Here is a 71,092-nt window from a genome sequence, read left to right on the forward strand (position 1 = left end):
ATCCATTCCTGTCTAGTACACTGATCCACTATATCATTGCCTTTAGCCAATGGACCTGGCAGACTGGTATGTGCACGGATGTGCTGCACAAAAAAGGGATTTTTACGTTGCCAGATCAGTTTCTGTAATTGGCCAAACAATGAGCTAACCGGGCTAGAAGATTTGATGGGCCCTGCACATTCAAGGCTTTTTAAAGCATTAACAACATAACTAGAATCTGACACTAAATTAAATGCAAATGGACAAGCCTTGAAAACTTCAAGAACTATTGAAAGCTCCACCTGTTGAGGTGCACCTGGCAAGAATTGATGCTTTACAGGTTCATTAGAATCCACCATATAAGCACCACAGCCTGTCTTAGACCCATCTGTAAATATAACACTTGCTCCTGGAATGGGCTTTGAAGCAGTTATTTTAGGGAAAACTCCAGGATGTTCTTTAAAGAAAGTTAATAGTGGATGTTTAGGATAATGGCAATCTATGTGTCCTGGATAGGTACAACGCAGTATTGCCCAATCATCTATGGCAGCACATAATACCTTGACTTGAGTAGAATCATAAGGAACAACTAGCGTTTGTGGTGATGTCCCAAAATATTGTAAACATTGTTGAATACCCTGTTGCGCAAGTAATGCCACGGCAACAGGATAATACTCAATTGATTTTGCAGGTGAGATTTTAGTATAAATCCATAACAAGGGTCCTTTTTGCCATAAAATTCCTGTAGGTTGTAACTGGGTAGGCAGAATGCACAGGGTAATATCATCATTATTTTGTACTCTTTGAAGAAAAGCTCTTTGTAGTCTATCCTCTAATTTTGTTAAGGCTTCTCGGGCTGCATTGGTTAATTGCCTCGGTGAATCCAAGGCTGCATCTCCAATTAAAATATCATATAATGGTTTTAACTCATAATTGGCCATTCCTAAACTTCCTCTTATCCAATTTATATCCCCTAATAATTTTTGAAAATCATTCAATGTGCAAAGATGATCCTTCCTTAACTCTACCTTTTGTGGCATGATATGATGTTTAGTTATTTTAGAGCCAAGATAATTGACAACTTTGCTCTGTTGCACCTTCTCAGGGGCAATACAGAGTCCCTTTTGCTTTAGCAGTTCTACAAGTGAGCTATATGCTTCTTGAAGAATGCTCTCTTCTTTAGCTGCTAACAGTATATCATCCATATAATGGAGGCATTTTAAGCCTGGAAAACGTGCTCTCAAAGGTTCTAAAGCAGTTGCTACAAATAATTGACACATTGTAGGACTGTTGGCCATGCCTTGTGGCAATACAACCCACTGATATCTTTTATCAGGTTCCTCACGATTAGTGGACGGTAAAGTGAAAGCGAATCTCTCACTGTCCTTGCTATTCAGTGGAATGGAAAAGAAGCAGTCCTTAATATCTACCACAATAATAGGCCAATTTTCAGGCAAGGCTGACAGCAATGGAAGACCACGCTGTACAGGTCCCATAATTCTCATTTGTTCATTTATAGCTCTAAGATCATGTAACAATCTCCATTTTCCTGATTTCTTCTTGATGACAAATATGGGTGTATTCCAGGGAGAAAGAGAGGGTTTAATGTGCCCTTTCTCCAATTGCTCTTTCACTAATTGATATGCAGCATGTAATTTCTCAGAGGAGAGTGGCCACTGAGGAACCCAAACTGGCTCCTCCGTTATCCAGGTTATGGGAATGCCCTCCTCAGCGGCCCCTAGGAAAAACCCAACCCTTGTTTGGGTTTTCTAGGTACTGTTTGTATTGGCTCCTTTTTGCCTTGTAAAAATTTTCCCAGGCCAAAATCAGGATGACACCCCATGTTTTTCATAATATTTTTAGATTCTTTGGAGTATTCATTACTCAACTGAAAGCCCATGGATTTCATAAGATCCCTCCCCCAGAGGGACACTGGAAGCTCAAGGACGTAGGGTTGCATAACGCCAGAGTGACCTTCGGAATCTTGCCAATTTAACAAATTTGCACTAACATTTGGAACACTGGCATAACCCAGTCCCTGCAGTGTTTGTGAGGAAGCCTGTATAGGCCAACCTCGAGGCCAATCTTTGCTAGCTATGATACTGTGATCTGCACCTGCAATCTGCTCCAGTATCCAAATCTAGGTCTCTTCCCAATTTCTCCCAGGAAGGCACTGTAAGGCTTCCAGAAACTGCAAACCAAGGAGCAATTACATCACACTCTTGCAGAAACCATGCTAGGGTGTGTTTTTTTATTTTCAGTTTCTTAGAGAGAAGCAGCTCGTTAAGAGCCAAAAAAATTGGGTGCGAGGAGGAAGCGCCCATGTTAGTATACTTTTTTCTTTTCTCAATTTGAGAAGTTTCTCGGAGGTTTCTCAGAGCCTCTGCAGAATTGCTCCAGCCCTCCGGTTTCCCTGTTTGTTTTGTCTAATTACCCGTCCGCTTTTATCACGGCTCTAGAATTACCCGTCTGCTTTTATCGCAGCTCTGCTATCCCGCTCTCCCTTCTACAGGTGAGCGTTACCCGCTTTTGTCTCGGATCCCCAGTTTTTTCTGAGGACTTACCGGTACCGCCTGACTGTAATGAGTTCTGAATCCGGAGAGAGCCGTGGTAATTGTCCCCGTAGGAGGCCACCACTTGTCGCGCCCGCCTCGACCAGCAAGGAAGACGCGACACCGGGATCCTTCTCATCACAGTTTAATCAGGCCCTTGGTTAATTGCATTGTCTTTCTCTCTCCTGGGGCAAGCCTCTCCCAGCACCTAAGTAGGGCTGGGCTGCCAACCCCAAGCAGCCACGTGGGCACTGTCCACAGGTTCACGCATATGCCAGCAACACACGAATCCAGCCATAGCCAAATAAGGAGCTGTTTACCATAAAGAGTGTTTGCCATCGGGAAGGCAGAGGGTAGAAGCCAGAGCCATCTTTAGGGTGCGGCTACACGCGGCTCTCTACACTGTTGTTCCCACCCCAGGGATTCTGATTGAACCCCCCAGACCCCAGGTCCTATGTGATGTGGTGGGGCTGGGGCCGAGGCCTTGGACTTCAATGTGAGCTCAACCTGGAGTATTATTGGCTTTCCTACCAGACCTGCCATTGCACAGTGCCTTCCAGAACACTGCCCTTAGAACCACCCCTTTCTCACTGGCCCAGTTACTTAAAAAGTACTGAGACTTTTTGAAGATGTGCAAGTGTAAGACTCATGACTCACTGGGCGTGGTGGTGCACTCAGGAGCAGAGGCAGGCAGATCTCTTCAAGTTCGAGGCCAGCGTGGTCTATAGAGTGAGTTCCAGGATGGCCAGGGCTACACAAAGAAACCCTCCCCCGCGGGGGAAAAAATTGTGACTCAGAAAAACAAACAAACAGAAACCCAAACCATTTGAGGTCATTAAGATGTGACTCCTTGGTGCCTGTCAGATGAGGGGTCAGAACGACAGGGGGAGAGCATGATGGGGCTGAACATGGCCTGGGTGTTCTGGCAGAGAGACCGAAGTCACACACTTCAGGAATCTGTCTTGAGATGCCTCACAGCGTGGGGTACATGGGATGGGGTGGGTCAAGTAAGAGGGATCTGGGAGATGGGTCATGTCATGCTTCCTTCTTGCTTTCTGTCCGTTGTGGGTCTGACTTGTCACTGGCCAGCTGAGGCCCCCTCAGTCAGTGTGGCAGATGTATAGTTGGATTGATGTCATCCCGATGTACAACTGTTTTATCCTTTGCCTTGGTCTCCGTCTCTGTTCTTCTTCTGCATTAAGCACTTAGGTATTGCTTCCTCTGCCTGTCACTGCACAGCTTTAAGTAGATGCCACTGAGACAGCCTAGAACCTGCAGCAAAGACCTAGGCACCGCACAGGCTCCAGCTCTCAGCTCCTCACCACAGGACCACTGCCCGTCCCGGCTGCCCTCTGTCACTGCTTCACTTAACCACAGGCTATAGCACCCAAGGCACTTGGTACTATTCTGAGCAGTTTTGGCCAAGATTAGTTAGGAACAAGAAAAATAAAAGGCTTCTTGCTAATTTTGTATACTTTGAAAACTTCGTTGCGATGTTTAAATTCTAGTTCTTCTTGGCCTGGGACAGACCCTCTCCATTTGGAACAAGTGTTTCAGGAGAGCCCTTAAGGCCAGCAGGGTATGAAGGCTGAGAGAACTGACGGGGTCCAAGGATGGCTGGAGATAGGGATCTTGCAAAGACAGGATGTCTGCTGCCGGGCGTTTACCCACCAACACCACTGTTCCCCAGAGGGCCTGGAACCTATTCCAACGGGCCCTGACTGTCTCTGCCCCAGGGTATTTATAGAGACGCCAAGGGGTGGAGCAAAAGACCTCCCCCCAGCACAGCCAAGTGCAGACCATCTCAGACACCTGCACTCAGGCCTGTGGTCCTGATCATCCTCTCTATGCAGATCTGCTGAGTAAAGCCACGAGGGATCTGAGAACAGGCTCCCACAGTCCGCCAAGCCTGGAGATGAAGCAATGGAAGCTCTGGAAGGTTCCAGGTGTGCAGGTGGCTTTTATTGATATCTCACAGCACACAAATCCTCCTGAGCCAAGTACCAGTCTCAGGGCCTGGCATCTTTAGATGCTAGCAAAAGGCTGGGCTGAAGTATCTACCTATACCTGTGGGGACCCCCCCCCCCAACAAACACACACTGAGAGAGTGAAAACGTGTTTCCATGCTGCAGATGCACAAGAGAGTAAATATTCCGACCCAAATATGGGTCAGGTGGCTTTCCCCAGGGTGCCCCAGAGATGGCAGCTCTTCCAGCATGGGCTTGAAGGCTGTAGCCCCATCTAGATGAAGACGAGCATGACTCTCCCATTTCTCTGGGCTCAGCAGCCAGGTAGGTGGCTGAGCAGGGAGATGGAATGTGGGTACAGGCTCAGACCCCTCCTGCTACAGAGACCACTGGTAGACCCTATGTGAGTTCTGGCCACCCTAGCACAGGGTAAACCACCTGCTTCTCTAGCTAGGCCCCAGAACTTCTTCCCCAAGTCCTTACAGCTAACTCTGTTCCATAACACCTCACCAGGGCTCATGTATACTTTCTGAGCAAGTGGGTCCAGACAGGCAAAGAGTAGGGGTAGGAAGGCTGGGTTTGCAGGCAGGCCACAGGAAGGGGAGGCTTGTCCTAGGCACCTTATCAGACGGGTTACAGCAACTGCCTTGCCCTACCACTTGCCCACCTGCTCTGATTGGGAGAGCCTGGCCCTTTGGTCAATATCTTCACCTCAGCCTTTCAGGACACCCAAAAGCACACAGGGGAGGTTCACAAAGTCATATCAAGAGCACCTTCCTCCCCAGGGTGGGGTAAAGATGGATTTCTAGGGGTTTGGGACCTCAGGTGAGCTCTTTCTACCTAGGGGGCATGCTGGACCACAGGGGAGGCTGACAGGGGGTCCTGTGGAAAACACACACACACACACACACACACACACACACACACACACACACACACACACACCCTGGGGCAGCTGTCCAGACCCAGCCACCCATAGCCACAGAGGATTTATTACTGTTTTGAGAAGGCCATGCTGGCCATGCCAGAGGTTGGGGGCTAGTCTGTGAAGTCTGCAAAGGGAAATACATGAGGCAATTCTGACCCTAAAACAGGTGAGCCTCCGATGTCTCCCAGACCCAGTGTCCTGGAGCCTTGATGGGCTGCCTTGTTCCATGCATGCCTGTAGGGTATATCCACTTTAGTAGAAGGTTCCAGTTCTGATGTACAAACCACAAACAAGAATGAAGTCAGCTGCCTGGAGCAGTCCCTGGAGCCTTGAGGCATGGCCAGAGCCCAGAGCTAATTGTGCTTCTCAGATCAGGTGTTTAGAGACAAGACTTTGCTTTGAGTGTGTGAAATGGTCCATGGAGATGCATCGTTTACCAGTCCTGTGTCCCCAAACACCATGGCTGGGGAAACTCAAGTGTGATAGCTGGGAACATCATTCAACCTTCATAGCCACGGCCACAGGACTCTCTCCATAGGCCACGGCCACAGGACTCTCTCCATAGCCACAGCTGCAGGACTTTCTCCATAGCCACGGCCACAGGACTCTCCATAGGCCACGGCCACAGGACTCTCTCCATAGCCACAGCCGCAGGACTCTCCATAGGCCACGGCCACAGGACTCCCTCCACAGCCATGGCCACAGGACTCCCTCCACAGCCATGGCCGCAGGACTCCCTCCACAGCCATGGCCGCAGGACTCCCTCCACAGCCACAGCTGCAGGACTCCCTCCACAGCCATGGCCACAGGACTCTCCATAGGCCACAGCCGCAGGACTCTCTCCATAGCCACGGCCACAGGACTCTCTCCATAGCCATGGCCACAGAACTCCATAGCCATGGCCATAGGTCTCCCTCCACAGCCACAGCTGCAGAGCTCCACAGCCACAGTCACAGGGCTCCACAGCTATGACCATAGGACTTCCTCCATAGCCATAGCTGACTGCAGGACTCCTTGAGGATACACTGGTGGCCCCTGCCCCACTCCATGCAGGGGCTGCAGGGCTCAGGCTCAGGATGGGGCCCCCTCCTCTGTTCTCCTCTTAAAGGGCATGGTGCCTCCACTGGTTGGCCCCTTGCCTGGCTCTGGGGAGAGGAGCTCATAGGCCCTGGTATAGTCTCAGAGCCATGCAGAAGCTCTGATCAGAACAGCGTATTGGATGGCTAGAGAACACAGCTGGCCTCCGTGCAGGGGGGCTCCCCAGTTCCAGGTCTTTGCTTCTCCCACACACCCCAGCGCCCCTTCAGAAATTACTGAGTGAAGCCACGTAAGACGGTGGAACCCAGGGCGGTGTCCAGTTCCTGCTCTGTCACTTCTCTGCTGCCAGCCTCACACTTGGCCAGACCCAAGTCATGAGTTGTGGTACAGCTATGTAAAGAGATGCAAATCATACATATTTGTAAAAATAGGTTAAAAAGTGCCTCCTGCCAGCTTCCAGGTGGTCCAGTGGTCTCATGACTGGCCCCATTGAGAGGAATTCTTTTCTGGGGGCAAGTTTTAGAGCCACCGTATAGTCATAGTGCAGCCTGCTTGGGCCATGCCAGAGTGTGACAATTCCCCCTCTGTTCTGTGTCTGCTTATTGGTCCCAGCATGGGCTTCTTGGCTGCTCAGAGCTGTGTCTCATCCCGGGTCGCAGGATTACAGGATGAGAGCTTATTGCTGCAGCTGCTTTTCCGACTCTGGGAGCTGCTGCCCACGTGGGCCAGGGGATCAGAACGGATGAGGTACCTGCAAAAGATATGAAGGAAGGCCCTGGAATGGCAAGTCAGGAAACCAACCATACCAGACCTGTGCCAACTGTGGGACCTGGAGTCCTGTGCCTGATGCTGGGAGGGTCAGTACTTTGTACTCACACAATGTCGTTGGGCTCCAGCCTTGTGTCTGGTGGGGGATTGATGAGTACATAGGAAAGAGTGTTCTGGTGATGGTCGTTCATCTCATCTGCAAGGACATAGCCCAAGCATCACCCAACCCCATCCAGTACAGCCCTGTTGGGCCCTGGGAAGCCAGGGGAGCTAGTTCTCAAATCCAGCCTTTCTGACATATACTGACTGATCCTCCCTGACACCTGTCCTCAGCTCCTGCCTGCACTGGGCAGGGCTCAGCCAAAAGGAACAGCAAAGCACTGGCTCCCACTCTCCGAGGCAGCTTGCTCGGCTCACAGCCAACCTGAGGTGACAGCTCACCAATGGAGGAGGTGGGTGCTGACTGAGCAGAGGCACTGAGCACACCTGCACCTGCCTGCTTCCTACAAATCTGTATGGGCAGGTGCATATGCCCACATGTACACATACCTGCACAATACCTGAATGCACTTGTGTACGACTGTGCATGCCTTCACCTGCATATATAACTGTGTACACTTATACATACATACATACATACATACATACATACATACATACATACATATATATCCACATTTGCAAGCACCTGTGCATACCCCTACATACATGTACCTGCACATATACCTGTATATTTGCATAAACACTACTGATCACCTGCACATATGACACACCTACATTCCCGTAATACCCACATGCATACAACACCTAACATACACACACCATCTGCACCACACCTATATACCTGCATGCCCTCCAGAAGCTGCTCAGGCCTTCCTATCACCCTTCTGAAGTGCTCGGCAGGTGCCACCATCCCTGGGACTGGGCAGGCCACCTCTACTCCCTATACTCTGGTCTCACTGACCAGAGAACAGGGCCCTTCCCTCCTGTGTCTCTGCTGCTGTTGCTCCTCCAGGGACAGAGACCAGTGAATGCCCCAGGGAATGCTATCCCCTAGGAATGTGGGTGGATCTGGAGAAGCAGCCAGTTACATCACTGATGTCTGTGCTTGGCCAGCAGGGCACCATGGCCACATCCAGTGCTGGCAATGTCCTTGAGTTTGCTGGTCTCAGTTTACCCACTTCATGTTTAAAGGTACCTCTGGACTCCAAGGACATACAGAATGAAGGTGACCTGGGACAGGGCATCTTCTGCCTGGCCCCTTCCATTTTTCTTTATCCTTTGTCCTGTCAGGCGTAGCTGACCCCTCTGTGAAATTGAGGAAGCTGCCAAGTAGCCAACTGGGCTAGGGTAGAGCATGCCTTGGCTCTCAGAGCTGCAGTCCCAAGATGAAGGAATATAGTACAGAATGCTTTTGTAAAGTGGGGGTGCCTATACCTCAAACAGTCTGTACCTGGGGTAGTGCAAATGGAGCCAACATCTCTGTCTACTTCTTCAGGGTAGGACAGCCTGGTGGCCACTCTCCATATATGGGGTACTGTTCTGTCCCATGAGCATCAGTTTTTGCTTCCCCCCTAATCCTACAGTTAAGGTCTCCCATGTTGTTATGGCTTATGCTGGGAGCCACGTGGGAGGTGTGTTATTCTGGGACCAAGTCCCTTATGCAGCTCTGGGGTGGGCAGTGCAGGGACAGCAGGGTGTGTGCAGGAGCAGGGGTATTCATTCAGTCACACTCACAATACTCCAGACCATAGCCACTGATACGTGTTTGTCAGGGCCACCGGACAGTCATCCCGCAGGTGGGGCCAGAAGCTGTGGCTGTGAGAAGCAGCTACCGGATCCTGTCTATAGGCCTGGGCCCTGGGCTGCTATTCTCCTCCAACCAGGGGCAGATCTGGGAATGTCTGGGGCTTGCAAAGCCCATGGGAGGACAGGACTAGGCCTGGCTTTGTGCTTCTCTGGTGCTGAGCTGAGGGGGCCGTGCCAAATCCCAGTTATGCCAACATGGGGCTGTGGGCAGTCTTGTGAATCCAGCGGCCTGGTCTGGGAGAGCAAGCCAACAGCCCTGAGGTAGACTCAGCATCCATGTGCTGGTAAAGACAGACAGCAGGTGCAGGGGTAGGTAGGGACGGGGACATGGCCTGGCTTGAATGTGCTTCTAGAATGGAAACTCTCAACAGGTTAGGCCTCTGCAACAGCTCTGCTTCCCCTCACCTTCTCCCTTGCCCCAAGCTCTGGGCATCTATACCCATTTCCCTATGTAGCCAGAGCTTTCTAACCTGAGCCTGAGTTTGCTCATCTCAGAACCAGAATCACTTCAGGGCTGTGCTCTTTCTCCTGCCTCCTATGCACACTGAGCTCCTGGTCACAATCCCACACTGGATGTTGTCCTTGATGAGCAGGTTGTGACACTCTGGCCTCACATCCTGACACCACTCCACGCTGCGTGCAGGGTACTGTGAATCCCTGTTGCCAAGTTCCAGCATATTTTCCCCAGTGAGCACACAGGTGATGCTCAGTGAACACTCCAGAGCGCCCTGTGATCCTACAGGAGCTGCCCAAGCCCTTGCCTGTCCACCTTTGCCTGGGAGCCACACAGGAAGCAGATGTAGCTGGGTGCAGGGTATGCATGGTTCATGGAAGTCACCAGGCCCTGCTCAGAACCCCAAGTGGCCAGCAGAGGTCCTGGTTTCCATGAATGCTGGCAGGGTGGTAGGAGAAGGAAAACCACAAGCCCTGGAGATGCCAACACTTTGCTTCTGTGGCTGCCCACAGCCATCTTTGCAAATAAGGACCCAGCTAAGCTGACATCTACTTGGGCCCAGACACCCCTAAAGCTCCCAGAAAAACCTGTTTGGAGGGGAGGCGCCGAAGGCGGTGGCTTAGCCTTTGCTCTGGGCTCTGACCGGCCTCCGGTGTGGGGTAGCTCCTTGGAGAAGATGCTCAGAGGCATTAAGGCATGCAGATGAGAAGGGAGTAGATCAGCTCTGTCTCAAGCAGACAGAAAGAGTCTTCTCTTGAGGGCCAAGTCTACCCGGCTTGGGTAGTTCAAGCCTGCCTATGCCTTGGCACAGAGTGCAATGCTAGCTTCTATCCTCATGTCTGGCAGGAGGCTCACTAAGAACCCAGGGACTTTGGGCATCTTGTGAGACTGGCCAGAGAGGCCAGCTGCTGCCTAGCCAGGGCAAAGCTAAATGGCATGGCACATCTAACAACAGAGCTGAGTAAAGTATTTGGGGTTATCCCTGGGGCCAGGATGGAAACCACCATCTGGGGGCTCTCATGGCCCTCAGCCAGAACAAACCAAGGAGGAAGATAGAAGGTCTGAGAACCCCACTGTGGACACACAAATCCCTCCATTCTCTCCTGGTCACTGTCAGGCCCAGCCAAGGTGGCAAAGGGTTGGCACATCCCCTGTGTGGTGGCCAGCATCCACTGGAGCAGAATTACCTTGCAAATATCCCAGGTTTACCCGATTCATCACATCACTGGCTGTTAAATTTGCTACGTCCTCTATGGAACACACAAGAGAGGCACAGACAGAAAGAGAGAGAGAGACAGGTCAGCAAGCAATGGCGGGGTGGGCACGCTGGCACAGCAGAATGCAGGGCAGTGGCCAGCTACACGCAGACACCGTCCACACTGGGACAGTGGTGGCCAGCACCAACCACCTCAGAAGCAAGTTAATTGCCAAAGGGGACCTGGTCCTCCTCTGCCAAGCTCTGGCATGTAGGGGGGTCCACAGAGGCTAAGAGGTACACAGGGTAGGTGCCAGTGCTGAGCTTGGCCACGTGGGCTGGACTTTGTATCTCCCTGTAGCTCAGTTCATGAGCTAGTCCTTGCTATAGCTCATGAATGCTGAAATCTCCTGAGCCTCAGTGGCCAGTTCCCTAGAATAGTGGGTTACCCAGGCTGGGGTACTGAGAAGGTCACTAGATCTAGGGCATTGGAGGGACACTCCACACCGTGTACACATAGATGGGAAAGGCTCTGGGGTGGTCATGCTGTTCACAAAACCCTAGTCTGTCTTCTCCAGGCCTACCCCTTAGGGAAGTCTAGCTCTGCCTTGTGAATATGCCCAGAATGCCCAATATGCACGGCCAGCACATGGTCCAGCCCCAGTGACCCCTGGGCAGCTCCCTCTACTTGGAGGAATCTCTGGGGTCCCATCTCAAGTGATGATAGACATCACAATGCTGGGTTGGCCTCAGCAATGACTGAGTATTAAGATACTAAAGAATCCGGGGAGGCACAGGCCAGAATAGGGATTGTGGGCCCCCTTTGACCTCATCAGCAGTGGCAGCCTGGTCGAAGTCATAGATGTTACCCAAAAATGGAACAGAGAGAAGGGGGTTACAGAAGTCTGTTCTGCAGGTTGTGCCCCTAGGAATTCTAAAGCAACAGAAATGTGATGACTGTCTTAGGGAGGACAGTGGGTTGGACAGAGGAATATGTGGGTCATTCTAGCTCCTACTGACTATGCCCTGCCCTGTCCCTGGCCAGGGACCCACCAACTCCTTGCCTTTCAAGTCTCTCATGAAACGGGAAGACTGGACTTGTATACCTAATGAAGGCCATGAGCCTTTGGTGGGGAGCTGGCTTGGCCCGCTACTCTATTCCTTTTCTGGGTCCAGTCCCTTACTTTCTGGTGGGGAAACTGAGGCTCCAAAGTGGTAGAAGTGAGCCGGTGTGGGTCACTCTGCACCCTCTCCACCCTGGGTGGGTGCAGACACTTCTCTGCCCTTCACTGGGCAGGCCCAAGTTTTGACCAGAGGAGCTGGAGCCATGCCTTCTGAAGGGGTCAGGCAGATGTGAGATGCCCACCAGCTGCTCTGCTATGGCCCAACCTGCCCCGCCTTGTCGCCTGCCCTTACCATAACCAGTGGTGGGCAGCCCCAGGTGTTTCATTCGGTTCTTGACCAGCTCCGAGAGCTCCTGGCGTTCTGAGCGCCGGAAGAGGCTGAGCCGCTGCTGGGTGATCCACTCTGTGGCTGCAGGTGCCTTGCCCGCCTGCTTGCTGCTCTTCCGGCTCAGCCTGCGGGCCCACTGCAGGCTCTTGCGGCGCAGTAGTGGGTGCTCTGCTGGGTCAGCACTGCCCCCATGGCGGCCATGGGTGCTGCCACTGCCAGAGGCAGCCCGTGTGCCCCAGGACCCCTTGGCCTCCCGAGTGTCCTCGCAGTCCTCCATGTTCACCGAGATCTGGGACTGGGCAGGCAGGAGGGCTATGGGCTGGGGCCCCTTGTGCCTTGAGGTACCAGGGAGGAGATGGGCTCTGGACCCACAGTGTGAACACCAGCCTTCTCCAGGCCAGAAAGACTGTGGGGTCCTGTGTTCCCACCTGTACTCTAATCTGCCTGGCCTCCTGGCCTTGTTCAAAGTCTGATCCAGGATGGAACTAGCCTGTCCCCAGGGAAGAGGATCCCTAGTCTATTCAGGCCATCACATCTATGGGTCTGGCTGGTCCCTCTGGCCTGGCATATCCTGGTTTTGCCCTAGCATAGGGGCCGCTATCTATACCACAGTTTCCCCATATGCAGGTGGTGCAGGGATCTCCATCAAACACATCCTTGGGAGTCAGGGCAAACAGACAGGGTGTGGTAGGCTGTGCATGACTAAGTGGGCATGTGAGATGCTGGGGAAAATGTGGGGACCCCATTAGGCAGTACCTTAGAGAGACTGAGAGGGATAATGAGGGTGTGGGGGGTCAGACCAGCCCATAGGGGTACCTGCTGCTCTGAAGGCTGCGGTGGAGCCTGTTGATGGTGCATGCAGCTGGGCTGGGGTGAGGGGTACACATGATGTGGGTAAACCCATGTGATTTCCCCCACCTCAATTTCCCCATTGTATAGGAGTATGGTAATGGCTGAGAGCTCCCCACCCCCAACCCAGACAGCCCAGTGGCCAATACATTTTCCTTTCCTGCCTGTTTCTCAGGGGCTTGATCAAGGTAAGGAAGAATCCATGAGGCACAGGGGAAGCAGAAACTCCACATGGGGTCCAGGAGTGCTCACCTGGGCTCTGAGGTCATGGGGCTGTAAAGGAAACCAAGGACTGTGTAGGACCTGTGGGTGTGTTTGCCCCACCCCCATGCATCTTCTCAAAGTCCATACAGAGCATGCAGGGGGCAGGATGGTAGGGGGGCATGCTGCCCACACAGGTAGACTAGCTGCACCAGACCTCCCCTGATACCCCACCCAGTGCCCCTGGAGGTCTGGGATACTTCCCAAGGTCACCATTCTTCCCAGAGTGGCAGTTGCCCCCACTGGAGGCATGTGTTTCAGACACTGAACCTGCCTAGATGGCAAACAATCACACACAGGTCCCCAGAGCTGAACTGTAAGAATTATACAGCAGCGGTGCAGTACCTCAGAGGAGAAGACGTGGCACTCGGTCCTGTAGATGCCGATGGGGATCTCAGCACTGGAGGAGCAGAGTTTCTGGAAGAGGCGGCCATAAGTACGGATCCACAGGTCATCCTCAGTTACCTTCATCTGCAATGAGAGGCGAGTCCTAAGCTGAGAAGGACCACAGGCAGTGCCCGGAGCCCAGGACCAGTGTCCCAAGGACGGTGCCAGGCCTGTGTCGTACGGCACTGTATACCCGGCCTGACTTACGGCACAGAGGTAGCCGGAGCCTGGTGTAGTGTCAAGGCCCAACAGCAGCCTGGTGATGGTGATCATGTAGTCCTTCACGAAGGACTGTGGGGCAGCAGGGCCACGTAAGGCAGATGCTCCAGCCTCAGCACACTCAGGAGCCACCTGCCTGCCAGCCCAGCACATGAAGTCTAAAAAGGACCAGGACCCTAAGCCCCCAGAGGGGTACCAGGGGAGCCCTGAGGACAGTGAGACCTGCTGCTCCAGTGGGAACAAGTCTCAGAGGACCTGGGGAGGGCTGTCCAGAGCAATGGGACCAGATCTTAGACAGAGAGCAACTGTGGGCTCTGGTCCAAGGATCATGGGACCCTGCCTACTTCCCTCCACATCCCAGCTGACCTGGTAGAGAAGTGTATCCAACATGCTGATACTGAATACTCGGCCAGCAGCAAATGGGAGGCGGAACATGAAGGCCAGGTTGGAACCATTCTCCCGTTCTTGCTGCAAGAAAGGGGTCCTCAGATGGCACATAGGATTGCAGGTGGCCGTAGAATTATGCATGGCCATCAGAGTAAAGATATGTACATACATAAGGCGTGTCCATGTGTGGTATGTGTATGTATATGTGTGTATATGTATGCGTGGTATGTGCATGCATGCATTTTGTATGCATGTGTGGTATGAGCATGTGTGCATGGTATATTTGCATGTGCATATGTGTAGTATGTGTATGGTATGTGTACACGGGTGTGTGTCTGTGCATACACCAACAGACTTCTGGCCAGCAGGCTTTAATATTCAGCTGCATCTCCCCAGACACACTCAAGGCCAGAGCCTAGGGAGAGTTTGGAACTCTGAGAAGAAAGTAGGTTCTAAGACCCGTGAGATACATCCTGTATTTGGAACACAGGGCCTCGCACACACTGGGCAGGCATGCTATGCTGAGCCACACCCCTAGCATGAGATTCTCAATACTCTTCACAATTTGGTCTTGAGTTACATTTTGTGACGTCAGGGGCACTGGAGCATGTCAGCAGGAGGGGTATGCTGTGCGTGTTACTGCTCTTCACAGGGTCCACAAAGTTCTAGGCACCGGATCTGATGATCCACAGTATGAGTTTTTTTGGGGACACATTGCCACAGACTTAGTGGCCCAGAACTTCATTCAAGTTCTGAAGTTGGAAGTCTAACGTGGGCTTCCAGTGGCTGAAGTCAGGGCCAGCTGGGCCTTGAGCCTTTGGGGGGCTCTGCAGGACCCTTTCCTGCACCTTACCCAGCTCCTGGGGAGGCCCAGAATCCACGGCCTGTGCCTTCTTCCTTTATCTTCAAAGCCAGCAGTGGAGCCTCTTCCTGTCTCTGATGCCCTGCCTGTCCGGTCCTCTTGTGATTATGTGGGGCCAGCGTGGGCATGGAGAGCCACTTCCCACCTCAAGTTCCTTAGCATGGTCCTGTCAGCCAAGTCCCTGGAAGGGGCTATTCATAGGCTTGGGAAAGAAGGCAAGCCTTCTTCCAGGAAGCATCCACAAGGGAGTTCAGGTGAGTGCAGACCCCTGCCTTCCCACTATGGTGTGCGTGCGTGCACCTTGTGAGGATGAGCCACTGTGGTAATCAAGCATCCCACTGGCTTTCCTAAGAACAGCACTCAACAGGAAGTGACCAGACTACAGGTTCCAAGAGATTGGAAGGCAAGGGAAGGTTTCAATGTTCGTTTCTTTCCAGAACATTCCCTTCGATTTCAGACAGGTAGTGTGCATTTCTCTTCTGTGTAGACAGTCCTACAAAGCTTGGTGCTCATGATACACAGGCCCTAACAGTGGGTGTGACTGGGGATTCTACCATCCCCAGGAAGCCATGGCACCAGCAGCCTGCCTCTTCTTCTTCTTCCTTATCTTGTCTGCCCAGGGCCCAGGACATTGTCCGATGTGGATCCCAACCCCTCAGCATCCACGAATTCACTACCAAGGTGTCCTGACTCCTTCAGCTTGTCCTTGTCATCCCTGTTGTCACAAAACCACATGATGGGCCCAGAACCATTCACAGCCTTGAGATGGACAACAGCTTGCAAGTCCAGGATGTGGAGAGGGCCAGCCACTGGGTCCATGCTACAGGGCATGGATGAAAGCCCCACCCTCCATTGCTGACACCAGCCATAGAGGGCCTGGCTGTGCAAGACAGACACTGTCTGTGTATACTGCCTTCATCCATTTACAGGCTGCCTGTGAGGAGCGGGTTTGGGTTCAGGTGTGACTGTGTATAGGGACACAGGCTCCACAATGACTCATGCCTGGACACCAGCCTGATCTACTCTCAGTCACACTGGGAGGACCCTCCTGAGCGTGGGGCAGTGGTCCGAGTGCCCACTCACATGATCCTAGCACCTTTGACTGTTTAGGCATGCCTTGACCCTTCCCAATGTGGACCCGGGCCAGGACAGAGTCCAGAGATGTGAGTAGGCTGGGCAGCAGGAGCCACACTGTTGTCCGGGGCTCTGCCCACCAGGCTCCCTCATGCTTCTCTGGCTCAGCCAGACCCCAGGCTCCCATGGGTCACTTCCCCTTTGACCGAGCTTCAGGTCAGCATTGAGCTCATGTGCAGTAAGAAATCCCAAAGTTTGTCTGTCCTGTCTGATGTCTGGAGTCAGGCTTGGCTCAGGCAGTCAGCCATGCTAGCCTCTGGCAGCTCTCCACAAGGCCACTGGCTCACGCAAAACTTGGGACTCACATAGAACAGCAAACGTTGGCAGCCGTGGCTTCCTCATCCACACTTGGCCTCTGCTGTCCTTATCTTAACACATGGCTTCCACTGCCCTTACGCCAGTGCCTGGCCATCCCTTGTGTGGATAGCATGGAGGGTCACAGCCACCATTTTCCCCATATTCCTAGTGGGTTCCTGGGTCCTTAGTGTGTTGCTAATGCCTTACTGAGTTCCTGTGTCCCTGGGTTCCACATCTGTCCCAGCTGATGAAACCCTCCATGGAGCTGCCACCTCCCATGGAACTCCAAGGTCAGAAGTACAAGAGGTTTTTCCCACTCTCTGATCCTCAGTGTCTGGGATAGAAGCAGTATCTGGTACTTGGTGGGTTGTAGGTATCTGTTACCAGTTCCAGCTGATCCCAGAGAGAATCACGACTGACTTGAAGGTGCTCAGAGAAGTAGCCCCATAGGGAGAGCCTTGCATCAACTGAGCCTATCTCCTTAGCTCCTTCAGGACACGCCCATGCTCCCACAGCCTTGCTCCCTCCCCTTGCCCTTGATTTCTTTGGGCCTTTTGGCAAAGGATGGCCCATCAGGAAAGGTCCACTTACCTTTTCCAGTTTGGAAAGAGCCAGCGAGTAGCTGTCCTTGGCACGGAACTGCATGAACCGCATGTTGGAAGGGTGGGTGAGCTCTGTGGTGATGCTGAGGCTGGGGAAGAGCCTGGGGGAGGGATGATCAGAGGAGTTGTCCTCCAGTCAGGGCTGAGGGTCTGAGGGGGTCCCAGGGCTGAGGGGGACTGTGCTGTGGAGTCTGTCTATGGTGGGTCCTGTGGTCATGACTGGGTGGCCTCTTGTGGGTCTCATTGTTACAGCTGTGGGTGCTGGTCTCTGGTAGATCTTGTGGTCAGGGGTGTGGGATCTGTGTTGGGTCTTGTAGTCATAGAAGTGTGGTTTCTTGTGGGTCCTATGGGGAGATCTGTGAACTCTGATGGAGTCCATGGTGGGTCCTATGGTCATGGCTGTGGGGTGTCTTGTAGGTCCCATGGTTAGGACTGTGGGGTTTGTGTTGGGTCCCATGGTCAGGTCTGTGGGCTCAGGTGGGTCCTTTAGTTGGGGCTATGGGTTCTCACAGCAGCTTTCCATATCCATTTCTGTGGAGCCTGGCTCACCATGAAGCCTGGCTCCCGTGGGTCAGGGGCTCACCGAAACATGGTCTGCACATTGACAATGGTCTTGGCGTCTGCCATGTAGTCCTCTTCAGCACTCATGGTGCTCTCCTTGTCCACCACCACCAGGTTGTCAGCATAGATGATGCCGCACTGCAACAGGCTGTCCAGGCTGCACGGGGCAAGGGGTACGGCCATAGGATCCCCCCACTAAGGCCCTCTCAACCCCCCTCTTTCCCACTCTGGGCGAGGATGGTGGAGGGACAGCAGGCACTCTAGCCATGGCTGTTCTCATCTTACTTGTCCACAGAGCCCTCCATGTAGTAGACCATGGGGAAGCAGCAGATGGCCTCCAGGAAGTGGTGGTCAGGCCTGTGGGGACAGCAGGGCCTGAAGGTGTCACCCGCTCTATGGTTTACCCTCCCCACTCTTGGGGCCCCCAAAACATGGGACTGAAGGGGATTTAAGGCCGAATGGTCTGCCACTTATTCAACTCAGGGGAAACTGAGGTCCTGGACTTGCTGAGGCTATACAGCCAAGGCTGGACCTTGGGCTCTGGCTGCCATGCTTCTCGAGTCCCTGGATGAAAGGAGCTGTTGTTTTGGGAACCCCTGTGGTCCTGCCAGCATAGCCACAGAAGACCGCAGGGAACTGGCCAGCAGTCCTCCCGCACAGGAAGTGAGGCGTCACAGGGGATTGCACACTGTCTCACTTGTTGTCAAGCAGTAGCACAATGGGGTTGAGCTCCCGGCGGGACCGATAGTAGGCACGCAGCGGTACGATGAAGTTGTAGAGCCCGTTGCCTGCTGTCTCGGCGGAGACGATGATCAGCTTGTTCTTGAACCCATAGGCCTTGGCATCTTCATAGCTGTTGTGTTTGCAGCCCTGGGGATGTGGGGGAACCCAGGCTGGGCACCACCCTGGCTGTGGGAGAAGCTGCTGGGCCAACAGCTGCAGGGACGTGCAACATGTAGCCTGTGGGAGCCCTGGGGAGATATGGGGCCACCAGCCACCAGGGCTCTTCCTGCTGGCCGCCACTAAAGTCAGGGGCCCACAAAGCTTGGTGGAAGCCAGTCAATGCAGCATAGGGCTGTGTGTGTGTGTGTGTGTGTGTGTGTGTGTGTGTGTGTGTGCATGATACATGTTCACACAGTGCATTGCCTAGCTCTGCCCACCACAGAGCCCAGAATCAAGGCCACAAGCAGCATCTGATCCTGTTTCCTAAAAGCCCCTTTCCCTAAATTGAGTCAGACCTCAGTTGGAGGTGCCTGGTCCCAGTCCATAGCTGGCCATGCATGGTGAGGAAATGTGAGAGGCTGATGAGCATCAAAGGGTTCAGATCCCCAAACAATGTGAAATAGAGTATGGGTCCTGAGAAAAACAAGAGGCCATATGCCTCTAGCATGTGAGTGCAAAGGATGCTTTCCTCTTGGTAACATGCTAAGGAGAACTATTGGAAGGATCTAGAAGTAAGAAAGCTGATTCAGGGTGGGTCAGGTTAGAAGCTATCCTGCTCTTATCTCTGCAGTGACTGAACATAGAAACATTCACTTTCACAGCGGGACAGCATGGCCAGAGATGTGGCCAACTGAGCCCCACCCTGACTCCGAGTGCTCAGCCCAGATGCATGGGCTGGTTCTCTCATGGATTGAGTTCAGTCACACTAACCACAGGATTGCACTCGTCAAAGGTCAACAAGGGATCCCTAGGAAGGCAGAAAGGGGGAGTGACAGGCATGTGCTGGCTTCAAAAGTGACAAGGCCTTTGGAGCCTTGGGTTCCACCTGACAGGAGATTCTGGCTCTGCCTGACTCTGGTGACAGGTTATACGAGGAGAGAACTAATCCTCCTCATCTGGAAACATGCAAGGTGTTGAGGGGCTCGGGGCTCAGTGGTCCTAATCTGCTTTCAGCCTGTTCGGAAAAGGCTGCCATGAGATCAGAGCAGGGAGGCAGAGAGCAGGAGGGCGGGGTGAGGTTGGGAGGGGTTCTGCTCCTGCTCAATTTTGCAGCACCACCAAAATACATGGCCACCAAAGCGGGACAGCGGTGGCCACAGCGGAGTCCATGTGCAGCTGCAGAGACTCAGCCTTACCTTGTCCAGCCGCAAGCAGCAGAAGGGAGCTTTCACAGGCAGGAGGTGGCATAAGGTCGGGGAGCTGCCAATGTAGGGTGAGTTGGGGGGGGTAGCCCTTCACGTACCTGGATGAAGACAGGGAACACAGCATGGCACCATGGCATGGTGGCCTGGCCACTTCAAAGCTACCCTTCACCTAGAATATTCATGGAGTCACCTGGTACTAGCAGAGATAGCTGGCTTACTGTCTCCCACTCCTGATCCCTATATATCTGCCTGGGGCAGTCACATGAGCTGAGACCTCAGGGATCTAGGCTAGGGCTGGGACAGGCTCAGGCTGAGGTGGGGTGCAGAGGGGCCACTTGCTACTCCCCTCTGCAGGACTGAGGGAGGGCTGGGAGTGTCACTGCCCATGAGGAAGCCTCCCAACGATCAGCCCTCAGCTACTCAGGTGGGGGGCAGGAGGGCAGCTCGTACTCCATGGGACCCCTTATGTCCCTGGGGGAAAATTCCACACACAATATATTCAGTGCATACATTTAGACACATACACACAGAAGAAAACACAGGAACAGATGCATGCACATATACACATACACACGCACGTGCACTTGTGTACATGTACATGCACACAAACAAATGCACACACAAGCAATACCCACTCACTTCCACACAGGTACATACACATCGCACACACACACACACACACACACACACACACACACACACACACACATTCATATTTTCTCTCTCTCTCCCCACCCCCCTCTCCCTGGGACCTGGAAGCTGAGAACACCAGGGCCATAATCACCAGTCTCCTGAGTGATGTCCATGGCACCACAGGTCAAGACAGGAACTCAAGCCTGTGCCTCCAGACTAGCTTCTCAGAAGGCTGCCTCCCCTCCCCCAACCCTACAGTACCCAATACACACCACGATGTATTTTGACACTGGGCCCTGGCCACACCCTCTAGTTCTGTTTCCATGTGCCTTAAGGACACAGCCACAGGGACCCACTTACTTTCTGTCTGCAGGATCTGGGAGCTCCACCACTGACCCCTCAACCTTAGAGCAGCTCCCAACAGGAGGATGCCCCAACTGAGGTCAAGGTAGCTAAACTGTTAACGACTTACTAATGTCCCTCTTGGTCTCAACCAGGAAGATTTGGCCTCAGACCCCAGCCAGGATGGCCATTTGAGGTAGGTTTGTAGTCTGGTTCTGGACAAGGTCTTGCCAAATCTCCTGCTGGTGACTTCTACAGACCCTGCCCCAAGAATACCCACCTGAAATGAGGTGGGCCATACCCCACAGTACCAAGAGAAGCTGATCCAGCTATGATGTTAGCTCAGGAATGTCTGTGGGTCACTGCCTGGCTCTGTACCGATTCACGGAGTAACCCAGGGCAGACAACTCTGGCTGAGCAGGTATGGGGCTATGCTGCTCCATCAGCCACCCTGCTTCTACATGCCACCATGTGGGTCTGTGAGTCTCATTATCTCTGACTCCAGCCAAGGTCAAGGGGAGGGTACCAGCCTAGTACACCCCTACCAGCATGCTCTCAAGTGCTTCCCAGGACTAGGCTTGGGGTGAAGTAGAGGACCCGTGTGTTGGGGCCCCACCCAGAGGACCCCATTTGTGAAGCAGGGACTGCCACTATCCCCAGCACTGGAGACCTTTCCCTTCCCGAGAGCTGAGCTCCATTCAGCACTCACTCAACCACAGAGAGCCCCTCGTCGTCTGAGGGGGTCACCTCATCCTCTGACTGGTCACTCAGCAGGTCGCAGGGCAATAGGGCTGAGCCGTCTGCCACCTCCAAAACAGGGGCGATGCTGGGGCGCCGACTACCAGAGCCATTCTCCGTGGGCAGAGCCAGCTTGCCGCCGCTGCCCCCACCACTGCCACCCTGGGAGGGCCGGCAATCCGTGTTCTGCAGGTCCATGGCCACTGTCCCTGGACAGAGGGGTGGAACCTGACCAGCAGCCCTTTCCACCCCCTCTCTAGGCCAGCTGTGTGGCCTTTGGAATTTCAGCACATCCCAAATCAGTTTCCACTTTAGGACAAGGGGGACCCCTGAGTGGCAGTGATGTTGAGTAGACCCCACGGGCGACCAAACAGGGCCCCCGTCCAAACTGGTTGCTGTGACTGATTCTGACCTCCTGAGGGTGGGGGCCCTTGGGGCTCATGGGAAACTGGTTGATCTGCTTTCAGGACAGGGGTAGGGAGGGTGGCCACACAGTAACACAAGAGCAGCGAGGTCATTGTGCATCTGCTGGTCTCTGTTGCCCCTACGTCAGCCCAGGGCTGCTAGGTTGTGTCGGCGGCTAGCTCAAGCGTGCAGCTCATAGCCTCTGTGGGCCAGAACTGAGGGGTGGCTGGGAGGGCTTCCTGAGTCACTCTGTCTCAGGCATGGGGGTGAGCAAATATCAAGCAATGGATGGAGGTTGGGCTGGGCAGCAGCAACCCTGACCCCGAGCTCTTTCTCAGACATGACCACCAGGGTAAGCTGTTATCGCAGAGGTGACAGCTTCAGAGTCTGGCAGCTGCTGGCACATGTCACACTTGGCTGAGAACGTGTACCACAGAGTCAAAGCACAGGGTCCCTAGAGACCACTTAGGCCGGGTATATAGTGAGTGCTTATTAGTGTTAACTTGTTTTGTGAGTCACAGCTTGGGCCTAGCACCACACGAGGTCATTGCCCTGGATAACCTGTGGGTCTGTGGCCTGAGAGGCTCAAGGACCCGTTCCTGTTCCCCACTGTCCTCTGGGGGGTTGATAGGGGTGACACATGCAACAGGGGCCACCTTCTGAGTCTTGGACCAGCCCTGATCAGGAGGTCACTTGAACCAGTTCTGGGAAGACAGCAGTCCCTGGGAAGAGCTCTGAAGCTAGGCTGTTGCCAACTTTAGACAATCTACACCTGGTGGATGCCCTGGGCTGATGGATTACATGGGCCTCTGGTTAGTAGTATATCTACCACAGTACCCCATAGGCTCTCAGTTACCCAGGTTACTGGTGCTCACTAAAACCCTGGCAGGTGGGGGGGGGACCCCAATTGGACAGATCCACAGAGAGGCTCACACTGTCCTAGGAAGAGCTCAGGGGTCTCCTGCCCAGTGGCAGGTGGGGTGTGGAACACACCCTTGGAAACCACACATCTGTTTCCTGCATCCTCAGCTGCTCACCCATAGAGGCAATGATGCTATGCACTGGCAGCCGGGATGGTCCCTCGTACAGCGCCTGCCCTGCAAGACCTCGCCTCTTCTGCTTCTCCTCCTGCTTGAAGATGAAGGCTGAGTTCTCCTCCTTGGTGATGTTGATGTAGAAGCAGGTGTCGGAGGCAGCCAGGATGTGCCGTGGCCCCGGGTTCAGCAGGATGCTCTTGTTCTCCTCACGCTTCAGCCCAATGAGGCACACACCATACCTGAGCAGACATGGCCTGGAGCTCGGGGGCCACTCTTGGCACCCTGTGGCTCAGGCCGCCTTCCTGAGACACTCATTCTCCTTCCAGGGACTCCACTTGGACCTTTTGGACGAGCCCTCCCCTCAGGCATTGGGGATTTGAGGACCCTAGGGCAGCCTTAGGAGACGCTTCAGAGGGCAGTAGCTATGTGGCCGTTTCTTCCATGAAGCCTTGTTCTGGGATGTCCTGACTTGCCCATCCTCACCAGGTGGGCAGAGCTGGGCTACGCTGTCCTTGGCTGAGACTCTGCAGCCTCCTGCCCTAGGGCCCCACCCATGCTGACCTGGTCCTGGGTGGGGAGGATGAGCAGCCCAGTGGTGGTGGGAACAGAAGGCTCCAACCCCTAAGTCCCACGTACTTCTTGTGTGCATGGAAGGCTGCGTAGGTGAAGCTCTTGCCCTCATACTCCCGGAAGAATTTGCTGTCACCCATGCGAATGTGGTACACTTCGTTGCCTGAGCAGCGCCCATACATGCGCTGCCACTGCTCTGGAGACTCCTGTCCTTCCCTACCAGAGGAGCAGGGTAAGGGGGTGTCACCTTCAGCCAGGGCTGCCCCTCCTACCCAATTGGTTAAATGCACCCTGCATCTCCCTGGACCCCTTCCTGTGCCAGACCTCTGCCCACTACATGCCCTCCTCCTCCAGGGAGCCCGCCCTGCCTTGTGGGGTTGATCGGGACGGCCAGGGCGTGGTAGTCGGTCTGGCACGGGGCACTCACTGGCCACGGGATGTGTGCACCAGCAGGGTGATGAGGGTGGAGGTGGCCGGGCAGATGCAGTTCAGGGCCAGCATGGCGTACTTACACTCCTCTTCGCAAACCACGTGGTCTGTGGGGACCGCAGGGTCAGGGCCCGCCACCCCTGCTGTCTCCGGTCCCTCCCCACAGCACCCCTGCTTGGCAACCCTGGAAGCCCAGCCTGAACAGCCAGCTCATTAGGGGTTCAGTGCCTCTGTGAGCTGCACTTTGAGTCCCAAAGGAGCACCTGCACTTCTGGGGTCACCCCAGCTCTACCCAGGTGGCCCTAACCTGTCCCCCAGGTGCCCATCATGGGTCCCCTGTCCTTAGAGGCTCTGATCATACAGTGCTCTTGTATCCCACACCACCTCTAGCTCCCGCTCCCACTGACCTCGGCCCCAGGCAGAGGCCAGATCATCTGCCAAGGCTACATTGTGGTAGCTCCCCATTCTCTGATGCAGAGATCTGGAGGGCATGTTATCCCAAGGGCGAACCCTCCTTCAGCCTATGAGAGGAATACTTCACCCCCACCCTCTGCTCCCTTGCAGCCTTCACACCCATGATGTCACAGGGCCCCAAACACACCAGCAAATTTGACGTGAAACTTGTTTTCGGGCTTGAGAATCTGGACATAGAGGGGACAGTTGGGGGCAAAGTCCTTCACAGCCCAGGCTCGAAGGATGGTCTGGTGATCCTGCGGGGAAGGTGTGGTTGGTGTTGGAGGGCCTCCTGCTAAGCGTAGGCAGGCAGTGTGCAGGCTGCGGGGAGTGTGCCTGAACTTACCGCAGCAGTACGGTCCACCTCATTCCTGCTGCTGAGGATAAAGCAGGCCTCTCCGTTGTCCATCCTGCAGAGCACCAGCTGCTGAGCGAGGCTACAGACCCAGCGGGCCTCCCCAGGAGGAGGTCAGGTCAGGAGGGGCCGGGTGTGTGAAGTGAGGGAGGATGGCCCAGCAGAGGGCTGGCTAAGGTAGTCATGCCCGGCCCAGCGTGGCCCAGCATCAAATCCTGCAGTACATCCCAGGCCTCCCAGCCTCCCCAGATTCTCCTGGATCATTTTGGGGAAGTCAGGATGCCTGGACACCCACAGCAGAGTCCACGCTCAGATACTGAACAAGGCTCATGAGCCAAGCCTGCCCTGGAGATACCAATCGACCAGTGGGGACTGTTCAGGGTTTCCAAGCTGTGACATGATGGCGGCCGAGAGGGGACTCTGAGCCACACTCTGTCACATCCATCCACACTCTGGCCTCTGCTTGCTGCTGTCAGAGGCTTAGGATCAGAAAGAGTGGGTCCTCTTGAGACCTTGTCTTACTGGTGCCGATGACCTAGGTTCTAGGGCAGTAGACCTTACATGGGCACCGTCGAGCATCCAGGGCTGGTCTTCCGGGCTCCCATCCACCCTGCGTTGGACCATAGAGCCTGTCCCCTCTTCTGCCTGACTACTCAGCAGCCTGGACTTGGGTGGTCATTTCTAGCTCCTTCTAGGTTCCCAGGAGACTGGCTACAGAAACAGCTCAGCCCTGCTGAGAGCCAGTTGGAAAAACTTTCATCTCACAAGCAGGGCAGTAAAGCCTCATGCCTGCTCCACAAAAGCTGTGGGTGCCTCCCTGCCTGGCAGCCACTTCCTTTTTCCTGTCTGCCAGCCCAGAGCTGGACTCAGGCAAGCACAGTCTCATGTGAATTGGGCAGGAGCCCCAGCTCAGGGTTCAGGATGGGGGACCTGGGCCGTTGTCCTGTTTGCCCTTGGCCCTACACCACCTGTATCACACAACAAAGGAGCCTTCCGGAATGAAAATGTGGCATGAGAGGCTTTGGGGGAAGATCCCAGATGGTGCAATGGCACATTCCAGTTACACGTTAACAGCACACTCCTGTCACCTTGAGTCACTCTGTCAACTTGTCTTCACATCAAGAGCCACCCTCAGCCCTTGTGTCTTTGCCATTGACTCCCAGCAGCCGGTTTTTCCCACCCCCAGTCTATTTTAAGCTCCCTGAAACCTGACAGAGAAAATCCCCAGACTCAGAGCAAGAGAGGGAAAGTCACCCAAAGGCAAGACCCACAGCAGAGGAGAGCACGCCCAGGCCAGGCGTGTCTGTTAGGCTGTCTAGCAGTGGCTAGCATGTCGGGATGGAGCTAGGGTCCCACTCACCTGGGCCTCGACCCTGACCATTTCACCCACCCTGGTCCTGCCTCCGCCTGGGAACCCTGCCTGCCTCAGGCCCTGTGCCCAGCTATGCCTGTCATGGCCCTACCTCTATGTGGGGACTCCCCGTGGCCTCAGGCCTAGGTCTGGCTGCGCTGTCCTGGCTGGCACTCACTTGGCTCGCATGAGGTCCTGGTCCTTGAGGGCAGAGCCCTGGAGGTAGATGACTCGCTGGGACCACAGGGGAATCTGCAGTACCCTGCGCACCTGGACATCCATTTCGGAGGGACACAGGATGACCACGTAGTAGTCCTGCTGGTCAGGCTCTATGTCAGTGCCTCTGAGCAGGGTCCTGTCCCCCCAGCCTGTATTGTTTCCTGAATGGTGTCATTCCCAGGGCTTTATGGGACCACCACAGACTGCCCCCTCACCCCCCAACACACACACACCAGATATGACAACCAGGGTCTGGAATGCTCAGGAACCTTGCCTAAGCATGTGGCAGTCTTGTACAGCGGGGGGTGGGAGATGGGGGTTGCCAGGAGGTGACTGCTCTGGGAGCCCGGAAAAAATCTGAGGCTCCCCAGGGGTGCCCACAGCCTTACCTGGAGCCGGGGGTGGGCGTAGAACTCATTCAGGAAATCCATGAGGAGGTCGATCTTGAGGGAGCTCACACACAGGACCACATGCTTTTCTGTCTGTGCTCGGTGGCGGCTGTAGTTACCCCCTGACTTCTGTCTCTCCATCCAGAGGTAGACAAGCTCTTCAAACTGTGGAGAGGGAGCAAGGGCACAGGCATCCATGGGGGGCAAAGGGTGGAGCAGCTGTGGAGTAGCAGTGGAATGGGGGGCTGTCCAGGGTGGAAATACCAGCTGATGAGGACAGACAGGAAGAGCCGGCCTGCTTGGTTGGCAGGATGTGGAAGTGTTGGGGACAGGAACTTTAGCAGAAACCAGAGCAGGACCCTGAGATGGCATGTGTAAAGCCGTGTCAGCAACCGTGGTGTGTGACCCAGGTCATGGCAAGTCCAGCTTGTGGCCTCAGAAGCTACCTGGCCAGTAGTGGGTGCCAGAGCCTGTACTCTGGACATCTGGACTGACACGAGAGTCCTGGCCCCTGCCTATCAGCTTTCCTAACAGTGGTAGGAAACACTCAGCATTGAAGTTAGGGATTTCTCGCTAGCAACAGTGACCAGATTAGGCATCAGGTTCCTGATGTGGAAGCCATGTGGGGTCCTTGCCAGTGGGGTCCTCTCGGACTGGGTGGGAAGAGTTCTGAGGACTGCCAGGTTCACGTCTGCCTGGGTCATGTGAGCTGCTCAGCACTGGCTCTGCCCAAGGCCTCACAGGGCACGTGGCTCTGAGGTCAGGAGCATCTTGAGCATCAGGACCACACGCGGCTTTAGCCCATTTCTGAGTGGACTGTGGCAGTAGGCCCTGACTGCTGTGTCTACTCCCATCTTCATCTCACTTACATGGGTCCTCACCTGGAGACCTGTGGCCGGGTTCTTCAAGACCCTGGGGTTGGGGAACACAGGGGCCCCCTGCAGGTGGTCCATGGTAGGGCACTGCTGCTGGACGACCTCTCTCAGGCCTGTTTCCTCACTTGGAAAGTACAAGAATAGTGCCTGTCTTGCAGGCTATGGTGAGGGGTAACAGAGCTAATGAAGGATTAACAGTGATTCCTAAAGTTACAACTGCTCAGAGTCTCAAGATGGGAGCTGACTTGGAAAGGGGGGGGTGATTTGTGGCTATAATTTGTTGACCTGAGGTCATCCTGGATTATGGTGACTCCTAAATCCAATACCCATGGGGTCCTTGTAGGTGGAACAAGGGCCACAAGGTCGTGTGGAGATGGGCATAAGGTTGAGGATGTGCTCAGGAGGCCATCACAACCATGGGAACTACCAGACACTGGGCCCAGGTACTCCCAGTACTTCCAAAGCACCGCAGCCTCGTTCTGACCCGGCCTCCAGAACACCTGTTATGTAAATGTTTGGACACCGAGTCTTAAACATCCAACGCTAGGCCCCATGGAGGAGAGTGAGCCTCAGGGTCTCAGAGCCTCCGAGAGGGAAAGAAGAGTTCCAGTCCTACTCCATTTCAGAGTGACTCTGGGGTTACTGGGGCAGAGGCAGGGGCTCATCCTCACTTGGCAAAGGGACTGGGTTATCCAGAGAGAGTCCAGATAGAAAATGGAGGCTGAGAGTCGCATGCCTGGATTGGGGTTGCCTGTCCATGGACCCATCTTTGGCACTGTCTTCAACTTCTGCTGGGTCAGGGGATCGTGGATGAATCACTGAAGAGCTGGTGGGCTACAAGATGAGAAGGCAGGACGGAATTCTGATGCTTTGCAGAGGGGATGGGGATGGGGCAGCGTACTGAGAACAGGACCTATAGTTGATGGAGTGGGTCCCCAAAGATATGTGCTCCTGGAACCTAGGAATGTGACTTCATTCGGAAAAATAAAAGAAGGCTTTTGTAGAGATCAGGGTGTAGCCTTTAGGTCGGGAACCTGACATGATCTTGATCAGGATGACCACCAGGAGCTGTGAGAGTTAAATCTTGGGTATTGTACCATCAAAGCCCACACTGGAGAAGACACAGGTGCCAGGTCCAGCAAGAAGAAAGGAGATGGGGGGATAGGAGGGAGGCGAGCCACAGAGGAAAGGCCATGTGCAGGGCAGACAGTTTGGAATGATTCATCTATAAGCCAAAAGACCCTGAGGGTCAGTAGCTGAGGCAGGGCTAACTCCATGCCTTTTGGAGCCCTCTGAGAACCATGTCACTTACACCAGATTTGGGACCTATGATCTTCATAATTGTGGAGGAAAGGTATTGCTCCTAAGTCCACAGTGTGTGGCTACCTTTCAGCAGTTTCTGGAGACACCCGCACACTCCAGCCCAGGGACTCTGAGCATAGAGGGGCCAAAGCAGAGCCATCTTGGATGTGATGACCCATGAATGGAAGCACAGTCCAAGCTCAGACACAAGGTTAGCTAACAGAACCTGACAAAATTCAGCAGATGCCAGCATGACACTATGAAACATCACAGGCTATGTTTCAGGAATTCAAGGATGGTTAATAGTAGACAATTGTATACATTTTAAATGTGTCAAAAAAAACTGTATATATAAAATGTATGACCCTAATAATTTAAGGAGCAAACACTCAATTGGACTGATCAAAAGTATTTAATTTAAAAAATTCTATGGGTGGGAGGTGGTGGCGCACACCTTTAATCCCAGCACTTGGTAGGCAGAGGCAGGTGAATCTCAGTGAGTTTGAGGCCAGCCTGGTCTACAAAGCGAGTTCCAGGACAGCCAGGACTTATACAGAGAAACCCTGTCTTGAAAAAAAAAATTCTATGGGCTGGAGAGAATGCTCAGTGGTTGAGAGCATTGGCTGGCTGCTCTTCCAGAGAATCTGGGTTCAATTCCCAGTACACACATGGCAGCTCTCAAATGGCAGCTGTAATTCTGGTTCCAGGGGATCTGACACCTTCACACAGACATACATTTGGGTAAAATACCAGTGCACATGAAATGAATTAAAAAAAAATCATAAAAGAAAAATCTGGGGTTGGGGATTTAGCTCAGTGGTAGAGCACTTGCCTAGCAAACACAGGCTCTGGGATCGATCATCAGCTCAAAAAAAAAAAACCAGAAGATGAAGAAATCTGGTCTTCACAAACTGGGATGAAAAGGAAGGTCTATGCAAACTCAAACTCAGCAGCTTGTCAGAGGGCCATCAGAATGAGAGCTCGGAGGCTTAAGGCCAGTCCGTGGAAGCTGACCAGTGACCAGCAGAGCTTGCTAGATAGACACTCCACACACCAGCACTATCAGAGCTCAGAAGTAGAAGTGCAATGTTTATACAGGACAAAACTACAAGAGAACATGAGGAAGCGTAATGAGAGCTTTGTGCCTGCGTAAAACCGAACAACGAAAATGTGAGGTTTCTGAGCAAGGTGTGGTGGTGCACGCCTTTCATCCCAACATTCCTGAGGCAGAGGCAGGAGGATCTGTGAGTTTGAGGCCAGCCTAGTCTACCTGGCAAGCTCCAGGACTACTTGGAGAGACATTGTTTCAAACCTCTGTTAACAAAAAAGAAAAAAAGAAAAGAAAAAAAAAGAAAGGAAGGAAGGAAGGAAGGAAGGAAGGAAGGAAGGAAGGAAGCAAGCTTTGCAACACTCCAGGAATGTTGGAGACTTGCTAGGAAATGCTAAAGGCCTAATAAGCCACAACCTGGTCCTTACCACATATGTAAATATGATTCTTATAAAAATCCTCATGTGGGGAGTTGGTTTTGAACCTGCTTAAGGCTGAGGTCGCGGGTGGGTACTACCAGAGGCCTGGCCTGGGAATTAGAAATCTTACACAGACTAGCAAGGATCCAAGAGGCTTCTGAACTGGAGGAGGGAGGGTTGGAGACACCTTCCAGAGTCTCCTATGCAGAACCTCAGGAATGGAGGTGCTCGAGGGATGGGGGATGTGCACTGGGCTGAGGCAGGCCCATCCACATCCTGCCATACACGCTCTGTTCTGGGTGGGCCTGGCCCTCCATGTGAGGGGCTAATCTTAAACTTTTACAAGAAAACAGACTTACAATTGAAGGAGGGAATGAACCTTTTAGGTAAGAGAGGAAAATGTTGAGATGCATTAATGTTAAGGTATTAGACCTCGTTAAAACCCCAACTGCCTGAAGGGCAGGACCCTTGACCACGGCAAGAAACGAGTTCACGGACCAGCAGCTAGAAGCAGAATACTCCAGGACTGGCTTCTGGGCACAGGGAAGCTAACAGGTGGTGGTGGGGGTGCCTGGAAGGACAGTGATGTGTGAAAGGATCAGCACACTGTAGGCTTTCAGAGCAGCTTACTCAGGACAGGGGCAGTGCAGGGGCAGGCAGCTCCTTCTGGGAGAAGTAAGGTGGTGCCTGCTGGGCTAGGGGCTCAGTGCTGCAAGGCCAGAGATGGGACAAGCCTAAAGTTAGAGCTTAGGGTCAGCAATGACACTTCAGTTGCCCCTTGTAGCCCTAAAAAGTTGCTTAGCTGTGAGTGGGAAAGAGGGTGAAGTTCACCTCCACAATGTGTCTCTGCATAGGTTCATGAGGGGGTCACTTGGGTACCTAAGACCCTCTGGAAGGAGAAGCCTGTGCCCCCTGGTTGCTCTTGGGCAGAACATCAATTCGCGGTTCACCAGTCAAGGGAGAACCTGTGCAATGCCCCACCACGGAGCAGGGAACACCTCAGTGCTCTTCCCGGTGCTCCTCTCCTGGGAATGATCTTCCAACGTGTTCACAGCCTCCCTGGGTCCCTCCTGTCCTTATGTCACTCCTCAGGAGGCGGCCTCCTGGCTGTCCCTGTGCTGAGCATGGGGACTCACCTGCAGTGGGAGCACCACAAGGGTCACACAGATCAGGATGACCACCAGGAGCTGGGAGGGCCAGATCTTGGGTGTCACATCACCAAAGCCCACAGTTGAGAAAGTCACGATGCAGAAATAGAAGGAGGTCAGCAGGTTCAGGTTCCCGCCTGCCCGCTCCAGGTGCTGGATCCCACAGGTCCTAGACATCCAAAGAACAGGGCTGCAGCAGTGGCGGGGAGGGGCTGCAGCAGTGGGGGAGGTGCTGCAGCAGTGGCGGGGAGGGGCTGCAGCAGTGGGGGAGGCTGCAGCAGTGGCGGGGAGGGGCTGCAGCAGTGGAGGGGAGGGGCTGCAGCAGTGGCGGGGAGGGGCTGCAGCAGTGGGGGAGGCTGCAGCAGTGCATGGGAGGAGCTGAATGGTAAGAGACAAGGCTGCAGCGTGGAGTGGGCTGCCTGAGTTAGCTGCTGTGGACAGGGAGACCAGGCCTTCCCACCTTCCCGCCTCCTAGAGGGGTAAGGCTCTACCAGTCCTGGGGACTCTGTCACCTAGGACTTAAGTGATGCATCCCTGACCACTGGGTTACTGAGTGAGGTTGCAGAGCTAGGCCTGGATGCCCATTGCCCACAGGTGGACCTTGGCCCCCTGGCACTGAGTTTAGGTCCGAGCCTGGGGAAGCTGCTCATTCTAATCAGTGGTAAGGAGGTGGGGCTGCAGTGGCGAGGGGTACGCTTCTGCAGCAAAGGAGCGTGGCTGCAGCAGTGACGGTGTGGGGCTGCCCCATGCCCTGCCAACCTGTCCTCCAGGCCCTGCAGCCACTCCTAGCCAGCTCATCCTTGCCTGGGGGATGGCAGGTGGTGACTGGGCCCCTTGAGGACATGGAGCAGGGCCACTCTACGGGCAGACACAGGAAGTTGGCAGATCTGCCCATGTGACCAGCAGCTTCCCACTCTAGGGGATCCTCCCAAAGACTCTGGCTGCTTCTAGACTCTATTCTCAGATGGAAATCAAACCAGAGGGCCCCCACTCAGCCCAGGGGCCAGTCCCCTTCAGAGTTGCAAACAGAGTTTGGGCAGGCACCTGCAGGCCAGATGTGCCGTTGTATCCCTGCTCTCTGGACACAAGAGTTTGGAGCTAAGTTCTACAGTCAGCTTTGTACCCCTCTGCTACTGCCACCTGTCAATATCTTCCAGGTTTGAGGTCTGCCCGAGGAGTGGGGCTAGCCATGGCCACCTGATGGGACGGACCATGAGGTGTCTAGGGCACTCACCCTGTGAAGACGAGGCATAGCAGGGTACAGAAGAGGATGAGCACCTGGTTGAACATGGCTGACTGTGTGCGCAGGATGGCACGGTGGAAGTCATTCTGCAGAGAATGCAGCCATCAGAAGGCAGGGCTCACAGATACTCCCGTGCACAATAAGCAAATCTGGTCACAACTTCCAACCCAGGGGAGGGCTACAGGCAACGTTGCCCTGTGTTGTTCACCTAGACCTCAGCTTGGTCTCAGGATGATGAGCCATGCCCTGGGTGATGTCAAAATATGCCGGAGGGCAGAGAGGTGTGAGCACCTTTGGCTTCAAAACTGTTATATCACTGTGCAGCTGGAACAGGGCTGAGTCAAGGGGACCGGCCAGGAGGGGACAGGCCGCCAGGGAGATAGCTGTCATCCTGGCTTTCATTTACAGATGGGCACATTCCAGCAGAGGCTGGCCATGGGGGTAGTTGGAGCCTCCATTCTTCTGGCCTTGGTTTTGTGGCCCAGTTCTGGTTGTGCTCACTCACATCTGCACACCCTGTCCCACCTCAGCCCTGGAAAAGGTGTCTTCACAGAAAGAGGAAGCTCAAGGTTGGACTGGAATGCATCCCTGTGGCATGCAGTATCCTCCACTGCCTGGTCCCACCAGCAGGTGGGGAAACTGTTCTGGAGCTGATCTCACTTACAATCATGTTCTCCAGCGCGTGCTTGGCCAGCCAGCAGTTGAGAAACACGGGGATGAACAGGTTCCGAAGAGGTGGCCAGAAGACCTGTGGTGTGTGGGGGAGAGGTCAGGTGGGGCTTGGGTAGCCAAGCTTGGGGCTAGGGCTCACCCACCGTTATGATGAAGGGCAGTGTGTTGATCATCTCCAGGATGAAAGGAACGTGGAAGATCTGCTCCCAGATGTTGCCCTGGGGGCCAGAGGTACTTCAGAGCCAGCAAGGGGCAGGACAGGGCCACAGGGCAATCAGGGTCAGGGAAGGGGACTGGGAGACAGGGAGATAGGGAGAGGTGAAGGTTGGAAGTGGGCAGTCTTTGAGTTAGGGATCCTGGTGCTAGGGGAGGGGCTGTGGAGAAAGGGCATGGTGGGGAACCAGGGCAGGGTAGGCCAGGGGGGAACTTACTTTGTAGCTGAGGTAAATGAGAAGCCATGTCTCCAAGAAGCTTATTGTGGCCACAATGACCTGAGTGAAGAGAGCAGAGACTTGCAGCAGATCTGGGAACAGGTACTGACCTATGAGAGACTGAGCAGGCAGAGTGCTAACAAAGCTGGGTATTCGGGAGTATGTGCGTGCGTGCGTGTGTGCGTGTCTACAGGGCTGCCTGCACCCTTGCTGCTGAAGTAAGATGGTCTTGACTGGAAGGACTTGCAGGCAGCTACTCTAGACCTTAGGGTAGGTAGAGGGCAGTCCAGACTCCGCCCTGCTGGGGCACCCTGTGGACAATCAGCGAAGCAGGATGGGTGGGGGAACCTGAAGAGCACCACTAACGCCACCCTAGGAGGCAGAGGCTCAGTTGGCAGTACTCCTGGGGCCCTGGGTGGGGATGGAGCTTCCACTACCGGCCTCTGCACGTCCTATGGGATCCTCCAGGCTAGGGACCCAGACCTCTGGGGCATGGTTGGAGAAGAGCCCCCCAGAAGCTGGCTGGAGTTACTGACCCCTACTTCTACTTCCTAGGTAGACAGTAAGGATAGGGTGGGTCAGCAGGAAGGAGAGGTTCTAACTGAGAAAGAGATCACGGGGTGGGGGTGGGGGGAGCGTGCTCTTGCGGTCTCTGGGAAAACTTGAGTAAGAGAGTTGTTAGACTTGGGTCTCTGCCTTCTGAGCCTAAGTCCCTGCTTACTTAGTGAGCCTTCTGCTCTCAAACGTAACCCGAGCCCTCTCCTTACTGAGTCCACACAAGCAGCCTCCGCTGTACAGGGAGGAGAGGTAGGCTTAGACTCACCTGGATCACCCACAGAGCCATCTTCCTCTCCACCCACAGGATGGGTGCCCTAGGAAGAGAAGGGAGGTGAGGCTGGAACAGTGTCACAACTGCCAGGGCACTTCCCTTCAGGCTCCAGAAGAATGTTACTGAGGTTCTTCTGACAAGTGAGGGCCCAGTGGCCAGATGTGGAGGGTGAGTGGCAGAACTGACAGAGCCTTCATTAAGTTACTCCTCTCTGATGGGGATAGCCTCGGCACTGACTTCAGCCAGCGTGCAAAGGTGTGGCTGAACATGTCCCAGGGGATTCAATGGGTCTTGGGTTAAGGCTGGGCATTGGCTCCACTGGAGCCAGACTGTTAAACTCCTACTGATCACACTGTCTACCCCACACCCCACCCCCACCCCGGCCCAGCCCAGTGTGGCCTGGCGAATGGGAGCCAGGAGCAGACTCACCAGTGAAACTCGAAGGATGAGCCATTGAAAGTGTAGTTATACTTCGTGCAGCCCCAGCTGTGAAGAGATAAAAGTACTGGCCCAGCCACAGACCTCCAGGGCCAACACTAAGGCTCCTTTCCAGAGCTGGGGTAAGTGGAAAGGATGCCCACTTGCTCACTCAGGGCCCACCATATATCCCAACTGGAGCTGATGCTCTAATGCATGAGGAGCCTCCTTGGCCCGCAGTGACCATGTAGGAGGCTCTCTAAACAAGAAGCATAGAGAACACATCCCTGTCTGGAGATCTGGGCCCTGCAGTGAGATGCTGCTCAGGAGAAAGTCAGGACTCAGCCTGTGCTGATGATAAGCTCCAGGGATGGCCCAGTGTGGACACTTACACCCACTGGAGGTCAGAGTTGCCTGAACAAGCCTGGATAGTTCTTGAGAGTCAGAAAGAACATTCCTACCTCAAGGAGATGAATTAATGACTCTCATCCCCAAGCCACTTGAAGATAAGCATATCCAAGCACCTTGGAACCAGCTGGTGAGAGATAGCATGGCACAGCCAACAGGCTAGCTATGCTCCAGGCCATAACCAGCACCAGGGTCCACTACCACAGGGACCTCACTGCACATAGAACCCAGAAAGGGGCAGCTCCTACCCTCTTCTCTTCTCACTTGAGCTTTATTGGGGGTTGTTACACTTAGTACCCAAAGAAGTCTCTGAGTCATCCACCCACCCTCTCTCTCATCCTCTTATCTAACACCTATCTCCTCATCTTTCATCAGCAACCACTCGCCTATCCATCCTTTATCTCCCTCATCTCCGGTCCGTGCATCCACCTATCTGTTATCCATCACCTGATCTGTGACCCATGCTTCCATCTACCTGCGCCCATCCTTCTATCCAACAACTATCCATTCACCTCTCATCAACATCCACCCATATGTCTATCCATGCATAATCTCATCTTTGGTCCATGCATCCATCATCACCTGATCTGTAATTCATGTCTCCATCTACTAATGCATCTTCTTCTCCAACATCTACTTAGCATCTCATCTTCTATCTATCCATTCAGCCATCTACCCAGCCAGTGTACCACTAGCCATCATTCACCCATTCATCCATCACCCAAATATCCATCATCTACCCACCCTCCAGCCCATTATCCCTGTTAGTGATGGTGATGAAGACAACAGACTTGGGTCCTCTAGGGAGGTGGGAGCAGAAGTCCTGAAGCCTCTGGGACTTGAGAAAGGTGAAACCTACCCCAAAACAGTGTTTGACTCAGTTATAGCCTCTATTTCTCCTCAAACAACCACAGAGGGTTCTTTCCTCCTCTGACCTGTGCAGTGATGAAAAGTTTGTTCTCTATAGCATGTGAGGGTTTCTGTTCTGGGAATTCTAGTTTTCCTGAAAGTGGGCAACAGATAAAAATAAGGGATTCAGTAAAACTTTGCTCCTGGGTCTGGCCTCCTGCCTGGAGATTTACAGGAGCCCTGAAGTTCAAGAAGAGCCTGCTACTCGATGTTGGCAGGGTTCACAGATGGCCCAGTAGTGTTATTCAAACCCCAGGCTCTGGCTAAGGAGTCCAGTGGCATCTGAGCCCACTTGTCAAGCCCACTGGTATACAAATTAGAGGCCAACAGAGTTCAAAAGAAACGGTCCCAGCAGAAGTAACTAACAAAGAGCAAGGGCAGGCACATTGTCCCCAGAGGGATGTGGGAAAGCAGGAAATGACGATGCAGGAACTCAGACCTGGGGGAGGAGTGTCACCTCAGAATAGAACTGAGAGAATGGAGCAGAGTAGGAGGCAGGGGCGACAAGCCTGCTGGTGGCCCGGGGCCCAGCTTCTGAACCCCACAGGACACAATTCAAGACAATCCTGGCACCGAGGGCCTCTGGACCAGCCCAGAGATGAACCGGAAGCATGCCAAGGCCTCCCTAGGCACCCTGCAAGGATCTGGGCTGGGAAACAGTACTGATGTCTCAAAGCAGCCAGGCAGTGGGAAGACCACTGAGAAGATGTCAGAGGAAGAATTCCCAGCCTCTTCTGCGGGACTCCTCTAAGGACACTTGAGAGCAGGCCTTCTTCCTCGAGGTGGTTGGAACACATACACTGTGGCTGCATGCACTGCACCACACTGGGGGGGGGGGGCTCTTCACGCTGACCCAGTCCCCATTCTAGGCATGACTCTATGTTGGGGTCACACTGGGGGAAGAAAAGACTCCCAAGGCTCTGGTGACTGGGCTTCTTGGGAGTGTGGTGAGGTGTTGGTCACAGGTCTCCCACACAGACGCCCATAATGCCAGTGGGGTTTAATGGAAAGGCTCAGCCTCAGGACCCTGGCCCCAGTCCCACAGGTTACCCACCATCCGATGCCCTGGTCTGGGTTGTCCAGCAGGACACGGACGATATACAGCAGGCAGGTGAGGAGCTTGAGGGAGAAGTTGAACAGCCGGATCCTCAAGCCTGTGGGGAGGGTGACATCAGGGCGGAAGCTCCAACGAGCAGGCTCACCCACTCTGCTGGGGTCTCTGAACAGCTCCCTCCTGAAGTGGCCCTGCATGGACCTCCCTCTCACATTTGCATTCCAGACACAGAGGACAGATGCATCTGCGCCCCCCTCCCACACCCAAGACTCCTCTGACCACTGAAGAGATGAGGCACTGAGGCTTGGTGCAGAGGCTTTGGGGTGCAGGGGCTTTGGGGTGCAGGGGCCTTGGGGTGCAGGGGCCTTGGGGTACAGGGGCCTTGGGGTACAGGGACTTTGGGGTGCAGAGGCTTGGGGTGTAGGAACTTTGGGGTGTACAGGCCTGGAGTACAGGGGACTTCCTGAGGGCACTTCCCTCATGGGAACAGATTTAGGACACTTGGCACCATAGCCTAACCTCCAAGCCCCTTCTTGCATCCTGGGTAGGTCCAGAGTGGCCAAGCTTAAAGTTGGGCAGGAGAAAGGGAAGCGTGGAGGTGGGGTCCCTGGGGTGTGGGCTGGAGTGACACAGGGGAGGTGACCCAGCTGGCTCCTGTGGACAGTCTATCCCAGTTCAACCCAGTGTCCAGCATGGGGGGGGATGTCTCCACAGGTCAAGAAATGGGAAGCCGAGGCGACCTTTGCGCCTCCCCAGGCTCCCGACCCTGCCCACCCCTCTCCTCCCGGCGCCAGCCCCTGACTCACTGGATCTTTGGTTTTTGATGAAGAACAGCTTGAGCCGTTCTTTGCAGGTGTTCTCATTGACGTAGAATTCCACCTGGACCCTGAGGGAGGAGAGGAGGCTGAGGCTTGGGGTCGGGCGGTTCAGGCTCAAGGCAGGGGCTGGAGCCTCAAGCCAGAGCCAGAGCCCCAAGCCCAGCTGGGTTCTTTCAAACCACAGGAGCAGAGAGGAACTTGGGAGGGACAAACGTCCCTACTTTGGCCCATCAAGGTCTGTGTCTGAAGCAGCCAATGGTCTTCCCAAAGCCTCCCCTTGGTACACCTGCGGCCACTGGTGTACCATCTGCTCAGTATCCAGAGCCCCCCAGGCCCCAAGGAGGTCAGGGCCATAGCACCCATGGAGCTTTGGGCATTGGGTACTCAAACCTAGTAAAATGTTCAGGAGCTGACAGTCGTTATGTCTGGTGGCATTTAGGGTTTGTATCCTGAGGCCTATATTCATTATAATCTCGAGGATGGTCAGAAGGGCCAGCAGGAAGTGGTCATCCATGAGCTGCCCCTCAAGTCAACCTGTGGACTTGACCTCCATTCACCCTCTCCCATGGCACTGCACACAGAGGCCGGTCTCTGAGGTGTGGGCACACTTACGTTCCTAGAGGTCCTAAGATCACCCAGAGTAAAGAGTGAGTGAGCATCTGACTCACTTATGCCCCACTGCCACACCCAGGAAGACCATGTGTTCACTGAGAATAACTCTGTGGCTAAGGGAAGACAAGCTGCTGTTCTGAATCCCCAAGCCTCAGACATAATCCTAGGCCCTACCCATCCCATCCAGGAGCAGGAGATGAAAAGGCCGGTATTGACCTAGGAAGGATGATGGGAGTCCGAGTTTGGAGTCTGGACTCCTGAGCAGGTGTAGTCAGCTTGCAGCATTTCCTCTGTGAACTGGAGCAATCACGTGCCCTGGAGTGGTCCATGGCTCACTGTGATGGACACAGGGCTCCCTGGACATGTGGCTCCTACCAGCACAACCTCAGCACCACCCCCCCCCCAAAACCCAGGCTGAAACTTCACCAGGAAGGAATGAGGTGGGACACAGCACGGTATAGGGTCACAACTCAGAAGGGCAGAGGGACAGTGTGTCCTGCAGGCTTGTCTTGCTGCCTGGAAGGATCTTGCAGGGTATGGAGAAGGCTGCTGCCTCTCTATGGGCAAAGGAGACAAACCTGAGCTTAGATCCCTGTTTCTACCCTTTACCCGTCACTGCTGCTGTCTACTGGGGAAGGTGGCACCAAGCCCAGGGTGGGTGGACTCTCAACACCTCTTTCCTCTGATCAGGTACTGGCTCTGTCCAGACAGTTGGAGAGTTTAATGTCAGTGTCTGGCTGGGGCTGACCATTCCTACAGCCCCCAAAGTGTCTTCAATAGTCACTATTAGGCCAGTGTGATGGTTTAGTGGGGGACAGCACTTGCCACCAAGCCCAAAGACCTGAGCTGGATCCCCAGGTCCCACACGGTGGAAGGAGGGAACTGGCCACTGCATGTTATCCACTAACTTTCACATGCCTGCTGTGGTACACGCATGCTCCAACAGGCACACACCAAATACATAAATAAATACAGGTAATAAAAACGTATTTTAAAATCGAATCACCATCCCTGAAGCCTGGTGAGTTCAGACTGCTGTGTGCACAGCACCTTTGCTGTGCGTCCTGTCCATGGGCTGAGGGAGTGGTCTGGGTCACAGTGGTTCTGCTTGTCAGAGTTCCCTGAGGGCCCAAGGGCCTGGTCATCTCACTTGGACCAAGGCACTATTGGGGTCCACCCTGGACTGCATAGCAAGTCAAGCTTCCTATAAGCAAGTAGGGGCCAACCCAGTGCTAATGGCTGGTGTGTCCTAGCATATCCCACCATACTTCTGAGTTTCACTTTACCCAACATCCCCCACTGTACCTCAGTACACCTTGCTGACCCAGTATACACCATCTGCTATGCCCCACATATTACACTGTATACCAGCGAGCTCCATGCCCCACATCCTTTGGCATACCCACTATGCTACAACACACCTCTGCACCCCACTTTATCCATAACACCCCTACTGTGTCCCTACAGTGCCTTGGTGTACCGCACTGTGCCCAGTGCCAAACTATACCCAGCTGCATGGCAGCACAGGGTTTTATAGGGTGCTAGCACCCCCAGGCAGGAAAGGACACTGTATGTGAGTGCCTGGAGAGTCACTTGTGCACCTTTCTCTTTGCAGGAGCCTGAGGCGAGGTGGACAGGCTGCACAGGGGTGGGGGGCAGGGAAGTTATCAGGTGGAGTGAGGGACCACCTGTATCTTAAAAGCATGTATGAAACTCACGGATCACTCTCCTGGGCACCCACCTCTACAATAAAGGCCTCAGGGAAGGGTCTTCCCAGTTTGTGGGAGCCCATTTTCAGGTTCCTAGTGGCTTTACCCAGCAGGTGTGCATAGAGAGGATGATTGGACCATGGGCCTGAGTACCAGGTGTCTGAGATGGTCTGCACTTGGCTGTGCTGGGGGAGGTCTTTTGCCCCACCTCTTGGCATTTCTATAAATACCCTAGGGCAGAGACAGGACCCTTTGGAATAGGTTCCAGGCCCCCTTGAGGCTATCCTGTATTTTCTGTCTGTTTGTCTCCACAATCTAAATCCTTCTGTCTACTATTTCCTGCTGCTGTCACTCAAGAAAACTCTGGGGAACTGTGGGGTTGGTGAGTAGCCATCACACACCAGTCTCCCTACATGCTCAACCCTGCCCCCCTCAAAACGGGGCCCTGGGCAGGTGACCAAGACCTTTGGGCAGTCTTTCTCCATCTCCCTTAGAGCACAGACCACAGCCTTTCTGAACCACTCTGGTTCCCCTCCCCTATCTTTGGCTCTGCTCCCATGCCACCCCTAAATGTAGAGGCCTCAAGGATTGTGACAGACTCTTGCAATCTGCCGGATCAAGGCACTAAATTCCACCTGCCATGGTGTGCCCCCAGTGGCTGAGCTGTCTATTCATTGCCCTTTGCTATTTTGTGTCGATATAGATATGATGAAGTGTTCATAAGGTGTCATGTGTTAAGAGTTTAATCCCTAAGAGGCAGGAAGAAGATAGGAACTAAATAAGCCGTGATATATATATGTGTGTGTGTGTGTGTGTGTGTGTGTGTGTGTGTGTGTGTGTGTGTGTACTGATAGGGGGTTTAGGATTAGGTGAGATCACCAGGGAAGAACCCACAATCAGTCCTGGTGACTTTATAGGCAAGGGAAACATAAGAGTCAGATACATACATATGTGCTCCAGCTCCTGCCATGTAGGATGCCTGGGACCACCTCAGACCTCTGCCTGTAAAATGATTATCACCAGATGTGGGCCCTTGACATCTGACCTTGAGCTGCCAGTCTATGGACTGCCACACTCCCCTGGGCAGAATTATCCATTGCCGAGCTACTGACGCCTCCTCTCCTCTCTCATTAGAGATGGATGCCCCAGCACACACTGGAGAAGCACCTGTGTGCCCTTCCTACAGCCAGAACTCTAAGCACAGGCTCTGAGTCCTCCCAGGGACCTCACCTGGGGAAGGACAGAACCCTGACCCTCCCCTGCACCCTGCCGCCCCATCTCACTAGACATTCTCATGGCACATTCCTGTTGGACATCCCCTGCTGCTTCCCAACTGTGTCTGACCACCACCCCCAGGTCCCCTAAGCACCCAGTCCTCCACCCCATGCCCATGACCACTTCCAACTCCACTCTCCAGTGTCCTGGACCCTCAAGGACCCTTCTTATCATCTTCCCAGGAGCATCTTGATACCAGAAAATTCAGCCACCTGTGAAGGCCAAGAAGTCACCATGGCCACTGTGCTGCTCAGTGAACAACCAGGAACCTGGGACACTCAGCCTTGCCCCTTGCTGACATCCTCCCCCAGCCCTGGAAAAACTGATCTGACATTCTCCCTGAACCAGTATAGCCCCGACCAATGACACCCCATGAACAGAACACAGCCACCTCCCAGAGGGCTGCCCATTAGGCTGCCAACACCCATTTGATGGCCCCAGGTGTTTTGCAGGCAGTGCCCACTTATGGCTGAAGGTGTTCTCCTGGAAGAGCCGTAAGGCCTGCTTGGCTCCCTTGAAGTCAGAGCTCTCCAATGCCAGAGAAATCAATGAGTCTTCCTTTACTTTTAAATTTTTAATAAACTGTGGCCACTTACTTCCTCTAGCACCACACAAAACAGGGATTGAAACTATCCATTTTACTCCAATCTGTGTTTAAGACAGCATGCGTGATCTGCCCTAAGGAAAGATGAAGACCCCGAGCACAGTCTTATAGGACCACAGGGAGTTTGTGAATGAGGTGCACCTCTTATAGCTCCTACTCACAGGCACCCTTGGGTCTTTATGAAGCTCCCAGGAGTCATAGAAACTGTGTTGGCCCAGCAGGCAGAGTCTAAGCCTGAGAGCCAGTGCCCACTGGGAAGCCAGACAGATGCAGGCTCTGCTTCTCACCGGCCCTTAGCTTAGCTTCCTCACCGGGAATGGGTACAGTGATGAAGTAAACACTCCCATAGCATCACACAGCACCCAGAAGATTAAGTGTTTTTATCAGCGGTGAAGTTAAGATGTGTCCCACTGTGTCCCTTGGGAATGAGCTCAGAGAGAGGATATACAGTGAGAGATAATGGTATGGGGCCCGGGAGCTCATGGTGCTGGCACAGGGGTCAAAGTTCATGGAGCCAGAAAGCCATCTCAGGGCTAGAATGTTCAGTGTATCACAGTGCAAACTCACAGCCTGGCTACATACACACCAGCCATGCCCACGGACACAGTATAGAGCACAGGCCCAACTGCCAGTCTGAGCCGGAGCAAAACACTCGATCCAGCTTAGGGTGGAGCTAGAGGGTGTAGTCACCGTATTGGCTTCTTGGGTGAGTGGGTAAGAAGGACCCAGAGCAGGCTGCCAGGAGCAACTCAAACTTGCTCCTCCCTGCACCTGCCGAGGTCCAGTCAGTGGGAAGGGATCTGATGCCCCCAACCCCAAGCTTTCATAATGCCCAGGGGAGTCAGTAGAACTCCATCTGTGGCACCCTCCTGTGGCTCTGGATCTTTTTTGAAGGGCCAGCTGGGGCTCACAGCTCTCCTAGCTTCTCACTGCTGTCCTAGAAGAGCTTGCCAGGAAGGCCCCCTTTACAATGCTCCAGGCCCCATAGAGCCTGGGGGCAGGCAGTGAAGCCAGGCTGCCCAGGTATGCGTCCTTAAACTCCACCTGGGAAACTGAGAGAAGGGATCCAATTGGCCTGGGGAAATGGGCACTGGCTTCTCAAACTAACTCCCTTGGGAAGGGAGCGTTCTTGGGACTCACGGGCTCTCTGAAGAGCCTAGGACATCTACTCTGATGGGTGCTGGCTTTGGCCAGCACGGAAACAGCCTCAGCCCTTGGACAGCCACAGACAGGTTCCTGCTCCCCCACCATTGCCAGGTCTGAGGCACTGCCCCTCAGGTGCCTGGGGAGAGTGCTGCACCAGGTGGGTACCTCTGTGCCATGTCTGTTATCTACTGCACCACAGGGTCTAAGCTAGGAGATGGAGGTATAGGCTGTGTGTGGTCCCAGCTACCCAGCCTACAGCTGTGGGGTCAGAATAGGTTGAACCACAGTAACAGGGAAGCACCCCCAAATGGCCAGCAGCTGGAGACACCAAGCAAAGGGTGGTTATGAATTTTGACCATTAATTAATGGAAAAGACAGACAAGGCTCCATTTGGAGACCACATTGACAATAGGGGACCTGGGTCCCAGGAGCATGCCATTAACAGACTTCCTTCAGGGGTCCTGCCTGTGCCTCTCTCAAAGCCTTTGTTGCTTGACCTAACTCCAAGCTGAAGACAGAGAGGCGCCCAGCAGAGCCCTTGGCCCTTGCAGACTTTAGCCCACACAGGAAGCAGAGAGTAGCTGAGGTTGTAGGCTCTGGGGTCATATGAACACTAACCAGACAGGCACTGTGGCAGGCCTGAGTCCTGTCACCTGGCTGCTGCTGAAGATCTGGACACCACTGGCCTGGGGCATTGTGATAGTTTGAATGAGAATGGCCCCCAGAGGCTCATGGATACTGGAATTGTCCCACTTGGTGGAACAGTTTGGGAAGGATTAGGAGGTGTGGCCTTGTTGGAGGAGGACTGTCACTGGCGGTGGGCTTTGAAGTTTCAAAAGTTCACACCATTCCCAGTAAGCTCTCTCTGCTTCATGCTTATGGATCAGATGTAAGCTCCCAGCTACTGCTTCCTCCCCACCATGATGGACATGGACTAACCCTCTGAAACTGTAATTCCCAATCAACTCTTTTTTCTATAAGTTGCCTTGGTCATGGTGTCTCTTCACAGCAATAGAAAAGGAGCTAACACAAGTGTCCACCTCTGGGGAGCCCATTTCCTGTCTGCAGATTCTTCCCAGGGGACCATTAATCATGTGTCTTCAGCTCCAGCCCCCAGGACCAGAAGCAACTGCTGGACCTGGGAAGTGATAACCAACACTGTCATGTTTCTGCTTGGTTGTTGGCCCTTGGAACTGGGCAAGAGTAGCCTTTCCCATGGGGCCTGGTTCTCAGGGGTATCGGGATGCATCTGTCCCTGAGACAGTCCCTCCCCTGCGAAGCACTTACTGAGAGAGGGAAGAGTCCAGGCTGAAATCTTCCACATGAAGCCTGGAGACAGAGTGGACACATCAACACAAAAGGTAGATGGGGCCCCAGGACCACATTAGGACTCCAGGCAGTATCCCACAGCAATAGGATATGCCAGAAGGACCCATCCTTGTGACCTCTGGAGCCCCAGGTATGACAGGTAGTGTCAGGACAGGCAGCCTAGCATGCAAGCAGTAGAAGCCAGACCTACCCCTTGGAACCGGAGAAAGCAGCCGAGTCCATAGGGGTGCTTGTACATGCAGGCTCTGCGCTCTGGCCAGAGTGACAACCACAATGACGACAGGGCCCTACCTTTAGCCAAGAGACAAAGATCTGTCTCTCTCCCAGTCAGTGTTAAGCCTCTCTCAGGCCTCTATGTGACCCTGTGTCCAGCAGTAACCCTTCCAGTAGCACTGAGACCGAGGAAACTGAAGACAATTTAGTCCCTATACAGGATCACTGTTGGGTACAGGAAACCCTGAAGGGCCTGTCCCTTCGTTTCCTGTAGTTGGGCAGGCCAGGACTGGGAGCTGGTGTTTCTTGGGTGACTGAGGTGCACTCCTCTACCTGGCCAGCTCCAGACAACCTAACCTTGAGTTTCCCTAGACTATCCTGCCATGGAGAAGGGGCTCAGGGTCAGGATGATAGAGGTCAGCAGCTCGGAAGTATCGGCTTGTGTTGGGTGCTGGCAGCATTCTGTTCAGGGCCAGCCCCTCTAACCAAGGACTTCAGAGGGGCCTCTCTCAATGTTCAAAGCAACTATTTTCCAGGTGAGAAAACAAGGATGCAGTGAAGATTACTGCAGACCTCAGGCAGAGTCCAGTACAACCTGTGCTGGGACCTCTGTGAGGCCAGGATCCTTCTTCACTTTCCAATACGTGGCCCACCCTGGTCCTTGGGTGGACAAGGTGGAGGATGAGTGTACCCTTGGCAGAGTCAAGGTCCCCACTGGTATGGCAATGGGTGGACAGATCTGCACAGTTCAAGTTTAATTGGGTATGAAGTTTGGGGGTTCCTGGGAGCTTCCAGATTCCCTTCCTGTTTGTGTAGCTGAGATTCTCTTTCTTGCCCCAGCTCTGTCCTAAAATCTAGGATAAGGGTCTGAAGAGCCTGGCAGAGTTGTGGCTTCCTACGATGGGAATAGGATCAGGCAGTACCTAGCATGGAGGACCAGACCTGATGCTTACAATGCAGATCTGCTCCCTAGGTCAGACCAACTCCTATCTGCCTGGGCACCATCTGGACTCCTGAGCCATATTGCATGTGTGGAGTGCTTGAGGCTGGGACAAGGTGACTCCACTGTATTCAGACAGTGAGGCTACACACCCACTGTCTGGGCAATTCCCACCTCTGCAGTGTTCATGTCTTCCCCTTAAAGGACAATAGCCTGGGTGTAAGGGGCAGGGCATCATTGTCTGATGCAGACTCTGCCAGTGACTGGTGCCAGGGAATATGAGGTTGGTCACCTGAGATACCTGCCAGGGGAGCTGCAGAGGGTAGGGAGTGGTGGGAATGAAGGCAGGTTCACCTGCAACATCCAAATCCAAGATGGCTTAGCAGTATCTATGCCAGCAACTAGTGACCTAGGTACTAATCTGCCTCCCTTATCAGCACGACAGCCCTAAGGAGCTTAGACACGGGATAAATGAGGGCTACCATCGAGATTCCTCTCTGTACCTATAGCCTGATGCTTTCTCAGAACTTGGGGCTCCCCACAGGAGCCTTTGGGTAGACACGGGCATACCTGACTTGAACCATAAAGGGTCAAGTTCAGCTAGGCACTTTCCTAGGAGTCCTCTTGGCTGATAGGAGGTCAGGGTATTTGGGGGGTCTACTTCTCTCTGTACCCCATGAACACTGAATCTCAAGGGATGCTTTTGGGCATTCAGATAATTAATTTCATGTCAGGGAGGTTCCTCTAAGCAAACAAGGAGCCCACTTATTCTTCATTGGGTTGTATCCCCAGATTCACAGGCTATAGCCATAATCCCTGGTAGCTCAGGGTATAACTTAACAATATTAGGGGAAAATTGCAGAAACTAAGTTGAAATGGGGTCCTATTGGGGTCCCCATGCAGACCAGCTAGTATACGGGTAGGAAGAGTTCAAGACTCAAGCCACAGAGAGGAAAAACTGTGTGACTGCATGGGAGGATGGCCTGAATGTGGGAGAGGCCTTGGAGCAACCCACCCACATCCACTCCCAAATCCATGAGAAAATCAAGTTATATGGTTTCCACACCCCAGTCTATGACACACCCCCCCCACTCAACACACTTTAAAAAAAACCTGTGTCTATTAGAGGGCCCAGGAAGGAGTGTACCCCATAGCTGAGCCTGGTATCCATGTATATTCCAAGAGGATAAACCGTTGTCCAGATTGGCATACCAGGAAGGAGAAAGAACAGAACAATAGAGTATCAACTGAAGCAAGCCCTAGAGAGGTCTTAGGGGGCAGTGTGTAAAGCTGGAGTGTGTCCAACTGTCAGAGTAGGTAATGAGGCACTTGGGAGCCTAGAAAGGGTTAGGGGTGCTGTATGAAGGCCATTCAGTAGAGCCACTTGGTGGGGCAGAGGAGGGTCCATAATCCTGAAGGGTTGTGGGGCCCATGAGGTTCTGGACATGGAGGACAAGGACATCCCGACAAAGAAGATCCAAGGAGTCACCTCCTGAGCCCAAGAATACTAGGGTGAATAAAGCTGGGACAGGAAGAGACTCTGGTCCCTGCAGCTGGACTGGCAGGCCGGGGAACTCTTGGGAGAACATCAAGGCAACATTTGAGCCTGAGAAGCTGCCTTGTAAAGGCCTTAGCCTTTGGGGGTGGTCACTGACATATGATGGTCAGGGATGGAGCCTGGGAATGGAGTGGACCCGGAGTCTGGCTGGCTATTGAGAGACTTGATATCACAGTGTGTAGCCATGTCCCTAGTGAGATAGTGAGTGGTAGGGAAGTAGATGGTGTCAGGAGGTGTCAAGATGGGGTCTTGGAGTGCAGGTTCAGGGCAGACATGTGATGCCTGGGAAAAAGGTTGAAGACTCAGGGACTAGAATGTCCTGGCGGTAGGTCACAAAGCCATAAGGTAGGATCTTAGTCCTCAGAACACTTGGTTTTGGGGAAGTTGTGATGGGTGTGCAAGTATGGGGCAAGCTCAGCTCAGAAGTACAGTGGACAGTTGATCCTAGACTGGTCAACTTAGAAGCAGGATGGGGTGCCTGCACTGAGAAGGGGGATTCCTGGCACCCTTGCCCAGCCTCTACTCCTGGGCTATGCCCTGATGGGGGCTCCCTTCTCCTGGTGTTTGCCCTCAGTGGACTGAGAGCTTCTCTACGGTGTAGGCTCAAAGGGGTGGCCCCAATGTAGACATGCGCAGGGGGTGGGGATTAGTGGGGGAGGGGCGGAATGTGGCAATGCAAGAGGCTAGTCTCTGCAGCCTTAGGGATGGAAAGCAGGCCTTGACTAAGCCTCTGCACCATCCATCAGGCCCTGCCCCAACTCCATTCCAGCACTCCCCACCTCTACACCTTTACATTAAGACCCCAGGGATGTCAAAGGATAGAAGATTCTGGGCCCTGAAACTCCCCATGGCAGTGTCTGTGGGAATCTTAAATCCCTTCCTCTTCCTGGGATATGGAGACCTCACAGGTTGCCAAAACTCTGTTCCCTGGGCTCACCTCCTAGACATTTTTGTAGTCTCTACCTACAACACAGCCACCCCAGCACACCAGGACACCTGCTCTCTTGGTCCTGCTACCTACTGTGAAATACACTAGTGACCTACCTGTCACTTGGCACCTCCAGAGACTCCCAACATATGCCACTAGGGACAATTTCCAGGACCATCTCTGCCTTCTGTGCCCTCCAGTTGTCCTACAATCCCAGCCCCATGGGCACAGCTCAGGTGTGGCCTCTGTCCTGCCTGTGCAGAGGCTCTGTCCCACCCCCTGGCCTTCCAGCTACTTCTCCTTGGGCGTCCCCCCCCCCCTTACTCCCTTACTACATCAGTCAGTCCCTGAGGAAGCAGATGGGGCTGAGGGGAAGCCCACAGAGAGGACAGGTGGAAGGGTCTCAATGGTGGCCTAAAGTCAAGTGAATCCAAGGGTGTAGACGGAGGTCCAGCACCTGACCCATTGAGAGGTTCACCAATGACCCAGCCCTTCCTGGGTTCCAAAGCTTTGGAATAGAGGCCCCTCTCTCCAGCTCACATTTCCTAACCATTCTAAACCTCAGTGGGAGGCAGAGGAAGAAGGGCCAGGTTTGGTGAGTGAGAGGAACAGACACCAGGCCCGCTGTATCTATGAGAAAGTGCAGCGCATCAGGTACTATGTGGGCAGGGTCACACCACCATTGTGGATGTGCATGGGGGTCATGAGGATACTTTTCTCCTCTCTTTGCCTCCCTGCCTTCCCAGTGGTGGAGAGGCACCAGGCACTAACTTCCTGGACAGCAGCCCAGACATAGGACAGGGACAAGGGCAAGTCACAGCCCATGATCTTGCCTGGAAACTTCAGTAAACCCAATTCCTAATATGACCCTCTACCCCATCCTCCTCAGCTGGAATCTGCCTTGGCTCCTAACTGCTCATCATAGCAGGTGTTCAGATGCCAGCTAGAGGCCCAGGTGGTACCTGGGCCCAGCTGGGTAGACAGCTCCCTTCTCTCTGCTCTGCAGAAGTAAGCTGGTAAGGACCCTGCAAGTCAGGGAGAGAGCCACCCTTGTTAAAGGGCCACAGCTTAGCTTGTGGGCTACAGGGTCAAATGCAGCCACACGCAGAAGTAAGTGCAAATAGGGAAGGGCTTCCTGGAAGAGGTGGCCACAGATGTGTTGCACTCTAGGCTAAGATGCAGGCTGGGCAGAATTGCCATCCCTGCAGCTCACCTCTCATAGGGCCAGGAAGGCTGGGAAGGGAGCTTCTGGGATCACTGGCTCACAGTGTCCACTAAGAGAAGGGAGAGGCCAAGAGGGTCCCTAGGGCCTTGAGCAGCACTAACTACCCTCTTGCCCTGAGCTGCCCATCAGCTGTGGGAGGCCCCTCAAGAGCCACTTCTGGCAAATGGGAACAGGGTGGCATCAGCCTTCCCATGTGAGAAGCAGGAAACTGGTGTAAATGGGGGAGGCAAGGGAGAAGGGAGGGGTGCTCTGATCACCTTAGTCCAGCCATCTGTTGGGACCAGCCACTGCCAACCCATCAGGCTTGACCCAGCACCGGCACCTCATCCAGGGTTTTCACCATCCCTCTGTCCAGAAGGCCCTGCCAACTCTTGTTCATCCTTCAAACCAGTGCCCAGGAAGTGGCCTGGCCTGGTCCCATCCAGTCCTGCCCCAACCGCTATCAGAAAAGGCTTCGAGCCCACAATGTGTCCACACAAGGCCAGGTCTGATTCATTTCATCCCTCCCCCCCCCCCCCGCGCCCCGCAGCAGCCAGCAAGGTTCTTGGCACAGGCAGGTGACGGCTAGGGATTCGCTGCTGCAGAGACCTCAGTGTCCTCATCCATGAAATGGGGTGCCACATCCTGCCTGGAGCTTGCAGGAGGATGAAAAGGGTAGGCTCCCTTCTGCAAAAGCCGCCTGCATCCTGGCTGCCCAACCATGCTGGTGTTCAGCCTGTTCATGCCTTTACTAGCCCCCCCCCCCCCCTCCCCCCCCCCCCCAGCCAGTTTGCTATGTAGCCAGCCTGGGCCTCAGCTGCTCACCTCTGAAGTGCCTACCTCTCCACAGTGTCTCTCGCTGAACCCACCCGCGTGGGGCTTCCTGGAACAGTGTGGGCCGGGGCCACATGACCCAGAGCCCAGATCATACTTGCAGGGCCCTAGGTTCAGCCTCTAAGCAGGGGCCCAGGGTCTAAGTCTCCCCAGGCCAGGCTGAAGACAAGGGGTGGTGGGACGCCAAGGCGCCCTCTTCCCAGGCTACAGGCAACACCAGGCGTGGGGGTGCAGAGCCCGTGCTAGACAAAATGCAAGCGATGCGAAGCCCCTAGCGTGGGGTCCTGGTCCCCCGCAAGCGTCCCTACCTCTGGCCCACGTCGCTGCCTACGGAGCCCCCTCCACGGGCCGGTAGCAGAGGGCTGAGCCCATGCGGCTCCTCGGGGGCTGCAGCGCCGGCTGGGGTGTCCCCCGGACCCGCCTTGCCCTCGGACGGCGAGCGCGGCAGTTTGGCCCGCGCCATCCTGCGGGAGCGCTTGGCGCGGGTGGCTGTGGCGGGGGCGGCGCCGGGCGCAACCACCGTGCGCTCCTCACCCTCAACGCGCAGCACAGTGGAATGGTCCGGGGAGGGGAGGGCGTCGTCGTCTTGGCTCCCAGTGCACCAAGGTCGGCCCCAGGCTCTTATCCCAACCTGGATGCCTCAAGGAGGACGCAGTTCCAGTATACAGCTGTCCTACCTGCCTCCTACCAGAAGTAATAGTAACGGTGATGACGGCCACCGCGCTGAAGGGAGGGAATGCAGGAAGGGTAGCGTAGCTGACAGACAGCTCATGTGGCCTTGGCAGCTCACCTCCAGAGGAAGTTTGGTGAAGAGATGAGATAGTCATCTCTGCTGGGCATGTACCCACATCACAGGGTACTCCTGTGTGTCCTGGGAACCATTATCTATTATTCAGGATGGTAGGAAGCCCAGATCCCCACGGATCTTCTAACCTAAGTGAAGTGAGCCCACTGGTCAGATGGGAAATGGTAAGAGAGTGCCCATCCTCCTTCCTGTAAATGCTCAGGGTCTTCACCCTCCAATCCTGTCCCAAAGCTGTCAGAGTTCAGCCCACCAAGGGCAGTTACTGATGGCTGAATGCTAGTGCACTGAATCCCCATCTTGTGTGTGGCAACTCCAGATACAGGGTAATTGTCTGTGCCAGGTACCCCGGGGACCTGCACAGTGTCACCTCATAACCTGAGCAGAAGATGGGGAGGTGGCTCAATGTGATTAAAGACCTTGCCACACAAGCATGAGGACTTGTGTTCAATTCCCAGCACATACATAAAATAAAATAAAATAAAATAAAATAAAAAGTCAGACATGGTGACATCACACACTTAAAATCAGAGAGCTGGAGAAGCAGACACAGATAATTTCCTGAAGCTTACTGACCAGCTAGCCTCACCAAACTGGTGCACCCCAGGCCCCACTAAAGAGATCTTGTCTCAAAATACAAAAACAAACAAGCAAATGGAACCAAGGGGGAAAGTGACTGCGGAAGACACCGAGGTTGACTTCTGGCCTCCACAGACACGTGCAAGACACACATAGGCTTACACTCACATGAACAGACACATCCATCTGTACGCTCCCCTCCCCACTAAACCAGAGCAACCCGTGACAACCTGAGCAGCGCACAGTGGGGAGAGTGAGGCACTGAGGGTTAAAGTGGCCTCCCTCACTGAACTGAAGCATGAGGAGCATCGTGGGGATTTGTCAGGAAGACTGGCTGATTCAGAGATACCTCTGCAGCCACATGATAGGGTTTTTCTAGCCCAGCCCATTCATTTCCCAGCTGAGGATGCTGCAGGTGACTCAGGCAGGTAACAGGTGGGTCAGCAGACAGGTGTCTATGCCGCGAAGTCTGGCTGTCTGACATCTGGAATGGGTACAGGAGTCTCTCTGGTGCACACTAGTCCTGAATGGCCGCCACAGCTGCAGGGTCTCCTGGTCCACAACAAACTTACATTGCAGACCTCACAAAACAGGAGCTCACTGTCCTCCTTCTCTTGAGTTCCTTCACCATTGGATGGACCATCCATCCTTGGCCTTGCTGGACCTCCATGTACCCTGGCAAAACCAGACAACAACTCAGGGCATTGAGCCCTTTGCAGGGGCATGGCTGTACCATCTGCCTCTGATAGAGAGAAGCCATCAGGGCTGGTGGACTGGGCCGCTGAGGGAAACCAAGGCACAGTTTATGACTTGCTTCGTGGAGCCACTACTGTGCTTGAGAAATGACTGCTAAGAGACCACCCCTATGAAGATGAGCTCATTTTAAGCCATGCTAAAGAGATAGGAAAATAATTAGTTCTTTAAAGAGATACTATACTTTTTCTTCCCAGTATCCTGCCCCCAGCTACCACAGAAGCTTGCGACAGCAGCCTGTGGGGCCATAAATCAGTCTGCTATTCTAAATTATCCAGAAAAACGTGATCTTCTCTCTCCCTCCCTCCCTCCCTCTCTCTCTCCTGTTTCTCTCCCCCTCTCTCCTCCCTCCCTCTCTCTCTCTTTCTCTCTCTCTCTCTCTCCCTCTCCTCTCTCCCTCCCTCTCTTCTCTTTTCTCTCTTCTCTCTCCCCCCTTCTCTCTCCCCTCTTCTCTCTCTCTCTCCCTCTCTCTCTCTCTCTCTCTCTCTCCCCCCCCCTCCTAAGCATGCCTTCCTCATCACTTTGACTACCCGCCCCGCTCCCAATATTTTGGGCAATCCTTACTCTTTCACTAAAGTCTCTATCTTCACCACATGATTGCTTGTCAGCCATGTGTCTGAACCCCATGCCAGCTCAAACGGCATGACTTTCCCCTTCTCTCCTCCATTTTCTTCCTCTAACAACAGCTGAGGATTTTTACAGCTTGCCTGCCCGGCAGTTTTCCCTTTAAATTCGAATGAAATTGTCTTTGTGTTAAAAAAAAAAAAAAAAAAAAGATTGCCTTGCTGGCAATTCCAATTATCTGCCCTAGCTCCAAGTCATAAAACCAGCCCTCAGTGTCTGAGCAAATATTCATGTGAGCATCCCCTGACTACACTGCATCACAGCTCATGCTAGCCCCAGAGGAATAAGGCGTTTGTATCCGAGTGTCCCTGCAGGTGGAAGCCCCGTCACCCTTCCCAGGGACCCAAGGAAGGACCATGAAACGCCCCAAGAGAATGTTGTGGGATGACCCACAGTGACATGTGGGGATCAAATTAAGACACATCAGGGCACAGTGTAACCCAGGATAGACTGCAGTGAACAGAAGGTGCTGGAAGGACTTCAGGCCCTTATAGCGACCCAGGAGCAAGGGTAGGGGGGTGCAAGAATGTCAGGGATGCAGGGCTCCATGTTCAGATAGAACACATTTGCATCTCTGAGCCATGGCAGTAAGCCACATATGGGCTGTTCAGATGCCATATCTGAAGAGCACAGGGGGACAGAGACTTAGCTGCTTGCTCCAGCATGTGTGGCACCTTTGTAGTGGATACTCAGAGTATGGTGGGTCTTCACATGTCCATCCAAACTCCCCAATTAGGGTCTGATAACAGACAAGAGGGTGAGCCTGACATCTCACCTAACTGACATGACTTAGAACTGATCTAGGTGAAGATCTTGGTGATAGTTGGGAATCTGAGGCAGGTAGGCAGGACCTGCTCTACTTGTTGTTAAATTACATGGATCAGAGCAGGTATATTTTAAGCACAACCATCACCTCTGGTTCCAGAGTCCAGTGTTATTTCCTGTGTGGGAAAAGTAGCAGACCCACATTCCTTGGCACCTGGGCACAGTGAGGAGTGTCCAGTTGTCAGGGAGCCTGGTATGGAGTGAGTTGAAGAAGGGAAGATGGGTACCATGTGCCAGGCTTGGACAGTCTGGAGCCCCAAGCCTCCGTGGGAATAAATGATCTCCTTTTAAGAATACTAGGCTACAGATGACATTTCAAGTGGCTTTACAGGGAGGAATGTGTAGCTCAAAGCCAACTGGAGTTGTCCCCTGTGGGTGAAGTCTGCAGGGGCAGGTGATGTAAGGGAGGGCACGGGAGGGCAGGCCTTTCAAATCCAGGGAAGATAAACGAATGTAGAAAAGGACAGAATCCAGTTCCTGAGACTCTAGCCAGGACAGAGCACACCAGCATTACAAATATCCACAATGTAGTGTCAGAAGCAGGGTACTAAGAAAAGATGGCAATCCCAGGGAGATCAAGTATCAAAGAAAAGGAAAGGGAGCCAAAGACTACTATACCCAGCTAAGATGTCACCCAAGTTTACAGGAGAAATCTCAAGTCAGATCAGTGTACAAGAACAAGGCATGCATGCAGACGCCATGCTGGAGAGGAAAATAACCTTGAAGGTTTAGCCCCTTCATCCTGGCTACCATTTTAGGCTAAACTAGGATAACCATAAATCCTGAGAATTCTTCCCACATGTCCCTGGTGGTGGATGGGTGGCAGCAACTAGCTGTACTAACTTACATTGTTGTCTAGCTGGGGAGATATCAGAACCTCTTAATAAGGTCATTCCCCTCAGACTGTTCCCATAGGTGGAGCATGGGACCCTAGGGCATACACAGCTGGATGCCCTAGATGCCCCAGGCAAAGTCCAGAGCTGGGCACACATAGCCCTTCCTGCCTCTGGGGTTCCAGAAAGGCAGTGTGGTCATATACACAGTGAAGAGAAAGAACAAAAATGGCTGCATAACAGCCAAGAGGTGAGAGAGTCCCAGTGTCTATGCACAATAAGGAACAAGCTATGAGAGAGAACACCACTCAGCCTCAGCAGGGAGGAAGTCTGCCACATGCTACCACAGTGGTGGATGTTGTACTGAGAAATAAGCCACTCAGAAAAGGACAGATCCTGTGGCACTCTATTTATATGAGGTCCCCAGAGTCCTTGGCTCCACAGAGACAGGCAATAGAAGGTGGATGTCAGGTACTGGGGCTAAGGAGTCAGTGTTAATGGGGATGGACAATGCTGGCAGCTGTACAGCAGTGTGACTATGGGTACTGTACCAAGTGAGAGAGAAAGGACTCCAAAGACAGAGAGTCTAGCTGCCAGCAAAACCTAACCCCAGGCCACAGGAAACTGGCCATCAGAGCTAGAAGCACTGTTTAGCTTATTTAGCACAAGGTTCAATAAAAGAAGCTCTGAGAGACCAGATAAGTATGCTTATCTCCACATACTGGGGTAGAGAGCGATTTTACAACTCGGGCTCCCTGAGGGCCCAGGCATCATCCCAGTATTATAGAGTAATCACATTGAATCCAAAGAGATGGATGGAAATGGAGTTACTGACTAGGCAGATGGTTCTGATCACATGGCAGAGGCAGACACTGGTCTAGGCATCTGAGAGTGGAGAACACTGTCTTTGGATCCCTGGGTAGAGTCCCTAATTGGCCTCAAGTGTTTAAATATACTTAGCATATAGAAACACACTATACAGGGAGGGAAGAGCTATGCACTGAATTCCAAGAAAATAAGCTAAAGGACACAATACACTCAGATACTCATTCTCTTCAACCTACTGAACTTGAAGGACAAAGGAATCTGAGGACACAAGATGGGGAAGGGTACATATCAAGGACAGAAGGAGCTGGCTTTGGGTTTTCTGCAAGGAACAAAGTATGAGGGAATGATAGTTACAGAAAGATCTAGTGGAAGAAAAAGGGAGTGAGAACTATTACACCCTACTAAAATATCACCCAGATCCCAAATACATAGAGATGTCTCAGTTGTAGAGCAGAATACAAGAACATGGCGCAGGCACAAATACCTTTCTTTGTGGTGGGAGTGGTAACTTCCAAGGATATGAGCAGATGGTTCCAAGAAATACCAAACTGAAGTGCTCCATAATAGAAGCTCCACAATGGATGCCTGTGGTCAGTAGGAGCTGATGTAAATGGATTACAGCAAGTGACAGATAATTATACAAAATCTGCTTACAGAACAGACTGTAACAATATTAAAGCTTGTCAAGTAAAGAGAATAATATAATTAGCAAACACTTGGAGTGTGCAGGGTGCTGTGATTCAAAATAAAGATGCACTGACCTGGGACTATGGACCTCACATCATCCTCACTGGAAGGACAGTCCCTGGGGATGTCCTCAGGCAGGGGTGTTCTGAAGGCATGCCAGAGGGTGAGGAAGTCACAGACTGAACAGAGGCCAACTGGAATGGTCAAGAGTCAGGACACCTGAGCATCAGAGGGGACAGTCACTGATACAGGTTACATAGGCTTCCGATGGCTTCTGGTACTAGAAGCTTATTGACTGAAAACATGTATGCATCTCACAGCTCTGGGTTGAGGAGCCCCATAGCTTCTATATCTGTCAGCAGGGCAATTCTTGCTTTTTCCAGCTTCTAGTGACCATGTGCATTTCTCAGTGTGGGGTCTCTGACTCCCTTCATCTCCATTATCACATTAACCTCTGACTCTAATCTGGTCTGCTTGTCTCTCCACTAGGAGACCCTAGATGGTACCAGACCACCTAGAGAATCCTAAATACCATCTCACCACAAGCTCTTAATCCCACTTGCAAAGTGTCTTCTGTACTATATGGTCACAGGACTCCAGGATCAGCACAGTGATATTAACACAAGATGTCACACATGACAAGTCAACATAACTCCAGGGTTATTTTTCTCAGAGAGGAATACAGAAGCTATCTCTGTCATTTTGTGGGATCGCCATTAAACTTCATTACTTTGAGAGCTTAGTGTCTTAGGGTTTCTATTGCTATAACAAAACACCAAGACCAAAAAGGAAGTTGGGGAAGAAAGGGTTTATTTGGCTTATTATATCACTGTTTATCATTGAAGGAAGTCAGGACAGGAACTCCAATACGGCAGGAACCTGGAGGCAGGAGCTGGTGCAGAAGCCATGGAGGGGTGCTGCTTACTGACTTGCTCCACATGACTTGCTCAGCCTGCTTTCTTATAGAACCCAGGACCACCCGCCGAGGGATGGCACCACTCACCACGGGCTGGACCCTCCCACATTGATATTAATTCAGAAAATGTCTTATAGCTGGATCTCACAGAGGCATTTTCTCAACTGAGGCTCCTTCCTCTCTGATGACTCTAGCTTGTGTCAAGTTGACACACAAAACCAGGCAGTGCAGCTAGTAATTAAAGAGTGGAGGGTGTCTTCAGAAGGAATTATATTTCCTCCCTGATGATCAAGTACCACTTTAAGACTGAGACTGAGGTAGGTAAAACAAGAAATAAGAAGGTGTAGGGTGGTAAAGGATCATGCCTTTAATCCTAGCACTTGGAGGCAGAGGCAGGCAGATCTGAGTTCGAGGCCAGTCTGGTCTAAGAGCGAGTTCCAGGACAGCTAGAGCAGTTACACAGAAAAACTCTGTCTCAAAAAAAAAAAAAAAAAGCAACAGAAGAAAGAAGAAAGAGAGAAGAGAGAAGAAATAAGGGAGGAAAGGAAGGAAAGAAGGAGGGAGGGAGGCAGGGAGGGAGGGAGGGAGGGAGGGAGGAGGGAGGGAAGGAAGGAAGGAAGGAAGGAAGGAAGGAAGGAAGGAAGGAAGGAAGGAAGGAAGGAAGGAGGCATATAGCCCAGCTCCTGGAGGGAATGTCAGGATGGGTGGGGAAAGATGTTTACAAGGGGCCCAAAGTCCTTAGGTGTACAGAGGAGGAGGAACTAACTGGTTCTTACTGTGATCTTGTAGTGATAAAAGGGATGTTTAACTAACTGCTGTCTGGCCAGCTCTAATGGGGATACCCAAGCCTGGAGGCAACACATAAATCACAATGGTCCCAACATCAGGCAAGTTTGGTCCAGTAGGCCTCAGACCCAGAGTCCAGCTTACAAAGGACATGTAGTTAGAGGAGAAGATGACCCCCCATGAAGAGGTCACCAGATACTTGCAGCCAGAAAACATCACACTTGGCCAGAGGCTGCCATTGAACTACTGTGCTCACAGCTGGGAGCAGCACACACTAATATCTTGTTTCTGCGGTTCAGAGCCAGGTACGGTCCTACAACAGGCCAAGTGCAGGAGGAGACCTTGGGTGGTAAAGATAGACTCAATCCATGTCTACAGGCCTCAGGCCCTCCATCATCTCTATGTTAAATCTCTCCGGCTTATGTTTTGAATTCTTTCTCCCACCCCAAGTAAAACACCCATAATCTGCATACCAGGCAAATGCTGTCTCACTGAACTGCAGCCCAGTCCTTTGCCTTTCTCTTATAGGACACTTGTGACTGCATTTCAGAATCACTCTTCTCTCTCAAATCCCCCACAGAACCATGCCTTCAAGGTAACATATGGTCTTAGTCTCTGGTCCCAGGAACCAGCCATGGACATGATTTGAAGGTTTTTGTTCAGTGACCTGGGAAAGGGTCTCTGGCAGACCCGTTAGTTATATGGGTGGTCCTTGACTCTCCAGAGACTCCCCATCTCCTGCCAAAAGGATGCAGGTGGATGTGAGGCAAGCTGGGAGTCACGGTGGTGCTGCAGGGAAGGGGACAGTACCTCTCAGTTGTTGGTCTGGAGCCTGGGAGGGCAGAAACAACTTTGGTACCTGTGGGTGGGAACTGCCTAGCCCAATGCCATATCTTCCTCTGAGGACATTACAGCTACCGCCAGGCTCAAGAGGGTCTCCTCCAGGTGAGACGTAGATCAAGCTCCCCTTCCCATTCCAGGCCTGTGCAAATTAATCAAGTTGACAGTGGGGCAGAGTGAGGCCTGTGTCGAGTCTCTCAGGGCCTCGAGGGGCCTTATCTTCCTGGGGTAGCCAGGTGGTACTTGCTGAAGAGCTTCTGGAGGGTGGAAGGGGGTGTGGGTGAAGAGGTGGAGCAAGACAGGAGCCCTCATGGGCCAGACACTGAAGGTGTGGCTCTGCCCACATGCAAAGCAACAGAAGATGGACAGGGGAACTGCTGAGCTCAGAACTTCACCATGTAGTTGCCCAGACTGACTCCGCTCCCAGGGAGCTCTCTATCTCTGGGTGTCCAAGCACTTCATGGGGCTTGAGTCTCAGGGACCCTGCATAGCTAGGACCTGCCTGGACTTGCTGGTTGGTGGCTTCCCTGCCCAGCACAGAGTGATGAAGAAAGACTCCCACACCCGTCCTCAGCCTGCCTTGCAGCACCTTCACCATCCTACCCAGTTCCGTCTGGTCAGGAACCCTTCCTTCCTAGTTCTAGCTATCCCCTCCCCCACGACAGGCCATTCCCTAGCAAGCCTGAGGCCCGGGGGACTCGTCCCCTAGAGGAGATGGGGAATCTTCTTGGCTGCAAAGGGTCTCTTTCTTAGGCTCTCAGGGAAGTCAAGGGTGTAAGGATGCCATCTCCACCACTAGGCTGAATATTCAGAATCAGCTGGCAAGCTGGCCCTTATTGTTTCTGTGAGGTGGCTGGCTTGTCAGAATGGTGAATGGCTTCCTACTCCATTCCACCTCATCCGGTATGGGTTGGGCCTCTCTGACAGCATTTCCACTTTCCACTGTACTTCCAGGCTACTTAGGTTTTCCTAGGAAAGCAGCCTAGCCCAGGATGAGGCTGAACGGTCAGATGCCATCTTCAGAGCTGGTACCATGGAGACTGGCATGGCATGCTCCCCATTAGTGACTGCCAGCTTCTTGGCTCTGGCCTCTTATGACACCTGCACCCTCTGATGGTGGTATTGGTGTTCTTGGGCCACTGAAACTGAGTGTCTTGAAGTCACAGTACCCGGTGAGTTCTCAGTTCTGGAGGACAGATGTCCAGAGTTGAGGTTGGCTGGTTGACTATGTGGCCTCAGCAAGGTCTACTTCTAAGAGCCTGTCCCTCACTGGTGACTATGTTGTCTATTCCCTTAAGCCTGAGAAGCTGCTGCCCACATGAGTGTTTGCAACCCCCCTCCCATGTGTGTATGTTGTGTTGTGTGCATGCACATATGTGTAGAGCCAGAGGACACCCTTTGGTGTCATACTCAGGAACATTCCCCTGTTCCACCTTTGTGACAGGGTCACTCAATGGCTTCGAGTTCATGAATTATGCTAGACTGTCTGGCCAGAGAATCCCTGTTTCTGCCTCCCAGTATTGAGACTACAAGAACCAGCCACCACACCTGGCTTTTTTATGTGGTTTCTAAGGATTGATCTCAGGTCCTCACACTGAGCCATCTCAGCCTTACAGATGTGTGTGGCTGATTAGAGGCTTGGATAGGGTCCGCACATTGGCACACCTGATGTACTACAGTGGGGGAGAGAATACAGGCAGAGGCTCTCTCTAGGGATTAAGGGCACCTGGCACAAACTTCCAAGTTCGATGACTCTGAAGCCACAGTACTGCCTAGTCCCGTGAGTCATTTTGCAGCAGCCAGACCCACAAGGGACTGACTGTGTCTTCCGAATTTCCTCTACTGAAGCCCCCACTCCAGTGGGAAGGTGTAGGATGGTGTAGGAGCGATTAGGTTGAATGAGATCTTAAGATGAGCCTCGCCACAGGATTAGTGCCCTTGTAGGGAGAGAAGCCTGAGGAAACTTTTTGGAACAGTCAACACTCTGCCTACCAACACCTGTGGGACACTTCTGGCCTCCAGGAATCTGATTGACACTTCTGGCCTCCAAGTCTATGAGGATAACTGTCTGTGCTGGAAGCTGCCTCTGAGAGTTATTCAGTGATTGCCCATGACAACCCACAGCTGACAAAGACAAAGAGCAAACACAAGATACCTCCTGTTCGCACTCAAATGGAGGAGCTCGGAGTGGCTCACACAGCAGGCTATAGAAGGTGTATGGGGGATCCTCAGGAATGACAATGACCCTCTCCCAACTAATCATGGCCTCTGGGTGACTCCACAGAGGACCATCCTCCCACACTAGCCCTCTGGGTTCTGTTTTACGCTAATTCAGGAGGAATCTAATTTTGAGTCGCACGATCGAGTCACTCGGATGTGGGCACAGAACATGAGCTTAGAAGGGCCAAGCAATGTGCCTAGCTGTGTTGACTCAGGATGAGGTGAGGCATTCAGACCCTGGAGATGGCAGATTCATCTTCTCAGGGTGTCTCTGGGCACCACAGACAGGACATGGAAGAACTAGATTAGTCTAGTTATGGCGTATGACTTAGGTGGTAAGAATGCTGTCTTACATGAATGGAGACATGGGTGCTCCTTAGCATCCATAGCCTCACAAGGTGATGAGCATACTCTCTTAGCTCACAAATGTATTCGTACTGACACCTCTCACGGTCGCTGTGTTCTAGTCCTATCCCATCTGTTGGTCCTTGTTTGTAGCTTCCTAGGGCCAAAGTTCTAGGGTGGCAACCCAAGTCCCAGAGACCATGACCAGGCAGGGATACCAGGAGCAAGAGGTAGCTAACCCTGGGGCTACAACTCTCTATCAAGGGGTCACCTGGTTTTTCTGCCCTTTACTCTGCCCCAGGACTTGTCTCCCAGGTTCTATTCCTTGTTATGGATCCCAGGGGATAGCAGGGGGACAGATCAGGTGACCCCCTGTATAGATAAGTGTGGAGACATGAGCAACCCCCATCCCTGTGTACAACTGAGTGTGGAGACATGAGGAAACCTGGTCTCAGAAAAGTCTCAACTTGCATTTCACTCAGGACACCTGAGAGTACCGGGAACATTCCAGAGACTTACAGACCCTATCCTCATTCTTCTCGTTCAAACCAGGACTTGATTCGATCAGAGGCACAAGAGGGTATCCTGGGGCATGGAAGGATGGAGTGCACACTGACATCCAGGGTTATCTCCAGGAGCCCACAGAGCTGGCCCTTCTGATTCAGATGACCCACTCACCTCACCAGAGCACCCCGGCCCAGAGAAAGACACAGAAAAAGTCAGGGTAGAAGGACCAGGCCTGGCCTGCCCATCAGTCAAGCCTGTGCAGAGCCAGGGAAGCACCCAGATGGCATTTTAAATGTAAGTCCCCATGGGAGGCAGCCCCACCTGGTGATTCCCTGAGCTCAGAAGCCTAGGGCAGGACAAAGGGTAGAAACTCAGTGCCATCTATGGAGTGCAAGCACTGAGCTTGCTCCAGGGCCACCCTGTCTTAGCAATCTGACCCTACCTGGCAGGGCTGTCATCATCCCCTGTTCTGTCCTCTGCTATGACAGCTCCCATCTCCTGCCCCATCAGTTCCCTTGAAGCCTGCTCTCAGCAGCGATGAGGCTCCAGCTGATTAGGCAGCTCAAGTCCAGAGCATGGTGGCCTTTCGGGGGTTCCCAGCCCAGAAGGATACAGTCTCAGATCCCATGCTCCAGCCCTTCCTGTCCTGATGAGGACTGTTGCTTGGTCCTCCCCACTAGTGGATCCTTCTTGAACATTTTCTGTCTTCCTGGGCTCTTGGCCAGGCATGGTCTCCATATTCCACCCACCATTACTTTGGCTCAGGCCAGGTCACACCCTCCATCCTGCCATCCCCCTTCCCATTTCAGATACCTGATGCCTGTTCCTCTTATGTGGGTTAACCTGGGAGCCACAATGAACCCCACCCAAGGAACCCCAAAGGAGAACCAGTGGTGCCCCTAATCCTTCCTCCCTTGAGGGCTTCATGCACAAACTCTGGTCCCAGTGCCCTCTGAGCCCCTGGTGCTGGCTCAAGGTGCAGATAGTGGGCTACTTGTCCTGGAAGGGAAGTCCACAAGAGTGGGGTGCAAGTAGGACTGCCCAGCAGAGGCAGAGCCTGGGGGTTCTGGTCCAGAATGGTGATACACAGTAGAAGGAGCGGAAATACGATGAGCATAGGGTGTGGGAAGGTGTGGGGGTGGTTGGGATGTGGAGCCAGGCTCTGGTCCCGAGGGCAAGCACACTCAAGAGTGGATAGGGTGGGCACTTAGTGGGTACCCAGCTATCCAAGGCATTTGTCAGACAGTCCTGATGATCCTAGTGGAGTCCTCCACACCCAGCTCAGCCCCACTCCATCAGCAGCACTGCCCAGCCCAACTCTACCCTCATTAACAATTGCAGCGAGCGGTTCTGAGTGCAGGACTGTCCCTGGAGGCACCCTTCCTGTATCTCTCCGCTTGGAGACCTGGGTGGAGGGCCTGCATCTCCTGAGAAGGATCCAGCCCAGTTTCCAAAGAGCAACTTGACTCTCTTCAGTTCCTGGCAGGCTGGGAAAGGGGGTACCATAGTCTCTGTACTCCCATGCCTCTGTCCTCAATTGGGGGTGCCCCTCTACCCTGGCAATAAGGGCAATGCCTGTCTCCCCATCTTTCTGGTTATGTCAGAAAATACTCAATGCTATTGCCTCAGAGAATTGAGCCAAGGTCCATTCCATTGTCTGAGAGCTAGGGACAGCATAAATGAGGCCTGCTCTGGCTTGCAGCACCTTGGACCCCTGAAGAGTCCCCACACACACACTCCAAGGCTTGAACTGAGGAAGCTAATCCAGGGTCAAACCTGCTCTCACCTGCCTGGAGCCCAGCCAGTGGTCACCTGCTAGGTCCCATGTCCCCATGGTTGGCTATTCTGAGCAGCTGTGTATTGCCCTGTACATCTTGCAAAGCCCCAGTGGTGGAGGAGAAACCTGGGTTTCCTCTTACAGGCCAAGGACAAGACTCTGAAATGAAGACACTCCTAACAACACCGCAGCCTGAGGCTTCTTGTGCCATCCTCCCAGGGGTCTTCACCCATTCAGAGAGGGGATCTGAGTCTGTGTCCCTAAGACGTGGAAGGGGAGTTCCATGGAGAGAGGGTGCCCAACCTTGTTAAGATGCCCCAGACTCCTGGAGCTGGAACAGTAAGATGCCACAAGGGGCAGGGGACCTAGAACCTTGGATGTGACAGGATCCACTGAGCTCCCTCTGACTGCTGCTTCCTAGAAGACCCCAGGACTCAGACTCAGCCCAGAAGGTGAGAGTTTACCCAGGGCTACATGGGCTCCTAATGTGGGTGAGATCTCAACTCTGCCCCTCATGGGCTGTGTGCAGCATGCGGTATCCTCCAGAGTGGCCAGGCTGGCAGTGTAGCCTCATTTGTCCACGTGGGTGGCTGAGTACCTCCCTGTCAAGGCCTCTGAGGCTGTGGTGACTCACCACCAGTGGCTTTATTTCTCTGGAGAACAGAAAACCCACACGGCCCTTCCTGCCTGCTTACAGCCTGCCAAGAGTTGGGGTGCAGCGCGCCCCACTTTTGCCCTGCAGAGCTGGCTATAGGGCAAAACTGGGTGTGGGGAGAGCGGGGTGAGGCTAACCCTCTAGTCTGCACCTATCCTTTGCTGGGGCAGCTCACACTTAACCCAGTTACCCCCTCACTGAGACCACTGCCCTGGGCCCTGGAGGTTCTATGCTGGACACAAGAGCCCATCATTGGCAGCCTAAGACCCCATCCCAGGACCCTAACCTGCTACTCCACAGAACTCCTAAGAGTAGGTGGGCAGATGGAGCCTGTCCTTCCTTTCTGTCCCAGACTAAGCACTCCTAGACACATGGCACAGCTGCCTGGTTCATCACCATGCCTGGGAAGTGCTCCCAGTACCATCCTTCACTTTGAGAACCAGTGATGGCGCAGAAGGAAGGGGGTACAGGCATGGGGGATGAGTAGGAAAGGGACAGGCTCCTCAGGTGGGAGTGATGGCAGGGCCATGGGGCCAGGTCCCAAGCAGCAGGAGGGAGCTTCCAACACCTGTCCTCCCTACCCTTAGGTTGAAGTCTGCTCAGAGCTGGGCCTATGTACAACATAGGGCTCAGGTGTTCCAGGACAGATCTCAGCCCACAGCTTTCTGTATCACCTGCCTGTGATGAGGACCTGAGGACTGAGAGAGGCCAGAGCCACTCCCTCTCTGTAGTTGATGCGAAAGCAGCCCCCAAGAGAGAGGGGAGAGAGGGTTTGGGTTAGAGATAAGGGAGTGACTTGGAAGGGGAAGATCTTTCAGGATGATGCTTTGGTTTCTCAGAGTTGAGGGCTGTGCCAGCTCCTGTTATTTTCAGTTTTACTGTTTTAAAATTTATGTTTTATATATTTCACAGTCAAAAGTACTGAAAAAAGTGTCATGGACCTGATAGCAGTTTTTTTTTTGACCCCCTGGGACAGAAGACAATTGTTGCCAAGCAGACTGTGACTGCCACCCTATCTATGGCTGACAACACAAACCTTCACTATCCATGGCTGGAAAGGGAGGCATACAGTCTTTCAGTTACATCAACCACAGTCACTGGCATCTGTCTAGTCAGGCACCAGGCACTTCGGGGAGATGGAGGCTGTTTCTTACCCAGCACTGGGAGAATCTTCCACAGCTGCTATTTTCTGGAATTCATCAAATCCCAGTGGAGCAGGCACCCAGGAGGAAGGGGGCACTGACTTAGGATGTCAGGCACAGGAAATTGGACCCACAGAAGCCCCAGCCCTGCCCTGTGAGGGTCCCAGGAGGGCAAAAGAGTCCCACCTACAGATGGCAGGGTCAAGACAGCCATGCCTGAGCAGACACTGCTAACTAGACCCTCACCAGGACATCCTTCTTGGACAGACTTAAAAGACAAGAAAGCACGAAATTTAGAAGCACCTCTACACCAGGAGCAGTGGCACACAACTGCACTTGAGGAGCTGAGGCAGGAAGATAGTGAATCAAAGCAAGTCCCGACTATATAGCAAAAGACAAATGAATAAATACACCTGCACAGGACCCAGACTCCTCGGTTCTAATCAGTGAAGACTTGGAACATACACACACACACACACACACACACACACACCCCTTTGCCCTGCTCTGTGTGACTGATGGTTCTCGACACCAGGGGAGATCTGGTAGGACATAGTTTCCAGCAGGCAAAGCAACTGACCCGTCAAGATAATTCTCCGTGTGCACTCTAGCTCTGTACACATAGTCCCCACACACTGACCTACTCACAAAAATGATTTCTTTTCCAGTGTGATTTCAGCAGTTGGTTTCTTAAGTGCTCAGTGTGTGTCCTGACAATGTGCAGGCTCATGAGCTTTCTGTTCTAACTCAAGCAATTGCATTGTTTGGGGAGAATCGCATCCCAGTCCAGGGTTGGGGGTGACATAGCCTTGGGAAGGTGACGCAGAGAAGTTGAAGTTCTGATCATAAGCCTTCTCCTCCCCAACCAGCCCTCTCAATCTGCCAGAGTCCTCTACCATCTTCCCTTGCTGGTGTGAAAGCGCCTCCCCTGAGGCTGACAGCGAGAACAGTAATGTTTACCCAAGACAGTTATTTGGGGAAAAGGCAGAAAGAGATATTTCTTTCCAGCTTTTTGCTGAGCCTCTCCACTTAGGAGTTATTCCCATGGGCTCATTTAGTTGATCCCTGCTTAAAGCACAGAGGAGAATTTGAGGCAAGGGAATGTTATAGTACCTTCACTCTGAAAATGTGACCATGCTGAAAATGAGCCTGAAGGACGCTGACCCCTGCGGGGCTCCGAGGCCCTATTGCGTTGGGTTCTGGCTGGTCCCCAAATCAATGGTGCGCTGGGTTTGGGGCTAAGAGAGAGTGTTCCCTGGGAGACAGAGCTAGCTCCCTACTCCCGCCCCCCCCCCCCCAGCCCCTCCGAGAGGCTCAGCCTTGGAGCCTGCTAGCACCAGGGTCCGCGTCTGGCTCCAAACCCCTGCAGGGAGATGCACCCCAATCCCAACCCACCCAAAACTTCTCGCCAGGGAAGCCCGAAGCCCGGAAAGTTGAAGGGCGCTGAGGCTGTGGGGGTGGGTGGGTGGGGGGTGCATGCGGGACTCAGCACCTCGGACAGCTCCGTCGCTTACCTATCGTCGTTTGGGAAAGGCTGGTCGCCCAGAAGCAGGTCACGGAATCGGTACCGCGGCGGCAAGGGCAGCACCTCCGTGTCCCGGTCGTTCATTGTTGAGACTGGCGGCGTCCAGGAGCACGTCCCCGCGGTCGACTTTCCCCGCGCAGGGCTGCCTGCTGCACACGGCAGCAACCCCTCACCGCCCGCGCCCTCGCTGGACTCGCGCAGACCCCCGCCAGCAGCTTCTCGGCCTCCGCGACCCCCCGGGGGGCGGGGCAAGCACCTGCAGGGGGCGGGGCTGAGGGCGGGACTAGGCAGGGGCGGGGCGCCTTCCGGGTCCTCTGGGCCCTGTATGAGGCTCTTTTTCCTGCCACCCCAGGATGTGTGGAGATTTGGAAATGGGAGTGGTCATGGGTAACTCTAGAACAGCCTTTCCGAAGGTTCCCTGGCCTTCTTTGGGTTGGCATGGGAGCCCTCTTCTTCCCTGGACCTGGGCCAGGCAAGCGTCCCCGCCTCCACAGTCCTACTCCAAGGCCATTTGCTCAGCTTTCTTCAGGTTCTGGAGCCCCTGTCTCCATCCTCAAGGCCTCCTCTCAGCCTCTCTCACTACTGAGTGGCAAGAGGCAGTTTAAGAAGAGACCCCAGGTCAACAAATTGGAACAGATGACAAGCTGTGACTTTGGGCTTCCACAGACTCTTACCCCAATCATGGGAGTCCGGTGTAGTGACATATGTAGAGCATGGGGGTGGAGCAGCCTATGTACACCAGGAAAGTCTCCTTCCCAGTGGCCAGCGTCCTTCCACCCTTTGCCTTCCCTGTCTGCCTCTTCCTCCATATCCATATTCAGCTGCACTCACTATACACAGCACCTAGAGAGTCTCCCAGGCTCCAGTTCTCTGCCTCCTGGGGCAACAGGCTAGGCACATCTATCCTGAAGCCCAAGAACCCCTAACTATCTGTAGAAACCCCGACCTACAGCATTGGATCCAGTAAGCAACTTACATATACCAAGAGAGCACAGGCTCAGACCCACGGCACCCACGCAGCGATGGAGCTGTGGGCCTTGGCACAAGTGGGGGTCTGTAGTCCACTGGGCTCCTGACCTAACCAGAGTCCTGTGCTTCTTGTGCCCTGGCATGGCAGAGCTTCTAGGGGAGCTTCAGCCCCAAGCCATTCTCATCTAGGCTCCCAATGGCCCATGGTAGGATGCAGGAGGTGGAATTCCTAATCCCCGACTGTCAGTGTCCCAGCTTGGCTCAGCCAAAAGCAAAGAGCTCAAGAAGGCAGCCAGTCTTCACACTTACATGCTCAGCATTAGCCTCCTGGGCTTGTTGAAGCTTCTCTAAATAAGACTGAGGGCAAGGGGTTTGTCCTGTGTTTGTCCAAAGTAGGTCACAGGCTGTGTGGCTGGCATGAAGGCAGAAGAAGAAGAAGAAGAAGTAGTAGGAGCATTTGCTTCAGGCAGGGGTTGAACTATCTCATTCTCAAGTTGGGAAGAGTGTGTGTACTCCCTGGGCTCCCCCCACTTCCAGACTACCAGCAGGCAGGTAAATATGGGTACTCCCTCCCTCTGGAGGTTGGGGTAGGGGCATGCTCAGTGGCTGTCTCAGGCCCTGGCTGCCAGCGACAACACTCACGTGTTTCTCAGGTCACAGATTCAATCTCCAGGATCTGGCAGCACTTGAAAAATAACATTTTCCTAATTGCATCCGTGGAGTTGCTTGTTTTTTCTTAGTCACAAGCTGGCTGGGCCTGGGGAGGTACTGGGAGGTGGGGAAGCATGTGGCCAGGGGTCAGGGCTATATTTCCTTTGGCAAGCCTTCCAGGGACCACCACGTCCCTAGGAGCTGCCCTCTCTGCTGTTCTGACCTGGGCACTTTTGAGCTTTCTCTCCTGGCCTTAAGAAATCCAGTAGGGGTGTGTGTGTTGGTGGGGGGGGGGACCTCTGCTTACTTCAGGGGGCCCCAGGGGAAGGAAATGCACCTGGAGTCCAGAGGCCTGGCCCCACCCCCGCCCAGCTGTGGTTTGGGGTGAGTGACAAGGGCAGGCTGTCCTTGCAGCCTTGGAGTGCTGCGGTAACACACCAGTGAGCAGACAATGTGAGCAGGCATCCCACAGACCTCCTGGCACCATTTCCCTTCGTGTTCCCTGGGCAGTGCCTACCCACTCCACACCCTATGAACTTGAACGTGACTGTTGTGCAGGCCAGGGGCCCCAGAGTCTCTTGGAAGAGTGCCCAGGGTAGGGGAGATGTGGTTGAAATTCTGCTCACTGCACAGTCTGGGTATTGGAGGACAGTGTGGGACTCAGATGTGTTGGGAAGAATTGGGGGGCATGCAGGGTGGGGCAACTAGGGGATTCTGTAAAGGTGGGAGCGAGAACACGGTTCTGGCCCAGCTGCCAGGACTCAAGGGGCCCACCTCCTGATCTGCTTTCCATTCCTTCCCTGGTGACTCTTGGGGGAGCCCAGGAGGCAGCTGGGATCCAGAGTTGATCTTTACTATCTATCTTCTGTGAGATAGATAGTATCTCAGTATGCCAGTGAACTGCCTGTTTCTATAAGAATTTGATGTTTTGGTGACTCAAAGAAATTGTTCACATCTCAGGCCCTCAGCCCACCCTTAAGACAATGCATGGAGTTCAGCTTATGAGACTCACAGGCCACCCCACCCCCACCTCAAGTCAAAGGAAGAGCCAGCAAGGGATAGTATTGCTCTCACAAGAAAGTCTGTCAGCTCTGGCTGAGAGCTACCTGCTCCTTTCAGGGACCCAGTGATGGTCAAGCCTTAAGCAAGTCCCTTTACCCGAGTCTTGGTTTCCTCATCTGGAAATGAATGCATCCATGTTTTTTGTCCTCATGGGGCCACTGTAGAATCGCAGAATAGTAACAGGATGGCAAGCATGAGTCACTCTAGTTTGGGACAGAGCTCAAGCTGGGCCTGAGGGCCAACCTATCCAGGTCATCTGGAAGACAGTTTGGAGAGCTTAGTCTTAGGTCACTAGTCTAGGTGATCCATCCAGAGAGGGCAAAGAGGGCACAGTCCAGCATTCATGACAGGATGGGTACTCACCGGAGTGCATGAAATCATGGCCTAACTCTGAAGCCTTCTCAGCAGCTGTGTGCAGTGCTAGGCACCTCCAGCAGCCACATGGTAGCCCAGAATGATGAGAACATCCTCAAGCAGGACTGTTACCAGCCCTTGTACAAGGTGAGGGATGAGGATTCAGGAGTATAAGAAGCTCAAGGATGCTCCAGGGCAGAGCCCAGGGAGTGCTGATGCCACAGCCATCCTATCAGAAACAAAGTGCCTGGCAAAGGCAACTTAACGGAGGAAAGGTTCATTATGGCTCCCAGTCGAAGGGTACGGTCCACCACGGTGGAGAAGACATGGCTGCAGGAGGGTGAGGCAGCTGGCCACATGGCATCCAGTCAGGAAGTAGAGAGAGACAAATGTTGGTGCTGAGTTCACTTTCTCCTTTTTTGTTCAGTCTGGGCCCCCAGCCCATGGAATCATGCTGCCCTCACTTAGGGTTGGTCTTCCCACCTCCTTTAACTTAACCTAGGAACTCTCTCAAAGACACACCCAGAGAGTTGTCTCCTAGGTGACTCTAGATGCTGTTGAGTTAACAATCAATATTAACCATCCCATGTCTACTCCTTGTCAGTTTGACATCTAGATATACCACTTTTAAGTTATAAACCTTTCTCCTCTTATCCCTATAGGCTTAAAACTGTTTAATAATGTAAATAGATTTATTCCAGCTTAAGTCTTATCTGAGACTCAAGGCAAACTCTTAACTGTGAGCTCCTATAAAATAAAAAGATATAGAGACAGTTAT

General features: G+C 53.4%; 1 protein-coding gene across 1 annotated transcript; it reads right to left on the bottom strand.

Moving 5' to 3' along the window:
* Positions 1 to 4,466: 4,466 nt before the first annotated feature.
* On the bottom strand, positions 4,467 to 51,131 carry Kcnt1 (potassium sodium-activated channel subfamily T member 1). Its single transcript, XM_036186182.1, is given in 33 exon segments — positions 4,467 to 7,215; positions 7,341 to 7,428; positions 10,683 to 10,745; positions 12,107 to 12,437; positions 13,244 to 13,264; positions 13,598 to 13,723; positions 13,847 to 13,930; positions 14,225 to 14,326; positions 17,130 to 17,241; positions 17,724 to 17,858; positions 17,987 to 18,058; positions 18,399 to 18,571; positions 19,780 to 19,869; positions 19,871 to 19,886; positions 21,473 to 21,710; positions 22,944 to 23,182; positions 23,580 to 23,729; positions 23,941 to 24,049; positions 24,544 to 24,652; positions 24,742 to 24,805; positions 26,280 to 26,416; positions 26,710 to 26,874; positions 31,490 to 31,670; positions 32,736 to 32,830; positions 33,409 to 33,492; positions 33,560 to 33,634; positions 33,848 to 33,907; positions 34,671 to 34,719; positions 35,106 to 35,162; positions 37,465 to 37,564; positions 38,271 to 38,350; positions 44,916 to 44,957; positions 50,943 to 51,131. Coding segments are annotated over 33 exon segments (3,723 nt in total). The 5' UTR covers positions 51,098 to 51,131; the 3' UTR covers positions 4,467 to 7,094.
* Between the last annotated feature and the right edge of the window lie 19,961 nt (positions 51,132 to 71,092).

This window comes from Onychomys torridus, chromosome 4, assembly GCF_903995425.1.
Source record: "Onychomys torridus chromosome 4, mOncTor1.1, whole genome shotgun sequence".
NCBI classification, from domain to species: Eukaryota; Metazoa; Chordata; class Mammalia; order Rodentia; family Cricetidae; genus Onychomys; species Onychomys torridus.